Here is a 51,983-nt window from a genome sequence, read left to right as displayed (position 1 = left end):
GACCGACGCCGGAGTAAAGGTCCTCTTCCACATCTAGCCTGCCCCCCCGTTCCGACAGTCAGAAGGGGACGGGAGACCGGGGACCGCTCCCCACCCCGGGGACCCCAGACTCGTCGGGCGGGTCCCTCCAGCTGGCAAGAGGCCTGGGCGGCAGAGGCGCCTCCCTTCTGCCCTGCCTCCCACCCCCAGATAAGAGCTCTGGCACGCGCTCCGGGCTGGCCAGACGCGCGGGGAGCAGCTGGAGGGAGGGAGGGAGGGAGGGAGGGGAGCCGGAGGCTACGGGGCCGAGGCCGGAATGAGTCTGACTGCCGCCGCCTCCCGGAAGAGAGTCGAGGGGGACACCTTGAAATACTTCGTGGAGGATCCCGGCAGCGGGACGCTTTACAAGCGGGGACCGCTTTTGGGGCAGGTAACGCGCCCTCGCCCTGAAGGCTAGACGGGGCGCCGGGCGGCCGCAGCTCTTCCGAGAGCCGCGCCGGAGATTCGACAAGCTGCCCGGAGCGGCCCCCGCGAAGCGCTCCGGATCCTTTCAAAGTTCCGCCCCGCGACGGCGGCGGGCAACTGCCGGTCGGTCTCGCGACGAGCGAGCCAAGGTCACAGGCGGGAGCCGCGGGCGAGCAGACGCGCCCGAAGACAGAGTGGAGCCGCTGGGCTCCTCCGCTCGACCCGCCTGCCCTGCGTGCCCCGGGGGTCCCGAGCGACGCCGAGCCCTGCTTGCTAGCGGTGTCCAGGGGGCGGGGGGGGGGCTCTCCGCCTTCAAGGAGTGCCCGCCTCGTCCCAGGGGGCTGCCATCCTTCGGGCGGAGTGCGACTGACCCATCAGTGGTCATTTCTTCCTCGCTTTCCCTGGACTGGAGAGGCTGGACAAAACCCCTTTGCAGCCCCGGGATAGGCTAAAGGGTGGGGGCGATTGGGGGCAGGGCGAACAAAGGGCTTCTCTTCAGACCCAGAGCAACCCAGGTGGTCTGGGAAGGGGTCGGCAGAGGCTCCTTCTGACTTGACACACACACCCCGCCTCCCCCAGGGAGCATTCGGACAATGCTACAAATTTACCGACACGTCCACCAACAGAGTCTATGCCGTGAAGGTGCTCTCTCTACAGCGGGCCGCAAGGCTGGGAAACCACGGAAAGGTAAATGGGATTAGAGTGAGGGGGCTTGGTGGTCTTCCGCCAGATTCCTCTCCTGGGAGATCAACTCCCACCGAGGGAGAGCCAACCCCACCTGTCTAAGTCCACTTATAGGGAGGGGACGGCAAGTAAATGAATGAAGGAATCTGCCGGCCGGCCGGGCTGCAAGCTCCCTCGGCTAGGCTGTCTCCGGATGGGGGGGCGGGCAACTGAATTGAGGCGCCCAGACAGAAGCTGAAGGCCACCGACCAAGAGACGGTCAGGTGGGGGCACTGGCTCCCCCCCACTTCTCCTGTAGGCAAGGCCTGTGCACACAAGTCTTTCCCCTCTTCAACCATCTTCAGTTCTGCGGAAGAGTTTCTGGCTTTGCCAGGCCTGGGATCTTCTGTTCACTGAGCGGCAATAAAAGTTCTGGAAGGGGCTGTAGATGGGAGGTGGGTGGTGCCCCCAAACGCTTTCCCACCTGGGCAAGCCCCGGGGGGGTGAAGGGATGGGGCCGGGGCAGAGCTCCCACGGCCCAGCCAAGGGCTGGAGGCAGGGAGAAGGGCTCCCACAGAGCCAGCTTCCTTTCAGGCGGGTGAGTGGGGCGAAGTGGTCTGAGAGGGAGGATCTGGGCTCGGTGGCTCTCTGCCTCCCCTCCCTCTTCCCGCGGCTGCATGGCTGTTCCTTCCTGGCTTCGGGTACTGACCTTGGACATCATCTTTGGTCTCCTCCCCAGGTGTGCCGAGTTTCAGCTGATTCTAGCATTTCTTCTCTCTCTCTCTTGCACGTGTGTGTGTGTGTGTGTGTGTGTGTGTGTGTGTGTGCTTGAGACCTCTAGAAACGCCTTACGCTTTTCGGCTTCACTCTTTGCAGGTTCAACGCGAGATCGAGCTGCACAGCCAGCTCCAGCACAGGAACGTTGTGCGGTTCCACCGACATTTCGCTGACCAGGAGAACATCTACCTGGTGCTGGAATACTGCAGTAGGAAGGTGAGGGAGGGAGGGAGCTCTCTCTCTCTCTCTCTCTCTCTCTCTCTCTCTCTCTCTCTCATGGGAATATTTCATGGGGAAGCTGAGCAGCAGCTCCCGGAGGGAGGAGCAGCCTGCCAGCCTGGGCAGTTTCTAGAGCATTTATATCCCCGCAAGAAGCCAGAGAGGTCAGGATAAAGAATCCCTCGAGGAGCGTGGAAGCAGGACACGGCCAGAGATCAGGGGAACGGCCCCGCTGGCCAAGGACCCTTGGTGTGGTCAGAAGCTTTGAAAGGACCGGGTTGTCCAAGGCACAGAACCTTTCTGTCCATGGACTCCGTGCGTGAGCCCCCTCCTCCCCAGCCCCTCTCTTCCTTCTAGTCCCTGGCCCACATTCTGAAGGTCCGGGGGACGCTGATGGAACCGGAGGTGCGGTTTTACCTGAAGCAAATCACCAGGGGCCTGCAGTACCTCCACCAGCAAGGGATCATCCACCGTGACCTCAAACTGAGTAGGTGCCAAAGACGGGGGGAGGAGCCCCAGTGCTGGGCAGTGGCCCACAATCTGCCCCGGGCTCCCGGAGTCCTCTTCCTGGGAAATGGCCAGGCGGTGCAGCCGGAGGCCAACGTTTCTTCATCCGCCCAGCAGAGAAGCTCAGACAACCAAAAGCATAAAAAAACGGGGTGAAATCCAGCCAAGGACACGACGAATAGAACAAAAAGAAAACCGACCAAGAACTTGGATCATTTCCCCAGGCTTCCTCGAACCTGGCGGCCAGTTTGCTTTCCTGGGCGCCATCCCGCGAGGCTGGAGGGGCCACCCTGCCCAGGGCCCTCCCCCTGGGCTGGCAGACAAGCGCCTTCATGGGGGAGGGGCCCCTTTTCAGGAGCTCCACCCTTGCGGGTGAGGTTGCTGGGGGCCAGGGAAGCTCCAGGGCAGGCAGGACGGCCTTTGCAGGCGCCCTGGGGACCCGGTCCTCAGACCTCTCCGTGCCCCACACGCTCCCCTTCCAGGCAATGTGTTCGTCACCAAGCACAGGCAGGTGAAGATTGGCGACCTGGGCCTGGCAATGCGGGAAGAGCAGGCCTGCTGGAGGAGAGGGTGAGTGCCGGATGGCCGGGGTGGGGGGGGGGGGTGGGGGTGGGCGGGCCCCCGTGTGTGTGTGTGTGTGTCTGGCTGAAGCATCTCAGGCCCAGCAGGGTCTCGGTGGGCAGGGCACCCTCTTCCCGCTGGCGGCCCTGCTCAGGTTCCTCTGCCAGGTCGGGGGGCTGCCCTGCGCAGCTGCCCGGGAAGCCGCTGAGCAGCCCTGCCAGTCGGGGGCCTGGGAGGGAAGAGGGGAGGTTCCTACGTCCAGGACAGGCAAGCCCCACCTGCCCTGCGGACCCTGCGTTTGTCCCCACCCCCTCCCCGATTGAACCTTCCTCCCCTCCTCTTCCTCCAGCAACACCCCCAGGTGCTGGGTGGGTTCTGTCATAGGGAACCTGCCCCTCCCCCTCCCCCCGCCAGCAGCCACAGGTTCATTTCTGAATTCAACTTTCTTCTGCACAGGGTAGTCTGTGGGACCCCCAATTACCTGGCCCCCGAAATCATCGCTAAGAAGGGGCACTCCTCCAAGTCGGACATTTGGGCCCTGGGCTGCATCATGTACGTGATCCCCACCGCAACGGAAGGGGTCCTTTTGCTCGGGGGTGGGGGGGAGGGCACACTTGCATGTCCTGGCTCCTCCCCAGGTACACCGCCCTGGCCGGCTTCCCGCCCTTCGAGGTCATGCGGAAGCAGGAGCTGTTCCAGAGGATCCGAGAGGGCAGCTACCCCCTCCCGGGCCACCTCTCCCCAGCCGCCCGGAGCCTGATTGGGAGGCTGCTGGCCCCCAACCCATCCGGCCGCCCCAGTCCAGAAGAAGTGCTCAGCCACCCCTTCTTCACCCAGGTGTGTCTGGCTACTATTAGGAGTAAAGTCCAAAGGGGGGGGAGGGGTTCCAATAGCACGCAGCTCCCTGGGGAGGGCAGCATCTCCTGGGTTGATTTGGGCTCTTGGGGCAGGAAGGGATCCAGTTCTCCTCCACAGAGACCCCTTTGCTCTTTGTCTCTGGGCACCCGAGTGGACACAGCCAGGAGCCGCTCAAGGGGGCCCTCCCAAGAAGCTCTGCGGGAGGCGATACACAACAACAACAACAACAACAGCAACAACAACAATAATAACGCTACATCTTATCCCATCCTCTCTAAACCTGCACTAAAGCAGCTTCCAATCAGTCAAAGCCGGCAGAATTAAAAGGGGGTGAACATAAAAGCCCGCATAGAATTCAGAATGCAGACGCTCATCGTTTGAAGATCTGGGGGCAGCTGGAGCCTGGGGGCCTTGGATCCCAGGGAGGGTCTCCATCCGGCCTGCTGGGGGCTTTCTGGGGAGTGAATTCCAGGGGCTGGGGCCAGTGGGCGCCCAAGAGCCTCCAGCAGGTGAGCTGCTGCAATCGGACCATCTCCCCCCACCCCCCGCTGAACCCCCATTGCCCTCCCCGGTTAGTCCTGGGGCTGCCCAGGCAGAGTGTGGGGCTAGCAGTCCACCCTGAGGTCACCTCCTCCCCTCGGATTCTGCCCCCTGAGCTCACCTGGCTGCCCCCCCTCACTCAGAGACCGGCCCCTCCCCAGCTGTCAGTCAGGGCAGGTCCCAGCCTCCCCGTGAAGGGTCCTGGGCAGGAGCCTAACTTGGTAACCGGGCTTCCTCCGGCCTCTCTCCCCAGCACTTCGGCCTGGCCAGGCTCCCCTCGTTCGCTTGTCGCTCTGCCCCCGTTTTCCCTTTTGCCAGCCGGCTTGGAAAGTTCTTCCAGAAAGCAGCCGGTCTCCTTTCCTGGGGCTCCCCTTGTCAGCAGCCCAGCCACGCTGGTGAGTGCTCTTGGGAGGGGAAGCGGGAGGGGGGAGGACAGTGGGGAGGGGAGCCCATCCACCTGCCCTTCTCCCAGTCCCTTGGCATGTAGCAAACTAGGTTTCTAGTCCTCTGTGTACTACAGAAGGTATCATCTAATTGTGTCCCTCTACTGCTCCCCCCAGTGAGCCCTGCACCCCAAAAACAGGAGGAGAGACCACAGCGGCAAGGAGTGGGACCTGTTGCCCCTCCCCACTTGGTAAGAAAGCCCCCCCCCTCCCCACATCTGGGTCGCCCAGCATGGGGCTTTGTGGAGCCCATTGCCGTGATGATTACTGAGGCGACACTCACAGTCTGGGCGTTAATGGAGAGCCAGGGAGTCAGGCGGGTTGGGGGTCCTTTTCCCAGTTGAAACCAGTCCTTCTGACTTGGCTTCCCTCCATTCTGGTCACCCCTCCCCCCTGCCATCTATGTGACCGGAAGCCCCTTCCCCTCAGTCTTCCCACCTGCCCAATGGGAATAAGAGCAGGCCTCCTTTCCAGGGCAGCCTTTGCCAGGGGCTCTCATGAGAGTGTCGGCCCTGGAGCCCGCAGGGCACCGCCCCCCACTGGCTCTGGCCTTGCGGGGGTCCAGGGAAGGGCTGCTCCCAAAGGTCACTTTGGGGGCGGCCTCTAGCTTCGGCATCCCTGCTTTGTGGGGTTCACGGGTTGCTTTCGCATTGCTCCCCCCATGGCCCCGAAGGAAGCCCGAGAGGGGAGCAGGGGCCCCATGGAGGAGCCCAGCTGCTTCCCCCCCCTTGCTCCGGAGAGGCTCCCTGCGCAGCCGGCTGCCCGAAGGTGAGTGGGAGGGGCAGGGAGGGCAGCGGGCCCCTGAGGGGAAGCAAAGGCCTCCTCCACCCCTGTTCCTCTTTCCCCCTTCTTCCCTCCCTCCCTCCCTCCCTCCCCTTTCCTGGCAGAGGCCGACCGGGGCCCTGGCAGAGTGCCGGAGAGCATAGACCGACGGCTGTGCTGCTGCTTGCAGGTGACCCGCCTGGGTAAGGCGGCTGCCCGCCTGCCCGCCTGCCCCACAGTCTCCCCGGGATCTGCCTCGCCTTCTGCTGGGGTGGGGTCCCCTCTCCTGCCACCCTGGGCTGCGCCTCCTCCTGACTCAAAGGGACTGGCCCGAAGGCCAGGAGCTCTTCCTGCCCGGGCGGCTTCGGCCCCTCTAGCCATATGGTGCCAGCTCCCCCCCCTTCCGCGTCACGCTCTGGCAGTCCTGGGGGAGGCCCCTTCCCCAGGCCCTTTTCCTCCCCGAAGGTCCCAGCTCTGCCTGGGCTCCGAGTGGCAGGAGAGGCTCTTCGCCTCCTGGGCTGTTATCTGTGGAGAGCCGGGGCCATTTCATACTAGATGGATCCAGAAGTGAATCCTGCCCGTCCAGGAAGCTGGGTGGCTGGGTGAGGAGCTCCGGCGCCCTCCTTGGCACAGAGCCTCCCCATGGGCATTTTCTTGTTCCACAATAGACTCCTGCACTGAGGACTGGAAACACGACAGGGCCGGGGGGGGGGGTGAGCAGGGGTTGCTGCGCCTCCCTCCCATTTGGGCTGAGCCGGGCACCTCTCTCTGCAGTGGAAGAACTGCCCGAAGGCCTGCACGGTGCCAGTCCTGCCCACATGGCCACCCAGTGGGCAGACTACTCCTATAAGTCCGGGTTTGGCTACCTGCCCTCCAGTGGCTCTACTGCAGCGCTACTCCCCGGTGGGACCCACGGGGCCTTTTGCCCCCAGCATCAGTGAGTGCCCCTTTAGGGAGCCACACACAACCCTGCTGCGCCTGACTTGGGTGGGGGCAAAGAGGCCCAAGCCCCCTGGGTGTGGGGGGGCAGGATGGGCTCAGTTGTGATCCTGGAGAGAAGGGCCCCCCCCGGGCGGTTAAGAGGCCTCAGCACCTTCGTTTCAGGTGCCTGCCCTGCATTTTGGCAAAGGCCCCTCTGGTTCCCTCTGGTTCAGGCGCATCTGCTACGGCCGTGAGGGGGAGGTGGCTGAGTCCTTTGGGTGGCTGCGGGAGGTGAGAAGCCAGGAAGGGGCGGGGGGCAGAATATGGGTCAGCAGAGAGAAGGAGGCTGTGGGACCCCCCCCCCCGTTTTCGGCCTCCCGCTGACCCCGCCTCTCTTGCCAGGGGAGCCCACGCCAGACCAGCCCGGGCAGAGCAGCCAGGAGCCTTTCCCTCCTGCGCTGTGCAAAGCCCTCCTGGTGCTCCTCAGGGACAGCCCCCTCCAGGTGGGGGGAGGCTGCCCCAGCCGCAGTGGGCCAGACCTTTCCACCCGCTCGGGCGGGCAGGGGGGGCTGAGGAAATCCTGGGCCAGCTCTGACCACCCAGAGAGCAGAGGCAGGTTGGGGCCTGCAAAGACCAGCAAAGGGCCCCCAGCAGCCACACCCGCGCTAACCCCAACCTTGCTGGAACAATCCTCGGGCACCAGTACTGGAGCAAGCAAAGGGGCGACCCTCAGACCACCCCCCGGCAGCCATCAAACAGGCCGAAAAGAGCAAAGGCAGAAACGGTGCAACGGAAAACACGGAGAGCAACTGAGGCCCCTGGGGGGCCTTGCTGAATCCAGAAGGGATGGGGGGCTATGGGGGTCAGGGGGATGCACGGCAGCAGCAGCAGCAGCAGCAGCAGCCGCCACCTCTCGGGGTGTGCACCGTCTCCACGGCTCCTTCCCCCGAGCCTCTGCTGGATTAATGGGAGGGAGAAGGGCCGCTGGGGGGGGCGGCCTTGCTTTTGGCTTCTGGGCGTGGCCTTGCGTCAGTCCCAACCTCCCAATTCCTGGGATTCGGTCTTCGTGAGCGCATGGAGCCGGGATGGGGGCAGAACAGAGCCAAGGAGCCAAACATGGCAGCCCCTCCCCCCACTTTGCTGATTTATAAGGGGCAAACCCAAGAGGGGGAGGAGGCAAAACTACAAGCCCAGTAGGGAGACGAGGCCTCCTCCCCCCCCCCCCGGTGGAGGACGGTGCCAGCTTCCTCTTGCCCAATCCTGCCAGCACATCTGCTCACCACCCCTTGTGTCTCCCAGGTGAATTTTACCAGGACGGCACCAAGATTGTGTTCGGCCGCTCGGCCGAGGGAGAGGACCTCTTGACCTCCGTGGACTGCCAACGTTACAGCACCACCTTCCCTCTGGGCACCCTGGCAGGGCAGGGCTGGACACCGCCCCCGTGTGAGCGGGTGCAATACGCCCTACACTTGCTGCGCTGCCTCTAGCAGCCCCTCCCTCACCCCGACCCAATCGGCCAGCCAGCGCCCATTGGCCTGGGTGTCTTGGAGGAGGCCCTTGTGGCTCCTCTTCCTTCTGGGGACCCCAGGTGGCACACGCAGGGCTCCCACAACGACCGAGAGAGGAGCCCTGGTCCCAATCCCCAGGCAACGTCTGTGGGGGAAGGGCGGCAGAGGCTGGGCCTCCCTCTTCTACCCCAGTATCTTTCCCCCTAAGGCTCTCCAGGTGGGAAGGGTGCCTTGACCCCCGGAGCAGGCTGGGGGAAGGGGTCTTCAGCTGTTGTGGGGAAGCCCTTGGCCACCCGGGTCAGTCTTGATGGCTGCTGGAGGGCAGAGTCCAAATGGGGGGGGGCTTGGAGGGGGGCCCTTGGCTGAGGAGCACAAAAGGAAGGGGGAGGGGCGGGTTCAGACAGCAGGAAGCAGGAGGGCACGTCAGAGAGAGAAGCGGGTACGCTGGGAGCAAGTGGCAGGGGAACCCCGCAGAGAGGGCAAGGCAGGGCAGGCGCAGGGAGGGAGTATTGGGGGGTGGGGGGGGCGCAGCAGGGACCGCCTGGCTGCCCACAGAGAGTCTCTGCTGCTTGGCCCGGGGTGGGAATCCTTAAGGCGGGGCAGCTCCCCTGGCCCAAACGGGGCTTGTTTTCCCAGGGTTGGCTTGGAGCCGTCCTGAGGGGGTCCGGTGAGGTATGGAAGGGGCCCCCTTGGCTGGCGGCCCCTGGTGGGGTGAGAGAGGCAGCTGGGCAGGGGATGCTTTTGTAGTCTCCCTAGTCACCCCAGGGGCCCGAGTCAGGGCCACGTTTTCTTGGCAGTACCAACATTGCTATTAACTGATTAAATGTGTGTGTGCCAAATCTTTTCCGTCTCACAGCAGCTTACATGAAGGTCGGATGCAATATAATTAGAAGAAACCTGAAGTTTTGACACAGCCCAACCAACCAACCAAGCCCAAAACAGCAGCAAACCGCTGCTGTAAACACACCAACATCCCTGGTATATAAGATCCCTCCCCGGAGCCCCCACCCCGCCCCTCCTGTAGGTTCTGACCAAAGAGACCCACCCTTGGGGGGCCCCTTGCCCCCCCATTAGAGAAAGGCCATCCCCCAACAGCGGCTTCTCCTGGGGCCCCGGGTGCTGCTGGAGGGTCTCGGTGGGGAAAAGCTTGCCCCGCCCTCTGGGGAGCAGCCGCAACAGGGGTGGGATTCTACCAGTTCGTACCTATTCACTAGAACCCGTTGTTATCCTTCTAAGCAGTTCGGAGAACCGGTTGTTAGAAGAAATGACTGGGCTAATCCTGTAAGGAAGGCAGGAAGGAAACATTCTGGTGTTGCTTACGGAAACTGCCTCTCCGTTGACCCTTATTACATTCTTGGCAGGACAACACTTCCTGTCTCCGGAGCTTCTCTGGAGTTATTTTTCCCTCCTTTGCTGGTACTTTGCTTGTGTGGAGTGACCATTCGAAGTTACAATGGCACTGAAAAAAGTGACTTATGACCATTTTTCACACTTACGACTGTTGTCATGAGAGGTCAGGCGAGGAGATGCGTGCCTTGATGTGAGTGATATTGAGTTGGCCACATCCAGCCAGTCACATGACCACCAAGCCATGTCCACCCAGTCACATGACCTCCACCTAAGCCACACCCACAGAACTGGTTGTTAAAAATTTGAATCCCAACCCTGGGCCTCACCCTGATCTGAACTGCCGCATCAGGCAGCCTGGCGGAGGCAAAGCTGCTGGCCCTCGGGTGGCCAAGGGGGTCCTGGGCAGGAGGGGCTGCGCCTGGAGAAACCACCGGGAAGGGATGCCGGGAGGAGGTCAGAGGCCCCACAGCTGCTCACCTGGATGCAGCAGCAGCTCAGCCACGGGGAGCGATTTAAAAGGGAAACTGCAGTTGTCCGTCCCCCCCCACCTCGGGAGAGGCCGTGTGTGCCCCTGCCCTGCCCCCACTTTAGTCCTCTTGACCAGATGAACCAACTGGTCTTTTTGTGCTTTTGTGGGAAAGGCAGCAACGGGCCCAAGCTTCGTTTAGAGACCCTCCAGATGCCTTCCTGCCCCCCCGTTTCCTCTGTCCAGACAGAGCGGCCAAAGGTCTGGCTAGCCGCTTGCGGCCTCTCGCGTGGCTTCTCCCAGATGACCGCGAAGTAGACTTCGCCCCAACGAACTGCCCTGGGCCCTCCTGGGGTCATTAAGGGCTGCCCAGCGCCACCTTCGCCTTTGGGGGCAGGGCAACCTGGCCAGGTGCTTTCGAGCGCCGCTTCGGGCTTCCTCGGCAGCAGCTGCCGCTTCCTCGCCGCTTTTGAGAGGAGTCGGCTGCGCGGGGCTACGTGGCCCGCGAGCAAAGCAGCTGCTACCCCGTGTCCCCAGGGCCGGGGAGGGGAGCGGGACAGCAGGTGGCCGAGCCCGCACGCGCCTAATTTGGACCCTGCTATTTAAATCGCAGGCAGGCAGAAGTGAGGAATCGGCTCGGCCTGCTAAATGCTGCTGAGGCGGTCGGGGAATGGGGAGCGGGCTGGCAGTCGGCTAGAGAAGCCCCCTCCCCGCGCTCTTCCAGACCGGGCGAGAAATGCTGGAGCTAAATCGCCCGCCCGCCCATATCCCGGCTGGCCTGCAGGTGGGAGGTGGAGCCCTGAGTCCAAGGGGTCTGGACCCCCTCCCCCCAGAACTGTGCAGCGCAGCCTCGCGGCAGGGGGAGGAAACGGCCGTGGATCGCAGCTGCCTGCCTGCCTGCGTTCGCCGGAGCCAGGGATGAGGCTTGGTCCCCGCAGGCCAGGAAGGGCGGCGCTGGCCCCAGCCCGGACGCCTCGCTAGCCCAAGGGGCGGCTCAGTCCCCCCCTCGGCTGCAGAGATCGGACGGTGGGCGGACGGCCCTACTTTTGGAGACCGCCCCCCGCCCCTCTCCAGGCCGGGCCCGCGCCAAGTTGCAGCTCAAGGGCCGCCGCCGCCGCCACCGCCGGGCTGCTCCGGGCCCCGAAGACCAGGCGGCGTTGCAGAACTTTATCTGCCTGGATGACACCCCCCAATAATAATACTAATAATAAACGGCCTGACATTACCCCAGGCTAAAATTAGCCTGGCCTCTCTCCCTTCGACGGCGGCTCCCGGATCCCGCTGCAGGGGCCGGGGATGGGGAGGAGCAGCCGGCTCCAGTGGCGGCTCGGAGACCACCTCCGCCTCACGAAGCCAGCCTTGCATAAAAGGGGTCGTGGAAATCAAGCAGGAATCTTCCCGATCTCGTGGGCTCTTTATATAGGATCGCTCCGAAAACGCCATCAAATATCACTATTTCAGTGCAACAGCGAATCTCGCCCTGGACGCTCCTGGTCGGCTTATTTTACACGGGACGCCCACCAGCCGACGCAGCCGCTGGGGGTCTCGTTCCTCTGACCCGCGTTTACATGAGGTCCACCCCAAATTCTCCCAGTGAGTTGCCTCACGAATCGCCCCAAACCGGCTGTTGTGTGGAATCTATTTCAGTGACGCTGGAGGGAACCTTGGGGGTCTTTTATCTAACCACCCCCCCCCCTCCAGCAGAAAACCTCTTACCATTCTGGACACTCCGGGTTGTCCCGTCTCTTCTGCAAAGCCTCCCGCAATGGAGCCCCCACAACTCCTGAAGGCAGGCTGTTCCAATGGCTGATGCCCAACCCGGAAGACCTGGCAGGCCCTCGCAGACCCCAAAGCCTGCACCTCAGCCGTGGGTCCAAGCGCGGTCATGGGGTGAACCTCCCCACCACCTTCTGGACCTCCCAGGGGGTCCCGAGGAAGCCACAGAAGAGAGGCTGGTGTGTGTGTGTGTGTGTGTGTGTGTGTGTGTGTGTGTGTGACCTGGTGTGACCCTTCTCTGCAGCCCCTTCAGAGCGCCAGCTACACTAACAGGCAGCCTCCTGGCACCCCAACTGCAGTGGGGGGGGAAGCTCTGCAAACCCCGAGAGACCTGATGGGTCCCTGGGGGTCACTCTCTTGGCGTCGTCCTTCTCTGGGGTTGGACTAATGTTTCCCTGTTTTAGCCACTCAGATCTGCGTTTGCGAGACGGCCGGCCACGTAAGCCCACTGGATCCCTTGCCAGATGTTAAACCCCCCCCCTCCTGAGAAATAATGCCATCTAGGACAAGACGAAGCTCAGACAAGATCCACGAGCGCCTCTGCCCCAAATCCAGCTCTCTGCCCCCCCTGGAGCCCAGTGGAGCCGGTCTGTCTCAGGCTTCGGCCTCCTGTCCCGGACACAGGAAATAGCGGCTGGGGACCCACTGGCTCTGGTGGAAAGTCGGGCAGATCCATTCACGATGGAGGCGGATGTGCGACTGTGGGGGTTGGCTGCTGAATCCAAACCCCTTGCGGGGTCCGAGGAGGGTCCAGGGGAAGAGCAGGCAGAGCCAGGCTTGCCCACATCCGTGGCTGCCCAGGGCACTCCAGGCTGGCAGCCCCTTTCCATTCTTTCCTCCCCCCCAAACGGTGCCTGAAACAAGGATGGAAATGCCTGCTGGGACCCCGTTTTTTCCTACTTCTGGGAATGTGACCAATTTTGGGACAAAGAGGAAGGGGCAGCCCAGCCGAGCCCCCTCCCCCAGCACGTGAGGATCCCAACGGCTCCCCTCTACTGGCCCTGCCTCCTTCCGGCCATAGGCTGCTCCCAGGCGGGGCAGGTCCCTTGGGAGGCCCGAAGGGCAGGAGCAGAGCCTAGCGGTCAGCCAGGCTTTGGAGCTCAACTGCAGGCTGTTTGCAACAGGAAGAGGCTGAACCTGCCCCAGGCAACGGAGGCCCAGGAGGGAGGCGGCAGGTCAGCCGGCCCCGGAGCCTCTCGTGGGCCTCCAGCCTGACCAGGCGGGCGCCTCTGCCCTGCCTCTTCCCGGGTTGCCACACGGGCAGCAGCAGCAGAGGCACCCAAGAAGGAGTCAAGATCCCCTCCGGCCCCAATGGTGGACCCCCTCCTCCGAGCCCAGCTTCACACGGCTCCCAGCAGGAGAAAGCCCAGTGTGCCCACAGCCTCAAAACCAGGCGGCCTGGCCAGCATCCGCCCTGCGGCCGCTGGGCAGATGGGAACGGCTGGACTCAGCCAGAGAGTGGGCCTGTCCGGGCAGGGGGAGGAGGCCGGCCCTTGCAGACCGACCCTCCTCCCTCCTGTCCACGGGGGCCCTTCCCAGGCCCTGGGCTGTTTCCTAAGGGCTCCCTGCAACCTGGGAACCCCCCCCAGAGGAGCCCGGGTGGAAGCTGGCGTGAGGCGGGGGGAGACCCCTGGCTCAGAGAGGCCCGGTGGCAGGGCGCCCAAATGCTCCCCCGACGGAGCTTGTCTGACGGGAGGCACCTTCCCTCCACGCCTCCCACGCCCACGACCCCCCCCACCGCCCTTTCTAGCACTGCCAGCACAGAATGCGGGTGAGAAAGCTGTTTAATAATGCTGCCCCCCCCCGTGACAAGAGCGGGATGGGGCTGGGGGAGGCGCAGCTCCAATCCAAGCACACCACTAAATCTACCCGGGGGGGGGAGGGCCATGCCCACGGCTGTCCCACCAGCATTCAGCACGCGGAGGGCAGCGAGCCGGGGCCCACGGCCAGCCCCTTGCTTTCCAGGAAGGCGTCCTGGGTGGGGGGCCGTCCCAGGAACTGGAGCAGCATCTCCACCGCGTCCACCGACCCGCCTGGGCGAAGGATGCAGTTCGGTAGTCCAGCCCCACCTGCAAAGAGCAAGACGGGTCCTGGCTGGGGGTCCCTTGGCAGACGGGGGCCCACAGCCGGGGGCGGGGGGCCCTTCCGTACCTTGGGGCTCATGACCCCCTCCTGCTTGAAGCGGGTGTAGAACATGTCCATGGAGTAGACCTCGCTCCAGAGGTAGCCGTAATACTGAGCGTCGTAGCCTCCCGCTAAGTGGCCGAAGGTGGCTGGCATGTTGGTCCCTGAGGGCGGGCAAAGGGAGGGCAGCGTCCAGCCCGGCTGCGGCTTTCCAGGGGGAAGAAGGCAGCCCCCTCCCCACCTGGGACGGGGCCCTCCAGGGCTGCTTCCGGGCCACTTCCCCCTCCCGGCCCTCCCCAGGGAGGGGCTGCCCAGTGGGATCCCTCACAAACCAGACCTCCTGGCAGAAAAGGGCCCCCACGGATAACGCCTCTGTGAGGAGAGGGTGGGCCGTCCCCAGAAGACTCCGGCCTCCTGGGCCACAGAGGAGAAAGGGGGCTGCTCCCTGCCCGGACTTCGGGGTAACCGCCTGACCAGCACCCGGTCCTCCACCGCCGAGGGATGGCCTCGTGCTCCAGGCCAGCCAACACCCTGCCAGCCCCTCTGCCCCCAAAGCGGGTGTCGAGGGGGCTGCCTCTCACCTGGGGTGGCTGGGACCCCCAGGACCTCCTGGCAGAGCCGGGCGTATTCCTCAGCGGGATCCGCTTTCGGCTGCCTGTGAAGCGCCTGATCGACCTTCGCCAACACGATCTGCCGCAGGTTGAACAGCCCTGAGAAGCCAAGGGGGTAAAGACAGGCCTGGGGCCCAGGGCTCCCTGAGGCTCCCCAGACGGTCCACGCCCAGCCTCTGGGCCCGCAGTGCCCTCCCTGCCGAGGAGGCCGTGCCCTACGGGGGACCGGATGCCTCGCCCGGCACTGACCAACCCATCCTTTCCGCTGCAGTGCAGACACCCCCCGGCAGCGTATTGGTTGAATGGGACCCTGGTTCAAGTCAGGCAACTGCTGGGGTCTCTTGGCCCAGCCGCCCCTCCTCTCCCTGGGGCAGAGCCCGAGCGGGGCCCAGTGGCTCCAGGTTGCCTCCCAGCCTACGGAGAGGGCATTGCCCACCACAACTGGCCGGGAGCCCCCGAGGGTGTGCGTGTGTGTGCAATTCAGCCCCCCGCTGCTATACCTCCCTCCCACGGCCTTGGAACCAAGGGGGAGAGCAGGCTCCCCTGTGGGGGTGGGCTCCTTCCCCCTTCACAGAGGCCTGCTGGGCGGGGGCTCACCTGTGTTGGCCTGGCGGGAGCGGATGAGCTTCTCCAGCAGCTCGGAGGGGATGTGCTCCCCGGTCTTGTAGTGCCTGGCCATGCGCTGCAGGGGAACCTTCTCCCACACCCAGTTCTCCAGCATCTGAGACGGGGCCTCCACGAAGTCTCGCTCCACGTGGGTCCCGCTGAACATGGCGAAGTCGGCCTGCGGGAGGAGGGGGTCAGCGGGCCGCCGCGGGGGCAGGACGAGAGCGCCCCCCCTTCCCTGGGGCCTCCGCCTCACCTGGGAGCACAGCTGGTGCATCACGTGGCCGAACTCGTGGAAGTAGGTCTCCACCTCATCGTGCTGCAGCAGGGAAGGCGCCTCCTGCGTCGGCTTGGTGAAGTTGGCCACCATGGCAGCCACGGCGGTCAGGCGGCTGCCGTCCGGCAACAGGCAGCCAGGCTGCAGCCCAAAGCAGGCCGCGTGCCCGTATTTGCCCTCCCTAGTGCAGACAGGAGCCAAGCGGGGAGGTCAGGGCAGCCCCGAAGCGCATGGCGGTTCCCAAAGGTCACAGTGGCCCCTTTCACCCCCAAATGCCCCCCCCAAAAGCTGTGTAACTGCACAGCTGCCCAGGCCCTTCCTCTCTGGTAAGCCAGCTGGAGGCTTTTAAGGAGAGACTGGACAGCCCCCCGTCTGGAACGGCACAGGGGCTCCTGCCTGAGCAGGGGCAGGGCTGGACTAGGAGACCTCCGAGGCCCCTTTCAACTTGACAGAGCGTTATTCTGGTTTTGGGAAACACAGGAACAGTATGCTGATCAGTATGCTGATCCCCACAAAAAGCAGGGGATGGATCTCTATCTTTGGAAAAAATAATGGTCCTTTCTGAAAATAAACAGAAGCCTTGAATAATAACTATTGTTTTGTTGTTTCCTATAAACTTCCCGGAAACATTTTTTCCAGGGGCGCCATAAAAGCTGCACATAAATTTGGGATCTGCTTATTTTGCTCACGCTGTTTTCACGCTTGCGCTACCTCTGCCTCCAGGGAAGAACCGGTGAGGCTTACAGGCGAGGAGGCAGGGAGCGGATCTGCCTAGGACTCCTTCCTCCCTGGGGGCCCGATCCTTTGTGAGCCCACACCAAGTCCCTGGGCCACAGGAAGCGCTGGGGCCTCCAGCCACAGGAGGAGGACCAGCCAAGTCTCTAGGCCAGCACATCTGGAGAGCAACACAGTGGCCGACCTTTTGCGAGAGATCAGTCTACACTCCGACACACACACACACACGCACAGGCAGCCCAGATCAGAGCCTGACACGGGGGGAGGAGATGCTGGCTTTAGGAAAGGTCGAGGGACTGGGGGTGGGCGTTGGTGCCAATGCCTGCTGGGTAACCGAAGGAGCCAGGGAAAGCCAGAGAGAAGCCCCGGTCAACCATCAACGGGGTTGAAGAGAGGCCCTGGCGTTGATCACAGGAAGCCGCAGGATGTCGTCCGGGAAGCGGCAGGGCCAGGAGGCCGCCTTGTCCAGGGGAGAAACCAAAGCGCAGGCCGGAAGCCTCAGGGCGGCCAGAAGGCGGAGATGCTCCAGGCACGGGGTTGGGAGGGTGGGGGGTGGAGGCAGGGGACACCCCTCGCTGTATTGATTCCACCCGGGGTGGAAGAGACAGCAAGGAAGCCGGGCTGGGGAAGGCAAGCAGGGTGGGGCAACCGGAGGAAGGAGCCCCTGCAACCTGCCGGGGGCTCTCGGGGCTCCCGTAGCTGGAAAGGCCCCGGCTCTGCCCGAAGGGAGGCCCCCGAGCGGAGAGCGGAACAGGCAGCCCCCCCTCCGGGGGGGGATTCAGAGGGAAGCGACCCAAAGGGAGCAGAGTTCCTGCCTCTTGGGGGTCACCCGGATGGACGAACGGAAGCGGAGGAACCGGAGGACGAAACAGCCGCGGAGGCCTTGGAGACGCCTCCCACCCTGCAAAGACTGGAACTGGGGGGAGCCGTGGGGTCCCCCCCCGCCCTCCGTGCAGGTGAAGGCGGGACTTGGGGGGAGGAGGGGGCTCTGGACACGGGGGGCTGGGCAACGAGGCCCCCAGAATCCCAGGGACGGCCAAGGAGACCAAAGGATCCTTGAAGAAGGACCAACCCGGGGCTCCCCTGGAGGCACCCAGGACCCTCCTCCTCCTCCTCCTCCTCCTGCGGACGCCGTGGGCGAAGGAGACCCGGAGGAGGACGGACTCGGCCACAGGGGCAACGGAGGCCCCACTGCCCGCCCCGCCCCCAGGCTCACCGCGGGTAAAGGTCCAGGTAGAACTGGCCGAGGGTCTCTCCGGAGGCCGGGTCCTGCACCGTATAGAGCTGGACGTCCTCGTGCCAGGCCTGGGCATCCTCCTCCCGGCGGAAGGTCAGCCCCAGCAGCTCCTGGTAGATGCCCAGCAGGCCGTCCGTCACCACTTGCATGGGGAAGAACTCCTTCAGCAGGTTCTGGTCCACGCTGTACTGGGTCTCTTCTACCTGGTTCATGTAGTAGCGCATGTCCCAGGCGTTGATGCGCCCGTCGAAGGGCAGCGCCCGCTGCTCGCACTCCCTCTGCTTCAGGCCCAGGATAACCGCTCGCTCCTTCTCGCCCAGCGGCTTCAGCTTGGCCGCCAGGTCGTCTGCAGGGAGCCCAGGAGGGGAGCAGGGTGAACGCCTGCTCGCCAGTGCCCAGGCTGCCCCCCCCCCGGGGAGCTGGCACACGAGGGGAGCCCCCCGCCCCCAAATACAGCCTCCCCCGGCCTCCTGGGGCTGCTCTGAGGGAGGGGCTCTGGGGTCCCCCGTCCCTGAGCAGCCGGAAGATGCTGCCCGCTCATCTCACCCAGGAAGGCGGCCACCGTCTTGCACTCCTTGGCCATGTTCATCTCCAGCACGAAGGCCGCGTGCGTCTCGAAGCCCAGGAGCGCCGACTTCTGGGCCCGCAGCTCTACCAGTTGCTGGAGGATCCGGCAGTTCTCCTGTGCCGTTGGGGGGGGGCGGGGGGGAAGCAAGTTCAGCCCCCGGGGGAGCCCTCTGCCCCGCCCACCCCCCAGTGCGGCTCCCGCCCCCTCTCCCCTACCTCTTTGCACCGGGAGTTGAAGCGTTCCTCCATGCGCTTCCGGGTCTCGGGCACGTGGCACTTCTTCATCAGGGGGAAGTAATGGGGGTACTTGAGGGTGACTTTCAGCTTCCCCCCGCCCTCCTCCGCCTTCTCCAGGGAGCTCAGGAAATCCTCGGGGAGTCCGCCTGAAGGGAAGGAGCCGTTAGGTGGGCCGAGCCCCGTGCGGAGCCTCCAGGCCAGGCCAAGAGCGCCCGCCTGCCCCACTGGAGGCACCGGAGAGACGGGCCAGCTGGCGATCTTTTTTTCCTCTCTGACTCTGGGTCCCGTGGGGAGAGGCAGAGGCCTGTTGCAGCCGGGTCAGGGGGAGCCCACTCCAGGGCACCCAGTGGGGAAGGAGCGGACAGAGGAGGAGGAGGAGGCCCCGGAAGGGCCGCCCAGCTCTATGGCTCTAAGCGTCCCAGAAGGGGCTCCCGGGCAGAGGGGAAGAAGGCTGCCAGGAGATGCCAGGCAACCTCCTCCCCCCGCCCCCAAGACATCACCGGTGGGCTCTTCCAGGGCCAACCTGGCACAGAGGACGCCCAACCTTGGCTGCTTTGAGCTGGGAGAACCCTCAGCGGCGGGGGAGGGGGGGAGGACAGAAAGAAGAGATCCCGAGAAGCGGGTCCAAGCTCCCCAAGAGAGAAGGAAAGGAGAGGATTAGGAGAGGTCTATCAAAGTTTTGACGGAAGAAAAAAATTCTTTGCAGCTCAGAATTCACCCGAGAGGCCCACGGTGCCCTCCCAGCTTGGCTCTTTTTCTTCCAGATGTTTCATCACCAAACTAGATAACGTCATCAGTGCTGGATGGCTGAAGTTCACAAGGTGTTTAATACGCACCGTTAGCTTCACCGACAGATGCGCTAAGCCTGTGAGAAACCTTCATTTGACCAATTCGGATCCCTGATGAGGCCGCAATGTGGCTCCCAGCCTTCTCGAGGGGAAGACGTGGCACCCCAGTGGTCCCTCCCCACAACGGCCGCATCCGCCCCCCGCAGCCTCACCCAGCTCCTCCCTGGTAAAAGCCAGGAAAGTGGCATCTTCGTTGAGATTTTTGCTGAAGTCGATGCAGAGAACGCTCAGTTTCTTCTTAATCTCCTTGATTTTCTGAGGAAGGGAGGAAACGATGTGAGCTGCCCAGCCCGCCCCCCAGAGGTCCGGCTCTCCCCTCCAAGGCCCCAAAGCGGCCGGACTTCCTTAAAGGCCGCCTGGGCAGCCTCCCTGCCAGGGACCGTCCTGCCCCTTGTCCTGGCCCGGGAGGGACTCTTGGCCCAGTCGCTTGCAGAGAGCCGCCTCCTCACCTCCTGCACCTCCCTGGACAGGTGAAGGCCGCTCCGTTGGCCCAGCTTGACCAGCCTCTCCAAGTAGCGCTTGGCCTCTGGCTTCAGGAAGCCCCGTCCAGCTTCTCCTGGGGAAGAGAAAGGGGTCTCTGGCAGAGCAGCCCCCCGCCCAGGGCCCCGGGGGCTCCTTCGAGCGGTTGCCAATCTCTGGGCCAAGGGGGCTGGGGCGCAGTGGCTGCTGACAATGGCGCTGGGCGGGAGAAAGGCTGAGCAGGAAGCAGCTGAGAGAAGCAGCCCCCAGGCCCAGAGAGGAGGCCGGGAGGGGGGCGCTTGGTTCGGAGCAGGGGCGCCCTTGGAGGCTCCAAGGGCTCTTGACTCAGCCTTGCGGCCACATGAACCGCCCCGTCCGGCTTGGGCAGGGCAGGACTGGGCTCCCCCCGGGTTCTGCCTGGGGCCAGGGAGGGCCAGGCAGGGCCCAGAACCTGCAGAGCCGGGCAACTCACCTGCAGCCAGGTGATGCGCTGGTAGACGTCCTGCCGCATGCTGGTCTCCACGTCGAACTCCGAAAGCTGCTTGTCGGCCTCGGTGCTGGCCGAGCGCACCTCCCGGCTGGGGGAGACGTGTTGCGGGAAATCCAGCATATTCCGCTGCACTGCGGGGTGGGGCTGCGCTCAGGCTGGGTCGGGGGATCCGCCCCGCCCGGCTTACCTGTCCGCGCCCCCCCCCGCCCCCCGCCCCCCTCCCGCCGCCCACCTGTGTAGTCGAGCTCGGCGGCGGCCAGGGCGCGCAGCGTGTTCTGCTCGGAGACCTCCCGGCGCTCGAGGGCGCCCACGGCGTCGTACACCTGCCGGGTGCGGGCCACCAGCTGGGCGGCGGCGCTGCGGATCTGCTCGGCGCCCAGGTCCCATCGCAGGCGGCTGCCCCGGGGCGTCGGGCTCGCAGGGGCGCTTCCTGGGCGGGGGACAAAGCGGGCGCCGTCAGATCCCCCCGCCCCGCCTGGGAAGGACCCCCGCCCCACGGAGGGAGGGGGGAGGGGAGGGAGGGAGCGAGGGGGCGGGGGCCCCGGCCCGCAGTTACCCGTCGGGGGAGCCATGCCGCGTGCTCGCTCTCGGGGAGCCGGAGAGACCCGACCGCCCCCGCGGAGGGTGGAGCTCTCCTCCGCCCCGCCCCCGGCCCAGTGGCGGGGTGTTCCGTGGGATCGGCGCTCGGAGAGCAGAGGCTCCACGCCCGCGGGCGCCGCCCAGGCCACCGGCAGCCCCGCCCCCTCCCCGCGTGCGTGCGTGCGTGCGTGCGCGCGTGGGGCGGGTCCGGCCTCCACGAGCGAAGCGCACTTGGGAGGGACGAGCGCGTGATCACGCTCTCTGCACGCGGGACTCGGAAGCGAGCGCCGTCCAGCAGCGGCTGCCCCTCTACCCTTTCCTAGCTCTGACGAAGGGAGAAGGCGACCTGGAGGCCGGCGACTGGCGGAACTTTGGCCGGCGCGCAGGCGCGTCGCCCAGCCCCGACTTGCCCCGCTCGCGCCTGCGCAGTCGGCCGGAGGGCGGACAAGGGCCGAGCACGCCCGCTGTTGCGCTGGGGCGGCCGCCGGGGTGAGCCGCGCCGGGCCGGACGGAGAAGGGAGCCGGGCTTGGCGGTGCCTCTCCGGGGCAGCGGTGTGGGCGGGCCCTTCCGGGTGGCTCCGCCGGGCGTCGTGCCGCGCGGCCCCAGCAAGAAAGACGCTGCCGTGTCCCCCTCCCTCCCTCCCGCAGGAAGGCTCTCCGCCACCGCCGACTCCTCCGGGGCCCCCGGGGCCACCATGGCGGAGCAGAAGCGCCTGGCCTTCGCCATCATCGAGTTCCTGCAGGAGCAGCTGCAGCACGGCGGGCTCTCCCCGGACGCCCAGGAGAGCCTGGAAGGTGGGTGGCGGGGGGGGGGCGCTCCTCCCTCCCGGCTTCCCCCGGGCCGGCCGCCGGCCTGCCTGCCTGCCTGCCGCGTCTTCCGAGGGGGCTCCCTTCTCCCCCGGGGAGCCGGAAGGCAGCTCCGCCGGGCCTGACGGGGCCTCTTCCCTCCGCAGTGGCCATCCAGTGCTTGGAGACGGCCTTCGGGTGTCCGGGGACGACAGGGGCCTGGCCATCTCCCAGAAGCTCCCGGACATCTTTGAAGCTGCTGCGGCCAAAGTGAGCGTTTCCGTCGGCGGGGTGGGGCGGGGGGCGCTCTCTGCCCTGGGCTGAGCAGAGAGAAAGGGGGGATTGGAGGGGAGGGAGACAGAAGTGGGGTGCCTGGGGAGGGCAAAGTCCTTGTGGGGAGGGGGCTTCATGGAAAGGCATCGGCAGGGCTGAAGGGGGGAACCAAAAGGAGTATTAAAATAGCCACCAGCACCACCCCAGGGGAGGGTCTTCATCGGTCTTTTCTGGGTGCAAATAAGGGATCAGCTGGGGGTGGAGGGGGGAGGGAGCCTTCCCAGGTCAGGTCTGTGAGCAGGAGGAAACGCACCCAGCTTTTACTTCCAAGTTTGGGGTCTTTGTAGTTTTACCTGCTGGCTCTGTTCTAAGAAACCGGCCAGATGTGTGACATCCACTCCTGGCCTGGCCAGAGCCTCAGGTGTCGGCCCCCAACTTTTGACACTTGTGGCCGGTGGAAGTTGACCGGCGGCCCTTTTGCAGAACCTGCTGCGGTCAAATGGGGTCTGAGAAAGGCCAAACCTCTTCAGGCCTGGGAGAGCACAGGCAGCCCTCTTGACCGGAGACCTGTGATCACTGGGCGTGTCTGCCTTCCGTGGGGACCCTCCTGATCTCGGCCTTCCAAGATCTCTGGCTGGAGATGGGCCGGGTTGCCCTTTGCATTGCCCTCCAGGGCCATTTCTCGAAAGGCAGCCGAGACGCTCAGCTCCCGTCACCCTGAGCAGGAAGTGGGACCCCTGGCGGGGCTGGGCAGCCATCAGCTGCTGGGCTAGGCCCACCCTTTCCTAACCCGGTGCCCCCCCCCGGGCGTTAGGCAGCAGTTCCCATAATGCCCAGCCAGCGTTGCCATTGGACCTTTGGAGAGGAAGTAGCAGCAGAGGTGACTCCCAGGGGAGGCCCTCGCAGGTCCTTCTGGCCAGAGATTGTAGGGCAGCCGCTTTGACACTGCAAGCCCCCTGCTGGCCAGAGGGTCCCTGGCACCCCCTCCCCCAACCCCGGGTGCCTTCTGCCCAGCAGGAGCCGTTGCAGAGCTGCCCCGTTGCTGAGCCTGCTCCTCCTTCTGAAGAAGATGCGGCCGAAGCGGAAAGACTGAAGACTGAAGGTGAGCCTTTTGGGGGTGGGGGTGGGGGGCATTTGTGCTCCTGCGTTTGTGCCCTTGGCACTCAGGAGGGTTGCGCAGGCAGCAGGGCCCTCCCTCTGGGGAGCCTCCCCCAACACCTGGACAGGGAGCATCAGGTGGGGGATCCTGGGGGGATGCGATAGGCAAGAACAGGAAAGACAGGCCGAGCTGTTCCCTTGATTGGTCCTGCCCTGAAGGCAGAAACCTTGCCAAACTCTTGCATCATCAAAGACTTGGTGGGGGGCGCTGGCTTCTTGGGTCCCTTCCTCCTGGGCCTTAAGCTTCTCTTTGCCCTCTGGAGTGCAGCCCCCTCCCCCACTCCCTCCCAGGACCGCAGACTGTTTTCTGCCCCAGCCAGCCTCCCATCCAATCCTGCGGGGGAGGGGCAGCCTCCACGGGCCTCCAGTTGACTGTAGCAGAAGAGGAGCCACAATCCCTGATGGGGGCCGAGCATCTTACTAGCGCCCTCTGCCCCCTCAGAGATGGGGGGGGGGGGCTTTCCTGCCCCCCCACAACTGCCCAGCCCCAGGGCAAGCAAGGTCGCAAATGGAAAGGGGCCTTTGGAGAAAGGAAGCCGACTGGCTGGCAGTCCTGGCACCCGTGGGAGGTGAAGCGGGGAGGCCTTCCAGGCGGGACCCGGGCAAGGGATCCCCAGAGTGACCGCCAGGCGATGCTGAAAGGGCTGGGGGCAGGATCGCCCTCTGGCCCAATAAGGCAGCTCATCCCTTGTTTCTTCTCACTAGGGAACGAACAGATGAAAGTGGAGAATTTTAAGAGTGCCGTCTCGTTCTACGGAAAAGCCATTGAACTGAACCCGTCCAATGCCGTGTATTACTGCAACCGGTGAGAGGGGGATTCGGCCTCAGTCGTCCAGCTCCAGCGGCTGGATGGGAACGGCTGCCTCAAATAGGGGGTGGGGGGCGGGGTGTGTGTGTGCCCAGCCCCCTTCCGTGTGGGTGCTGAGGCGGCCGAGGCCCTGGGGCTGCCCCTAAGGAGCTCCCTCCCCTCAGGGCCGCCGCTTACAGTAAACTAGGAAACTACGCCGGGGCCGTCAGAGACTGCGAGAGAGCCATCAGCATCGACCCCAAGTACAGCAAAGCCTACGGCAGGATGGGGTACGTGGGTCCCAGCGCTGCCCTCGGGCCTGGCAGGGGAAGGGCTGTCGATCCGGGGGGAGGGGGGACCTGAGGCTTCAGAACAGGAGGAAGAAAAACCTCCCCCGGGCACCCCCCACACAAGAGAGCCCCCCTCCATCAGAGGCCGTGGGGAGCCCTTCCTACTCCTCTCCCCCCCGCAAAGCGTTTCTGGCTTCCGGGAAGGGGCATCGCTGGGGTCTCGGTGGGTCTTTCCATGCAGCGGCACGGATCCCTGTGCAAAGGCAGCAGTGCAAAATTTGGGAGTGCCCCATGGCCCCTCCCCTCTGGGAGCTTGGTGAGCTCTTGCCAGCAGGAGAGCCAGAGCGGGGGTGGGGGGGGTGCCTCCTTCCTCACCCCCCCTTTCCCTCCGCAGGTTGGCCCTGTCCAGCCTCAACAAGCTCTCGGAGGCCGTCTATTACTACCGGAAGGCCCTGGAGCTGGACCCAGACAACGAAACCTACAAGTCCAACTTGAAAGTGACCGAGCAGAAGATGAAGGAGGCTCCGAGCCCGGTGAGTGGCCGGCCGACCAGGCGAAGACCCTGGGGCAGTTGGGGGCCCAAGGAGGCCGGGGCACCCAGCAGCCTCTTCTTCCGGGCTTGCAGGGGGCCGCCCTGATGTCTCCTGTCCGTTTTTCCACAGACGGGCAGCGCCGGAGGGATTGACCTGGCTGGGTTGCTGAACAACCCTGGCTTCATGAGCATGGTGAGTGGGGGAGCCGGGGGGGGGCTGTTGCGTGCCTGGGCTGGTCTCTGGATGGACAGCTGGCTGAGGCGGGTGCGCCAGCTGGAGAGCCCGGCGGAGACCGAAGGCCAGGGAAGCTGCCTGCGTGCGTCCAAAGAGACGGGGCGGTCCTCGGTGTGGGGCACAGTTTGGGGGCCACGGGCATCAGCCAACCAGTCCTTCCGCGGCCCTTTGGCACCTGAGCTGCCCGTGGACTCCAAGATAAAGCTCCGGGGTTTGGCCTCGGCAGAGGATTGTGGGGCAGTCCGGAAAGGCCAGCGAGGCTTCTGGGCTGCTCAGCCATCTCCCCCCCTTCTCTCCCTCGACAGGCCTCCAACCTGATGAACAACCCTCAGGTGCAGCAACTGTGAGTGGCACAGGGCTTGTCCGCCTCCCGGTCCTTCTGGAAGGATCCGTTCGGGGGGAGGGGCGGTTCAAGGACTGCGGTTGAACCGTCAGCCCCAAAGTCTGGGAGCTGGCGGGGGGAAGGATCCCGGCTGATACCCGCCGTTGAAGGGAAGGCTTTCTCTAAAGGAAGGTTTCTTTAAAAAGGCTTCGTTGCCCTCGTCAGAAGGCAGCTCAAAGCCAGGAATCAGAGCTTGGTTTAGTGTGTCCTGCCCACCCCGTTGCCAATCCTGGTTTCCTGGCAGGCCAGCCAAAATCGAGTTACCGTTAAAATGGCTGCTTACTGAAGGGGTGCTGTGGGACCACCCCCAAAATGGAGCAGCCAGAAGCCAGTCACTGCAGCCATGCGGGGGGGGGGGGACGTGGACTCCGCCCCTGCTATCCGTGGGGTGGGAGAGGGAACCTTTCCTGGGTGACATTGATTGGAGCGATCCAAATTGGGGTTTCTGGTTGGGAGGTGGGGGGTTCCTGGGGAAAAACTGGCTCCTCCCCCCCCAACCCCCAGTAGCCTTTCCAGCGGCTTCCCTGTGCGTCGGGAAAGGATTTCCCCCTCGGCAGAGGGATTGTTTGACCGGCCCGTGGCGCAGGGTCACGGATCTCCCGCTCCCTTTTGCAGGATGTCTGGGATGATCTCCAGCAGCCAGAGCCCCATGGCCGCCCCGGGAGCCAGCCCCGCCCCCACGATCTCGCCAGCCTCATCCAAGCGTGAGTAGGGGGCCCCCGCTTCTTCGTGCCTTCAGACCAGGAGAGCAGCAGCCGGCTTGGCCCCCTTCTCTGGTCCTCTGGCATCCTTCTCCTCGTCCCCACCGAGCCCTGTGGGGGGCTTCCCCCCAAGCCCCTCCTGTAGCTGTTGCTGGGGGGTGGGCTGGGGAGGCAAAGAGGGTCCCCCTTGACTTGTGGCACTGTGGCACTCAACCGCTGGCTAGAAAGACGCAGCCTGAAAAAGCCGCGTTTCAGGGCAGTCTCCCAAACGGCCTCGTGAGAGCGAAGACGTTGCCGCTTCCGGCATCCGACATGGGAGAGTCCTGGGAAGCCGCCAGCCTCTCTCGCCCTTTGGTGTCTGTCTGGATTCCTTATAGCTGCCCAAGGCCAGAAGCACCCAAGGCTCTTGGCTTGGGGGAGAGCGGGGAAGGGCTCCTTCTGGCCTGCCGGGTCAGCCTTTCCAAAGGACCCTCCGCCCTCCCCCAAGGGGGTGCCCTAAAAGAGGCCCTGGCACAGCAGAGCCCTTCCTGCCCGGCCAGTTGGGAGGGTCCCTCTGAAGCCTCCCAGCCCCCTCCTGAGCGCCACGGGCCCCCTTGTCCTTCGACTGGGAAGGGTCCTCAGGGGATCCCCGGCCATCGGACTCCGCCGCCTCCTAATCGCAGTCCATGTCCAGCTTCCTGGGAAGGGCGGGTCTTCTGTCATCCCCCCCTTACTGGTCTCAAGGCTGAACCTCCGTGTGGGGCTCTTGTTCCATGTCCCTCCCCTCACTGCTTTGCTGAGCTGTCCCCACCCCGTTTGTTTGAATCCTGAACGTGTGTCCCCCCTTGTGCATCCATCTGTCTCCTAAGAAGCCGTCCGTGACAACCTCCATTCTCTCCTTTTTGCCCGACTTGCCTTGTCCATCAAGGTAGCTTTGCATTTCATTCCTACCTTCTATGGCTGTCCGTCCGTTTTTGTGTCCTGAGCAGATCTGTGAAGGATTGGAGTTCGATACTCCTCCCGCCACCGCCCCGCAGCGCCCCATCGCCCCAGTCTCGTCTCCAACGCGAACGGGCGCGATTATAAAGGGCTTCCGGAGTAGCTTTTGGGCCGGCTCTGTGCCCAGCTGGCTACTGGGCTGTTCTGTAGGAATCACACCCGCAGTCCGTGGTTAACACGGGTGTTTTCTCTCCTGCGGTGTCCAGAGGCCAACAGTTTGCTCAGCAGATGCAGCAGCAAAATCCGGAGCTCATAGAGCAGCTGCGTAGCCAGATCCGGAGCCGGACCCCCAGTGCCAGCAACGAGGAGCAGCAGGAATGAGGCAGCTGCTGGTAAGGAGCCGGGGGAGGGCCGGGCATCTGTGCGAGTGGCCCTGGGGACAGCGGGGCTTAGCGGAGGAGGAGGAGGAGGAGGAAGAAATCGGTCGGGTGGCTAAAAGGCCCCGTGGGAGGTTTGGCCCTTGCTGGATCCAGGTCAGCCGTCCCTGGCAAGCCAGACAGGAAACACAACCAGAAGACCTGAATCTGCTTCTATTGTGGGCTGCGTTAACAACACCCCACACCCCCCCTTGCATGTCTGAAGGCACACATGTCCCCCTGCCACTCTTGACTGCTTGACCCATTAGGAGGGCGGGTTTTCCCTGCGTTTCTGCTGACCGCTGCCAGATCCCGGAGGCTCCTTGTCTGACCTCTCCCTAGGCAGCGTCTCTTTCCCTCTTTCTCTAAGGAAATTCTCAAACTACACTCCCCGCCCCCCCGGCTATTTTGTGGGTGCAGGCCCAAAGGGGGCAGGGCGGGGAGGTGCCGGGATCCAGGGAGGACCAATGACCGGAATGGGGCCCTCGCTGTGTGAGGGAGGCATCTTCTGAGGGGAGCCCCCAACCCGCCCCATGAAGTTGGAGACGGTCCCTGGGGAGGAAAAGAGCCAAGGAAGGAGGCCTGAGACACGGAGGGGAGACACTGGCAGGGAGGGCGCCGGGGGGGGGGGTGCCCTCCTGATCAGAAGCTCCTTAGCCTCCTGGACCCGTTTGCAGAACTCCTTCTGCCTGTGTGCTGGGCTGCCTGCTGAATGGATGCCCAGGTGGGGGGAGGGCTTAGGTGAGCTGCCGGAGGCCCCGGGAGCCCCCCACTCCTGGCCAAGGTGTGCTTACGTTCGTCTCCGTCTTTCAGGACTCTGCTCCTGGTCAGGAAGACCCCTTTCGCCCCAAGGGAAGGACCAGCTGAAGAGCCTTCCAGCTGCTGCCGCTGCTGCTGCTGCTGCTGCTGCTGCTGCTGCTGCTGCTGCTGCTGCTGCTGCTACTACTAGCCGTTCTTCTTTCGGAAAAGCCCACGAGGGATTGGGGGTGGGGGGAGCCAAGCCTGATCCGGCCTGCATGTTAGAGACTTTTGGTAGCCCCCCCCCCGCTCCCTCCCCCCCTTACTCCCGAGTGGACTTGGTCGGGGGAGCGGAGAGCGTTACCGTCTGCAGATCAGCATCTACCCCCCACCCCCTCCCCCACTCTGGGCACCTCGGAGGCAAGCTGTGGGGCTGTCAACGCCACGCCTGCCCCGTTGCTCGGAAGAACGGCCCCTCCGGAGACCGGGTCCTCCTCCAGCAGGGAGCGTCGCCTTTCCCAAGCCGGGATTATTTCCTCCTCCTGGTCACCATTGCTGGATCCTGGCACACCAAGGCTGGACGGCCCCTCTTGGGGAGAGGCCCAGTTGACTGGCTGGGAGGGGAGCCGGAGGGACTGGCATCGGTGCCCAGGGAAGGTGGGCGGCCTCTCCTGCGCTTTCCAGTAGGACGTTTACTTTCAAAAAGGGCCGTGGCTAGTTTGGTGTGACTTTTCTGTGAGTGGGTGGGGGGTTGGGGGGTTTCTTTTGAAAATGTGTTTCTTTGGGTCGGGGCCTGGGGAACTTGCCTGGGTGGACTGGCTAACCGGCCATTTCCTGCCCAGCATGAAGGGTGCCAGGAGGACCCGGCTGCTTGCCCAGGATTGGGCCAAGCCGAGCAATTCTTTCCCGAAGTGCTCTCTCCTTGTGGCCAGGGCTCCCCTCAGCATCGGGTGTCCAGAGTGTCACTCTCACCAGCGGAGGTGCCTCCTGGAGGGCGATTGTGGCTGCTCTCATTTGAATTTCCCAGGTCCCCTCCAGCCAGCAGAATGGGACGGATGGCAGATCAAGGGCCTTGCCCGTCCTCAGTGCCACCTGCCAGGAGCCCCGTAGAGACCGGCCTGCCCTGCATCAGCCGGGCCTCTTTGCTGGCCAGCCAGGGGCTCTGGAGAGGAGCAGCAGGCCCAGGAGCCTTCTGATGCCCTCCTGGCCAGCCCGGGTGCACCTGCCCCGCTGGCTGCCACGGGCAGAGCCTTGTTGTGTGTCTGGTTTCTCACCTGGCCCTCGTCGGGGATGCAGGGGATGCAGCCATCTTGTGATACCAGGGGCAGATGCAGAAGTAGGAAGAGGGTGGGGTGGAGTCCTACCCATGGCCCCATTTGTGGGTCCGGCACGTGGGGAGGGAGAAGCTGCCAGGCTAGAAAGGTAAGGGGGTGGGGTGGGGTGGGGTGGGGTGATCCCCAGGGTGCTCCAGTAAGTGAGGGGAGGGGGCTGAAGATTCACCGTCTGTCTCCAGCAATGGCTTTTCTTTGATGTAGGAAATAAAGTTCTTTGGACACTGTTGGCTGGTACCTGGAGGGCAAAGGGAAGTGGGTGTCATGGCCCCCCAAAAGTGACTTCAGGAGGGAAGTGGGGGGCTTTCCTGGTCTGGGTAGGGGAAGGGAGGGGGCAGGGAAGCCTTTGAGGGGGGGTCTCTGCCTGGGAGCTGCAAAGTGGGTGTTTGGGGTGTGTGTAGCCCTTCAATCTCAGCCAGGGGATGGAGCGCTTCTGCGGGGTGGGGGTGTCACGCATCTTCGGCCTCGGCTGCGAAAAGATGGCCTCCAACCGGGGTTTCTGGGGGTTGGGGAGCGTTTCCTGAGGGGAGCCCGGTGGGGCCCTCGAGTGGCCCCTCCGTTGGCGGCGGAAGCCACCGGGCTCCAGGACGTCCCCGCTCCCGAGAGGGATTCGTGGCGCCCCGGAACCTCTTGGCGGGAGGCGCGATCCGCCCGGCCGCCTTTCTCGCGCGCACCGAGGGCGCCCCTCCCTCGACCGGCGCCGTGACGTCACCGGCCGAAGCGGCGAGGAGTCGCCCCCGAGCGGAGCGCCGCCGGAAGGCCGGGGAGGAGGAGGAGGAGGAGGCGGCGGCGGCGGCTCCTCGGGGCTCCCTCGGCCGGCGGGCATGGAGGTGGTGGCGGCGAAGGTGCTGTGCCTGGTGGGCACGCTGGCGCTGATGCTGGCGGGCGCCCTGCTGCCGGTGAAGGTGCTGGAGGCGGACCCCGAGCGGGCGCAGCGGTCCCGGCGGGCCCTCGGCCTCTGCAACGCGCTCGGCGGCGGCGTCTTCCTGGCCACCTGCTTCAACGCGCTGCTCCCCGCCGTGCGCGAGAAGGTACCGGGAACGGGGCTCGCCCCCCCCCCGCCCAGTCCGGCGTTTCCTCGGGGCCCCCGGAGGTCGGTGGGGGCTCTCGGCTGCCCCCGCCCTTCCTAAACTGGGCCCGGCTGCGGTGCGGCCTCGATGGGCGGGGGGCGGGGGGGGGGAGGAGGAGGAAACGTACGGCGAGGCCTTCGGGGGAGGCCCCGGCTTTTCTGCCCTTGACCGCCGGGCTTGGTCCGTTTGGTGCAGCTGGTCGGGATCGTCCTGGACCATTACCTCCCCCTCCTCCCCCGGGACGGTCCCCCTCCCTCCCCATCGAGCCTGGGGCTTCCCTGTAAGAACTCTCCCCCCCCCCCCTCCAGGCCCCCGCCGCCCCTTCCTCGCTCGCTCTCCGCGCTGCAGCCATTGGCCTTCCGAGCCTCTGCCTTGGGAAACTTCCCTCCGAAGGGCGCCTGGCTGCGGGAAGCCGCCCCTCCGCTGGTTGAAATGGGCGCTTCTGGAGGCCGGCAGTGTGCACGCCTAGCAATTTCTCCTCCGGCCTGGGGTCCTGATGCCCCCGTCGCTTCTTCCCCGGCTGGTCCTCCCGTCGTGAGACGGTCATGGGGCCCGGGGTGGGGGTCTTGGAGCGCCCTGCAGCCACGGCCGAGTCGCTTTTCCACCTGGAGCCCCCCAATCCCTGCTCCGCTTCTCCCCTCCGTTGTGCCTGCTGCCCTCTGTTTGGCTTGGGGGGCTGCAACCCCCCAGCCGCCCCCCCCCAGCGCCCTCATTCAACCAGGACGTCCCTGCAGGTTAAGATCAGACCCAGGAGCACAGACCCCTTCTTCAGCCTTGTAGAAAAGGGGCCCCCTTGAGAAATTCAGGGGGCCTTGGTGAGTGATCACGCCTGTCTTCTCTGCTTCTGCCACCCGTCCCTTCCAACTCTGTGTATTTAAACTCAACTGCCTTGGCTTTCCTGAGGATTTTCTGCAGAGCCCAAAACTGGAGAGGGAGGGGCCGGAAGCAGTGCGGAATGCAGCCCGCCTTCCCCCAGTAAGAGGCCTGCGGAGGCCTCAGCAGGTGAGCAGAATTTGGACGGTCGCCTTCTGTCTTGCAGCTCCAGGAGGTTTTGAAACTGGGCAACGTGACCACCGATTATCCTCTGGCAGAGACCCTCATGATGCTGGGATTCTTCGTGACCGTCTTCGTGGAGCAGCTGGTCTTGACCTTCCGGAAGGAGAAGCCGTCCTTCATTGACCTGGAGACCTTCAATGCTGGCTCAGACGTGGGCAGCGACTCCGAGTACGAGAGCCCCTTCATCGAGCCTTCCTGGGGTCACGGCCACCGGGCCGACCGTGGCCGCCACAGCCACGGGCTGGCCATCTGCGAGCTCTCCCGCTCCAGCCCGCTGCGGCTCTTCAGCCTGGTCTTTGCCTTGTCCGCCCACTCCATTTTTGAAGGCCTGGCCCTGGGCCTGCAGGAGGAGGGCGACAGAGTCATAAGCCTCTTCCTGGGGGTGGCCATCCACGAGACTCTGGTGGCCGTGGCCCTGGGGATCAACATGGCCAAGACCGGGCTGAAGGTCAAGGAGGCCTCCAAGCTGGCCGCGGCCGTCAGCCTGATGATCCCGCTGGGCATCGCCATCGGCATGGGCATTGAGAGTGCCCAGAACGTGGCCAGTGACGTGGCCTCGGTCGTCCTGCAAGGAGTCGCCGGGGGCACCTTCCTCTTCGTCACCTTCTTTGAGATCCTGGCCAAGGAGCTGGAGGACCAGAGCGACCGCCTGCTCAAAGTCCTCTTCCTGGTCCTGGGCTACGCGGCCCTGGCAGGCCTCGTTTTCTTCAAGTGGTGACGGGCCTCCGCTCGCCGCCTTGTCCCGGAACGGGCCAGGGCTCTCCTCGCACGGCCGGAGGAGAGCCGGGGGTCACCAAGAGGCGCCCTGTTCTGAGTGCTGGGCTCTTCCCGGCCATTTCCTCACTTCTGGGGGTAGCTGGGAAGACGGAGTCCTTTTCAGACGGTCCTAGCGCCCAAGACACGGAAGGCAACCTGGCAGTGCGCTTGGTGGACCCACCGTGGCCTCGGACTGGCACAAGCGGTGAATTGGGGTGGGCTCTGCCCTTTAACTGAAGGGTAAAGGCAAGTTTCCTGACCCCCACCCCACCCCCTCTTCTCTTGGTGAAATCTTTGCCTTGGCCGGGCACTGCCGGTTCATTTCCTGGGAGCGGCTCTCCTCCGGCCAGGAGCGTATTATTTGGCCCCTGGTGTGGCCAAGACTTCCGCTCCCTGGTGGGGACTTTCTTGCGTTCCTGGCTTGGACCAACCCTGGGAATCCAGAAAGGGGCTGAGCACCCGGCTTGCTTGGTTCCTCCAGGCAGAGTTCCGCCTCTCGACCGAACCGCAAGGGGCCAGTTTTCTGCTCACGTACTTCAGGGCACTTTTTAGCTTTCTGCCGCTTGAAGCTCCTCGCTTGATCCTGGGCGTGAGCGTGAGAACGAGGGAGGCCCCTTCGCTGGGCCAGATCTGAGCAACGTGGTTGAGGAGCCAAGATCTCCAGGGGCATCTCGGCCTCTTGGGGGTCTTTGGAATGTGGCAGGGCTGAAATACTGGCTGGCTCCGCTCCCTGTGCCCATCTGCAGCAGAGCCCACAAGAACTGCCAGCCGAGACCAGGCGGGCCCCCTCTGGCGACCTCGGGGGTGCAGCTTCTGCCGGCAGAAAGTTGGCCCGTTTTTTTGCCAAGCGGTGAGTCCAGCCCCTCGATCGAGGCCGGGCCAAGCAGGTGCCTGGCCTGCTTCTGCAGCGAAGAGGCTGCTGCTGGCTGCTGGCTGCTGGGGCTCTAGCTCAGGGACCTCCTCTCCTGCCCCACCCCAGCCCTGGTCCCTCCCCTTGGGCTCGGGAGAAGGGGTCCCCCCTCCCCATCTGCGCCTCAGGCAAAGCAGAGCTGCACTCCTTCCCCCCCAGGCAGAGGTTAATAGACCCCGGAAGCTGTGGGGGGAGGGGCAACGGAGGACCACCGGCCACCCTCCTGCTGGTCATTTGGCTGAGGGGATGCAGTTAGGGGAGGGGCGCCTCTTCTCCCCCGCCCCCCCCCCGGCTGCAGCTGGGACCCAAAATGGCCGCTCCTGGCTGGCTGGGGGCAAGCGGGCAACTCCCTCCCCAGTGGTGGCATCAGCCTGGCTGCTGGCATCCCGAGGCCCTCGAGGCTGGCGGGGAGGAGGCCGCCTTGTGTGTGTGTGTGTGTCTGTGTGTATGTGCGTTCTGCTTGTTATTTATTGCATTCCTGCTCTGGGATAGGATCGTTGGGTTGTTTTGTTACACTTACTACGTTAACCTCCACTGTGCTGAACTAGCCAGCCTTTGTGGGCTGAAATAAACCCCCTTTGTTGACCCCCTTTGTGACTTTTGTATCCGTTGTGCGCAAACTGAGCCACCCTTGGGGAGCCGGAGGCCTCCTTCCTCTGGGCATCATGCCGTCCAGAGCCTCACCAGCTTCTCGCCTGGGCAGGAGGCGGCCAAACGCGGGCGGAGGGGCAGGGAGAAGCGCAGCCCAGTGTCCCCCTCGGCTGCTCCCCAACTCCTCTGCTGCTCCCAGACCCAGAGGGAGCTGTGGATCAGCCCTGCCCGGCTTTGGGGGGCCTCAGCAGCACCTGGCCTGGCTGGGATGAGCCCTTGGCATCACCACCCGGCCGGCGTTTGCAGCTTCCTTCCTTCCCTCCCCGGGAAAAGAGCCCCCCACCCCACCCCCACCCCCGGTCCTGGCCTTTTGCCCCCCTGCCTTCGCTGGCCTAAGCCTCGTCCCAGCTCCGGGGCCTCTTCCGGCATTGCGCTGCTGCTGTGTGATGTGTTGGCAGAGGATCCAGCCCATGGGGGGAGGGGGGGCATTTGCAGAGGAGGCCTCCTTTCCTCCTTGAAGAGGGCCCCGGGGGGGGTGGGGGGGCAGGTGAAGAGGGCCCCGGGGGGGGGTCGCTGGTGGAGGGGTTTCCTTGCAGAGGTTCTCCGTGTTCCTTCCCGTCTTCGGCCTTAGCTGGGCTGACCTGATCCGGTCTCTTCCTGCCCCCCAGCCCTGGAGGCTCCTATGGCTCCGAGGGAGCCTCGCCCAAAGGATCCGCTTCTGACCACCTGGGGGCAGAGGTGTCCCACGCTGCTCCGTGCAAGCAGGGGGGCCCAAGAGGTTCCTCACGGGGGGCTGAGTGGGCTGTGAGCCAGGCTTGGCGCTGGAGTCCAGCTGGGCTGTGATCTGGGGCTGGCTGGGGGCAGCTGTGGCCAAGAAGGTCTTTGCACGGCTCCAACACGCGCATCATCAGGGGGGCCCCCTTCTGGGTCAGGAGGCCCTCCGCACCATCCTACAATGGTCTGCTTTGGGCAAAGGGCCCCACCGTGGAGCTGCCTCCGTGGACTCGGCCCCTGGGGCTAGGATGGGGGGAGGGGAATTCCCCCGGTTCTGTTCTCCAGGGATCTGTGTGTGTGTGTGTGTGTGTGTGTGTGTGTGTGTAGGCCAGGATCCTTTCCAGGCACAAAGCTGTGGATCTCGTTCCCGGGTGGAGCCGCAAACAAGTCAGTTGGGGGTGGGGAGTTGTTTAGTGGGCAGCAGAGTGACGCTCTCTGCACCGAGATGGGGAGGCTCTGACCCTCAGTTGAATAGATGGGGGGCAGGGATGAGAAAAGGGGGGAGGAGGAGGGTCAAGAGAGAAGATCTGCACCCACCCAGGGAAGGAAGCAGGTCTCTCTGCCAGTTGGGTTGAGGGTGGCACCAAATGCAGGGAGGAGGTTGGCCTCACATCAGCTCTCCTGGCGTCCCTCTTGGTTGGCCTGTCCCAGAAGCAGCCCCCCTCCAGGAAAGAGCTGGTGGCAGGCGGAGGGTTGCTGGGGTCTTGGCCACTTCCAAGCGGGGGTGGGAGTCTCAACATCTTCCTTATATCCAGGTGACCAAAACTGGATGCAATAAGTGCGGTTTTACAAGGATCCTGATGCTTCACGCAATCCTGATTCTGTCCCTCGGTTAATGCATTGGGGTTTTTTCAGCTGCTGCCACACACGGCTGGCTCATATTTAAGTGATTGCGCAGCAGGACTCCAGGACCCCTCCCACAACGACTACTACTGAGCCAGGTACCACCTATTCTATACCTGCACATTTGGGTCTTCCTGCCTGTGTGTTAAACCTTGCTTTCCCTACTGATCCGCCTAAGGATCGTGCCACTGTGCCTCCTGTATCTGCGCCCGTAAGTCCCCTGGCTCCTGCACAGCGGAGGAGGACTCTACAGGCAGCACCGTCTGGAGTGGAAGTAGGTCCTCTGGGCGCAAGTACTCGGGCTTCCGGGAGAGCGCCTCTGCCCATTGGTTGCAACCGCTTGGAATATAGGTGACGCGGAAATTAAAGTGGGCAAAGAAAAGGGACCAGTGGATCTGGCGCTGATTTAATTTCTGGGCAGTCTTTAAATGCTCCGAATTTTTATGGTCTGTCCGGACTTCTACTTGATGACACGCCCACTCCAAATGGTGCCTCCAGGCCTCAAGCGCCATCTTAATGGCCAGTAGCTCCTTCTCCCAGATGGTATATCGCTATGCTCAGCAGGATTGAGCTTCCTGGAAAAATAAGCGCGAGGGAAAAGGTTACCACCAGAGATGTGAGCCTGGAGGAGCGCCACACCGCCCGCCACACCAGACAGACCCGCTTCCACCACGAATGGATGGTGTGGCTCAGGATCGGCTCTGTCATGAAGGCTCGCTCCAAATCCTGGAACGCCGGCTGCTCAGGAACACCCCAATGGAATGGGACCTTTTCCTGGAGGAGCCGAGTGAGAGGCCCGGTCAGGGAAGTGAAGCCGGGGATGAAGGTCTGAGGAGTCTCTGGACATCCTTCACTCGCCAGGGAGGTTGCCAACTAAGCAATGACTCGACCTTACTCGGCTCCCTGGAAATGCCTTCCAGAGAGATGCCGTGTCCCAGGAACTCGATGGTGGACTGGAAGAACTGGCATGTCTCAAACTTGGCGCACAAGCGGTTCTCCCGGAGCCGTTGCAAAACTAGGCGCAAGTGGTGCAAGTGGCTGTCCCTCAATTTGGAACAAATCAAAATGTCATTGAGGTAAACCACCAAAAATGGACGAAGAAGGTCCTAGAAAATGCTGGAAGACGGTGGGAGCATTGGTCAAGCCAAGCGGCATGACCGTATATTCAAAATGCCCACACGAACACTGTCTTCCACTCATCCCTGGGCCAGATCCACACCAAATTGTACGCCCCACGCAGGTGCAACTTCATGAACACGGTAGCCTCCCGGAGCCACCCCATCAGTCCCAGAATCAAAGGCGGAGGGTGCCGATTGTGCGCCCTGATGGCATCCAACCGATGGCAGTCACAGCACAAGCGCAAGTTGCCTGTCTTCTTAACGAACAGGACCGGGGCGGACAAAGGCGACGACGAGGGCCGAATAAACCCCGAATAAAGTGAGGTTTTTGTCCAAAAAGCCCCACAACACGGCCAACTCCGGATCTGACATGGAGTACAAACGGCCCACAGGAAGGGGTGTGTCGGGCACCAAATCAATGGAGCCATCATTGTAATCACAACACCTGGGCCTAAGATAGAAACTTGGGGTGTCCCAACTGCAGCCCCCCATATAGATGTGGTTCCGTTGAGGACTCCCCATTGAATAAGGTTGGTCAGCCAGTTACAAATTTATCTGGTGATGAAGTTGTCTAACCCACATTTTTCTAACTTACTAAGTGATAGGTTGTGATCTATTTTGTCAAATTCCTCATTGAAAGTATACTATATCCGCAGCATTTTGCTGATCCGCTAATTTAGTAATTTTGTCAAAGAATGAAATTTGTTTGGTTTGGCACGATCTGCTTTTGACAAACCCATGTTGGCTTCTGGTTGTAACTTTGGTTGCTTCTCGGCGTTTGCAAATCTGTTGATGATCTTTCCCAGTATCTTCCCGGGTATTGATGTCAGGCTGATTGGTCTGTGGTTTCCCGGGTCCATTTTCTTCTCCTTTTTTAAAGATGGGAAGCCCATCGGCTCCCATACCCCAGACTCCGTATCTGTCAGCCCCTTCGGACCTCTGGGATGTGATCCATCAGGTCCCGCTGAGTTGAACTCCTCTAGGGAGGACAGATCTTCTCTCGCCGTTTCCTTTCCTAGTTTAATTTGCATTTCTATTCCGTCTTTCAAGGTTCTGTTTTTGGTAGGTTGGAATGTTTCCACCCCCCCCCTTTTGCATGAAGACGGGGAGGGGGGGGGCAAAGAATGAATTAAGTAGCTCTGGTTTCTCCCTGATGCTCATCAATTCCTTGCCATCTTCTCCCATTAGCGGACCATGATTGATTTTCCCTGGTATTTACAGGTTGAAACAGTATTATTATTATTTTTTTTGACGTTCGTTGCAAGCTTTAGTTCCTTCGGAGCCTTAATTTGGTAAGTAAGGGAACCGTGTGCTCTGCCCCGCCTTCTTTCCCAATCCCACTCCTGGGGGTTTTGTCCTGGGTGTCACTTTCCCTGATGGCCCCGCAGATTCTTCAACCACCGATTTGGTGGTCTGGCCCACCCGAGGACGAGGTTTGGAAGGTAGTTCAGTACTAGTGGGTCAATAGGGAGCCCCCGCCTTGCCATCAGATGCCAGCAATGGGGTCTCAGGGAGCCCGGCCTTGTCTGAATCTGGTTTGGGCATCTGGCGGGTCTGGGCCAGGAAACCTGGAGGGGGGGGGTGCCTGGCATGTGGGGCAAAGTCAGGGCTCACCTGTTGAAGCTGATCTCTGCTTGGGAGTCAGGCGAAAAGGGCGGGGGGGGGTTTGCTTTCTCCCACCTGCCTTTCTGCGGGCATCCGGGGCGCCTGGTTGCTGCCATCCGGAAGCCTCGTGTCTCTGCAGGGCCCGCGGGCACTGCCTTTCTCCAGGGCCCAGCTGAGGGCCCCACTCTGGCCAGGCTAAGGCGGGGGGGCGGCCGACCAAGGGCGGGGATCGTTATTGCTGAGTAAAACAGCCCAAGCCACCGAGGCAGCCATGCCGGCGGCTCGGGGCCAGGGTGTTCCGGCCAATTCTGCCCAGGCTCTCTCTTCGCTGGGCCGCTGCTCCACATCTCGCCCAAATCTGGAAGGAGCCCCGCCCGCCTTTCGCTCCCAAGCCCGCCGCCGCAGCGTGGAGCCGCAGGAGCAGGCGGGGGAGAGCCCCTCCGCGGAGCGGGGGCGGTAGAGGAAAGCGGGGCGCGGGCAGCGGGACCGCGGCGGACTGGTTTGCCGAGCGAGCGCTGCAGAAGCCTCGGCCACGCCGGCAAGCGCCTCCCCGTCCTGCCGTGTGTCAGAGACGTTCACACGTGACGCGCATCCATCCTCCCCCCCCGCCCGACGCAGCAGCAGCATCCCTGCTACCGCCGCCGCCGCCGCAGCAACAACCGCCGCCGCCGCCGCGACCCTTTTCCCGCGCCCGCTCGGAGCGCGGTCCCCGGATGGCTGCTTGTCGTGCCGGTCGACTCCGCGCTTCCAGGGCAGGCTGAGCCCCTTCCCGCGCCAGGTAAGACCCGGGAAGACGACGGGGGCCCGGCGGGGAGGGGGCTGCGATGCGGCGAGGCTGGGCGTCCGGACCCCCGAGGGACCGCAGATCCTCCGCTGCGACGGGGGCGGGGACAGCGCACGGGACCCTCCAGGCCGGGAACTGCGACTGCAACGACCCTGCTGGACCCTCGGGCGGGCCCGCCGCTTCCCCGCCGGCTCCCTCCTCCCCTCCCCGCACCCAGCGCAGCGCGGCGGACGGCCTGACTTAGCGGAGCGGAGCGCTGGCGAGAAAGGGCAGCGGCGGACGGGGCTCCTTGAGCCCTGGCAGGCACCGCGGGGGGACAGCCGCTGCCTCCGCCGCTCCGCCTCTCCCGGCACCGCACTCGGTTCCCGGGGGAAGGTGGCAAGCGGCCGGAAAAACGCGGGGCTCCGAGATGCTCGTTGCGCTTTGCCGGCCGAGCCGCGACCCTCCGCTCCGTCGCCCGGCCGAGAAGTAGCGCCTCTCCGCCACCTTGTTGCTGCCGTGGCCGCCGCCTCCCCACCGGCTACCAGGTAGGGCCCGGCCTGAGTCAGTGGCTCCGTGGTGGAGTCCGACCGGAGGGAGGCGGCGCGCGCCCGGCGCGATCTTACCGCCCGTCCGCCAGCTTGGAGTCCGGGATCTGCTAGGGGAGGACGGGAACCAAGCGAGTCCCACCATTTCGGGGACGTCGCCCTCTGTGACCCGCAGGGCGGCAGTTTTGCCTACTCACTCCCACGCTGTCCCTCCCGCCCGCGCCGGGCTGGGACTAGAACTGCCAGACTTCCTCCCCAGGCCAGAGAAATGCCTTGCCACTCCGGTCCCCGTCCCCCCCCCCCGCCTGTTCTGCCCACCCCCAGCCTCCCCTGGGCGCCTCCCCAGGGGGTCAGCCCACCTACCTGCGCCCGCTTTCCCTCCAGTCTGCGGCCCCAGACCCGCCCTTGGTGTCAAGAGAAGGGAAGGCGGGGTGGCCTCCCCCCCCCTCCGACGACTCCCTGGGCTGCGTCTGGGGAAGGGGGGGGGTTGCCTCACTGGGGGCTCTGTGCTGGCCCAGCCCCGGATGCTTGGAGGCCAACTGCCTGCCTGGGGGGAGCCTGGAGGGGGTTTCTTGCTTGATTCCCCCCCCACCAGGGAGGGTGCGCTTGGTGTTGTGGGCCGGATCCCAAAGTTCGTCCTCATTTGCTGATTTGTCAATTATATACCACCAGCGGCCACACAATCACATCCAGTTGTGCTTGTGTGGCATTCGATAAACCTACTGCAAAAACAAAAGCAATTGAAACAATTAACACAGATAAAAACAAGACTGTGAAATCACCCACTTCTCCCCTCCCCCTCCCTTTGTTTCATCCCTCCCTCCCTCCAAGCGGGGAGGGCCCCACGGTTTGGAAGCCCCACAGGTGCATGGGAGTTGGAGGGTGCATCTGCCCCCATTACCCCCAAACCCTCCACTTGGCTGCTTGCCCTCTTTCCTGACTGGCTCCAGCAAGTGGCCGGGGGAAGCCAGTGCCAGGCCTGGTGGGTTCCGGGGTCCCCTCACCCCCAGAGGCTGCCAGGTGCCCATGCGTGGATGTGGCGGGGAAACCCTCCTCCCAGAGGCGGCCTGGCTCTCGTCACCACCCCCCTTCTGGCCTTCTGGGATCCAGCTGCTCCTATCTTGCTCCTGGAATTTCGGGGGTACCCATAACACCACCACCCCTCAATGCTTTTGGCTGGTGGGAGCAGATTCTCCTTTGGACAGCAACAGCTGACCAGGAGGAGGCCAGCCACGGTCAGGGGCAGGTGCTTGTGCTTCCCCTCCCCCAACGCTGCAGCCTCTGGAGATTCTGCTCCCGGCTTCCAGGCCCCCACTGCACCCCCCAGCCCCGCCCCCAAGAAGGCTGCGCCTTGCTGAGCAAAGGGAAATTCCCAAGGGAGCCCTTAGTGACACAAGGGAACCTCTCTGGAAAATATCCACTTCCACCCAGCGGGCGCCTCCTGCCCGCCTACAACTCCCCTGAATTAACAGGCGGCTGACACCCTTGGCCGGCCACCCCATGATGGCTGGACTGGTCACAAGGGCTTGAGTCCCGTCCAAGGCTACGTCAGGAAGGGGGACTTTCTCGCGCTTGCAAGAAGCGAGGCCATGGTGGCCTAAGGCCAGCCTGAAGCCTGAGTGGGGTCTTGGGGGGGTGTGTTGTCCTCTGGGGCATTTGCCAAGGCAGGAGCAGCTCCTCAACATCTCACAGCCAACTGGCTCCAACAAGTGACGGCTGAGTCCCCCCCCGCCCCCCCCGGCCCCCGTGGGGCTCAAGCTGGGTCTGTGTGAGTTGTGTGTGTATAGTGTGGGGGGGTCCTTTTCTGTTTGGTTGCCATGGCCGAATCCCCCTCATTTCCCCCATCCCGCTTCTGCCAAGGTTCCTGGAAGGGGGGGGGGGGGGGCTCCATTTGCTGGTGAGGAGATTCTGACGATGGTCCAAGAGGGTGGAAATTCTTCCAGCAGCCGCGGAGGGTGGACATTGGGCTTCCTTCTGGGTTCCCCCACAAGCTCCTTGTTGAGCAGACCATCAGGTTGACAGGAGACCCTCTATGGGACAGATGGGCGGTTGAGAAATGTGATAAATTAAATAAACAAACAGATAAACAGACAATCTTCCCACCCCTTTATCCTGAAGCGGAAGGCCTCCCCTGAAGGGCCGGGGAAGCTCCCGTTAAGCTAGGATGCAGTCACTCCATCTGGGACCAGTGCAAAATCGGTCAGTGGCCAGTTCCGAGAGCCGGTTCAGTCTTGGCTGGTTGCCCCACTTGGTCGCTTGCCTCAGGCAACGTGCGGACGCAGCGGCTCCTGTGCTCGGGGCCTGAGACCCAAGTGAATTCTACTTTCTTGTAAAGCTGCATTTGCAGAATCCCACAAGTCCAAAAGTCCGGTCCCCCCCACACCCACAAACATTCTGCGGCTGGTCTGGGGGCTCCTTCCTCCACCACTTCCTCCTCCAGCCAGGGTGCAGCTGCCGCTCTGTCCTCTCCTCACTGTCCTTTCGCATCTTTCCCTCCACCACCCAAGTTCTTTCCGACCCAAACTTAGAGAAGGTCGTGGGACAGACCAGTCCTGCGTGCCAGGCCTCTCATTCCTGACCCGCCAGAGCATCGGGGGACTTGAATGGTCCACGCCCGATAGCTCCCCTGGGCCTCTGGGGGTTCAGGGGAGCTCTCTTGCCCGAGTCGGGGTGAGCTGCAGCTTTGAGAATTCTCCCGGGAAACGGCCTGGTCCTGCCCCTGGAAGGAAACCCTTAGGAGTCCCTGGGCCAGCCAGGCCTCGGTCCCAGGCGATCTCCATGGCCCGAGGAGCCTTCCTGGAGCACCGGTTTCTGGATCGGTTTGGTGGATGCGGTGAGTGGCCCCAAAAGAGGCCGTGGAGACCTTTTCCAGGGGTGAAGAGCCCTGTTTCCCTCTGCTGGCTTAGGAGCTGGCAACTGGGTTCTGGCTGGGGGGGTGGCGGGTGGGGGCAGCACCAGTGTTAGCGGTCCAATTAGACCCTCCATACAATTCAGAACTCCGGGACAAAGTCCTTCCAAGTAAGCCCTGATTAGAGAAGTCATGCTGGCACACCTGGGGAAAACCCAATCTGGATCCCCCCCCTGCCCCATTTAGTGAACTTCCCCTCACCTGGCCCAATCCGCCAACCTTCGGTCACGCCCCTCCAGGTGCCAGCCGCTTGTCCTTGATCTCTAGGGAAGAATGTTGCTGCGACTGTTGCTTCCTTCGCTATGCTCCCTTTCCCACGGTTTGCCCATCCTCCATTGGGGCAGCCCTGAAAATCTGTCCCAAGGTGGATCCACGGCCGACACGCTTGGTCTTACCCAGCTGGGGAGAAGGGCCTGCAGGCCAGCCATTTGCTGACCTCCACCTGCAGCCCTGGCAGCAGCAAGCCAAGACTGCCACCTGCCCTCCAGGTGGGCCTGCCTGGGGATGTGTTGTGCCCAGGCCCTCTGGAGGCGGCTTCCACTGGGGAGCCTTCGGCCCCAAAGGGCAGAGGCCCCTGCCCCCACCACCCCGGGCATTACTCCAGCCCGAGTCCCCTCATGCCCTGGGGCTTGACGGGCCTCCTCGGGTGCGCAAGCAGGGAGGGGTCTGCCCTACTTCGGGGTACCAAAGATCCTTGTGGACTTCCCCCACAGAGAGCTCCTTCTCCCCCCCCCCCCATTCTCTTGTGGGTCAGGCCAATGATCTGCAGGAGGGGGCCCAGGTGGGTGGCTCCTGAGACAGGGAGGTTTCATGGGGGGGCTGGGGGGGCGGCCAATCAAAGGTGGGTATCCTCCAGTTCACTGTCGTGGACAGGAGCAGAGAGACGGTCGTTGAGCAGGGACTAACCGTGTTGTGCTGGTTAAAGAAAGTGTGGCCGGTTTGTGGTGAACAGTCCCGTCCAGAGGCCCCAAATCCCTAGCGCGGTGCGGGGGCTCAGCAGGGAGGGAGGTCGGCGAAACATCGGCTGGCAGCGCTTAGAGGACGATGCGGACGGTCTCCTCCCTCGGCTCCGCGGGGGTGGGGGGGGAGAGCCCCGCGCCGCCTTTGTTCCAGACGCCCCTCCCTTCCCTCCCGCCGGCCGCTGTGGAGGGGCAGGAGCGAAGGTGGCGGCGAGGGCAGGGGGCCGCCGCTCGCAGGGGAAAGATCCTGGATCCTGGGGTTTTTCCCTCTGACCCGGGCAACCCTGCTCGGCTTTGCCCCGGCGGGCAGGGCTGATGGCCTTCGCCGCGGACATTTCTGGGCTGGGGATCGGTGCGGCGCCCACCGTGGGGCGAAGGTCTTGGGGACAGCCGTGCCTCGGCCCCCTCCCTGCCCAGCCTCTTCTGATCGGGAGACCCCGGTCTGCCTTGTTCTCAGGCAGGGCTCGCGAGAGACTCCGGGGCTTCTTCGTCCGGCCTGTGGCGACACTTGTCACCGCGCCGCGGCCCTCTTGGAAGGGCGCCCTGTCACACACCTCGCCCGCCGCAAAGGCCGCCTCTGACGCTGCTTCCCGCTGGGCTGCCAGCACCGCCGCGGGCAGGAGGGGGCGCTCGGCGGAGGCCGAGCGGGGAAGGGGCTTCCGAAAGCCTCCCTCCCCTCCCCAGCTGCCCGGAGCCGCCGGCCGCTTCAACTGGAGCGAGACATAGAACCGCTGATCCTATTAAGGGACGTTTCCCCTCCCCCTCCCCGCAAAGCCAGCCTGCTTCCCCATGGATAGGCTGCTGGGGGCCGGCTGTTGGGAGGGGGGGCGCTGCCATTTAGGGGAGGAGGTGAAATTTCCCAAGCAGAAATTCTTTTCCACGCAGTTTTATCCCTCACAGGTGGGAGTCTGGGAGGATTCCTGCCAATGTCCCTGAGACAGTCGGGATATTTAGCCTTGAATGGGAAAAGCAAGGAGTTGGAAGGGGAGCTTGAGGACATCCAGATCAACCCTCTGCTCAGTGACAGAATTCTGATGAAAGCCACCTGGTGCCTGTCCCCTCACTGGTTCCCCTGCCAAACACCTCTTATGGCTGGCCATATTTCCCAGGCCTTCCGTCCAAGTCTGCCTCTCCGTGGCTTGGAGGCCGGATTCTCCCCTCCATTGGGGGGGGGGGGTCTTGGCCTGGGCTGAGGTGTTTTTTTCTCCAGCCCTGAGAAACCCCTGCAGCTCCTTGCTCTCTGCTCCCAGAATTTGGCTTTTAGTCCAGGTTCATCCCTGGAACTTTTCTCTGGATCCTGCAGGACAATGGACCGCTTGTAATTCGGAAATGACTTTCATTGATGTAAAGAAAAAAATGGCCTCTGCATTGTTGTTTTATGCAGCCACGTCGTGCTGCCAGCTCCTTTTAGCCTGCAATCAGTCCCTCTTCAGTGATCTCTTTGCCATTATTATCATTATCCCCAAGCCAGGAATCCCCCGCTGTCTGATTTCTCTGTCCCCAATCGAAGACGCTGCATTTGTCCGCTAGGTGTCTTGTTTGTAAGCGATTTCTAAATTGTCCAGATCTGTTTTGGTTGTTGACGGTCTTCCCCATCTTGTGCTGCCTTCCGGGCTGCTCCGAGGCTGTGGCCAGACTGGTGAATGGCTGTGCCTTGACTCCAAGGCCTTAGCAACCAGGGGGAGAGCAGGGGGCCAACGCTGGAGCTTCCCTGGGGTTGCACTGGCCTGTGTTAGGCGCCCACCTGGGGCTTCGTAAACGACGGCCAACTTCAACTCTTTCCTCAGTTCTTTGCCCCAAAGGAAAGACAACTGGACTGCTCTGCAAGATCATTGTAACCTCCCTCATTCAGCTGCCGCCTTCAACAAATGAGCAGCACAGCACGAGGGTTCTGGGGGTGCGGGATGCTTCTCCCCCGCGGAGATCAGCCTTCTTAGGAGACCCCTCACCAGCACATTGGACAGAAGGCAGATGCGCCCGCCAGAGGCCCCGAGAGCTCGCACAAGACCGGGAGGATTTCCCAGCCACTCCCAGCTCCTCCAGGCTCCAGCAGCAGGTCCTTCTTCCCCCGAGGTTTAATTCCACCTCTCCCGGATTTGGGGGGCTTTCCTTGGTCTTTTTTTTTCAGCTGTGGAGCTGCGCAATCAACACGGCCGGCCTCTCAGAAGCAACTCAGGGCAACACACAGTGGAAACAACCAAACCCTTAAAAAGGATCCGTCACCAACGGTCAAAAACCACGAAACTCTCCTGCTAAAGCAGTCCAAGGGCCAGGACTCTAATCCCGGTTCAAGGTCCTCCTGCCTGATGCCTGGGGAGACGCAGCCAGGACTCTGCAGCCTTCCCAAAGGCCCAGGGGCCGGATCAGAGTCCCCAGAGAGGGGCTCCCCCCCCGTCTCCTGCCCCTCTGAGGCTCCAACAGGTGACAGGGATGGAGGGAGAGTCCCGCAAGCAACCAAGCCTGGCCAGCAGCCGGAAGCTGAGCTCCTGTGTCGGGGTGGGGGCTGCCTCACACCTAGAGCTCATCCCCCAGGAAGAGACGCAAGCAGCTCCCAGCACACACACACAGAGGCTTCCGAAGACGCCGCTTGGGAGGGCTTGTCATTCTCCTTCGGGCCAAACGGTGGGTGGTTCAGTTCTGTTTCAAGGTACGTTTTCCTTATATGGGTGCTAATTGTCCTTGGAAACCTGGTGTTTTGCATGCCCTGGTGGGGCTTCACGGTGGCCGGTTGAGAAGTCAAGGGAAACCCCAGAAGAAAGAAACACCAGGTCTTGAGGGCGTCAGTCCAAACACCTGGCAGAAAAGCAGAGGGGAAAGGGGGCCCAGGGGGGTCGCTGGAGCTCCGGGTCCTTCCAGGCGGCTGAGCTGAACCACCCGGCTGAGAGAGCTCAGAAGGGCGGAGCCCCCGAGGAGGAGCAGCCTCCGGAGGAACATCCGGATGGATCCCACCCAGGGAAATCCTGGGAGTCTCCCTGCAGGGCCGAGCCGCCTTTCCACGCATCCTCAAGCAGCCCTGGATGGAGGCCCTGGGCAGTTGCCCTTCACGAGCGCCCGGACGGGGCTGGGGACTTTCAGTGAGCCATGGATGCATTTTGGGGGAGTCCTTGGCGTCGCACCTGATAGGAGGGGGTCTGAGCTGCCTCTCAGGGCGAAGGGGAGAGCCGTGAAAAGGGCTGTGCCAGGTCATCGGGAAGGGCTCTGGAAGGTGGCCGCCAGGACCGGACGATGCCTGTGGCGGGGTTGCCCCCAAAGGAAGGAAACGGAGACTGCAAAGGCCAAGATTGATGGGGGGGAAACTGAGGCGCGAATCCAGGATGGGTCAGCAGCTAAATCACCTGAGCCAACGGCACGACTGGCTGCAGGAGGGGCAAGTGCCCATGGCCAGGACTGGAGCCCGAACCTCCCCGGGAACGGCCCACTTTGGAAGGCGGGGCCTGGGGAAGAGCTGCGATTGGCTCGCTGCCTCCCAGGAGGTCTGGGAGTTGAGCCCCCTCCCCGCACCTGGCTCGAGGCCTTAAGCAGAGGCCGGAGGGCCTTTCCTCTTACACCAGGCAGAGGGTTGGGCTAGATGGCCTCAAGCTTCTTTCAAATGCTTCCCTCTGATTCTCCTCTCTCTCCCAAGGGCTTTGGGGATCCTGCAGGGAGCTCTGGGCAGAATCCTGAGGGGTGGGCTGATCTTTCTGCTCCCCCCCCCCAAGCTCCTTCAGTGAATGCTCCCCCACCCCCACCCCAAGCCCAGACCCGATGCTGCAGGGAACTTGGGGGCTGGTGCGGGCCCAGCTGCCCTCTCTGGTTTTGCTCAGTTTTCATCAGCCTTTCGGGGGGGGGGGTGCTGCTGCTGCTCCCCAAATGCTTTGTCATCAAACCTGCAGGAGGAGCAGCTTCTGCAGCCCCAACGATGCCCGGGAAATGCCCCTGTTCGGAGCCCGCCTGCTTTACCCCGGGCGGGTGATGCCTTTGCTCTGAGTCAAGAGGTCTAAGGGGTATAAGTCGAGAGAAGGGAAATAATAACCTCCCCGAGTCCCAGGTGTGCAAGTGTGTGTGTGTGTGTGTGTGTGTGTGTGTGAGAGAGAGAGAGAGAGAGAGAGAGAGAGAGAAGAAATGCTAGAATCAGCCGAAACTCTGGGCACACCTGGGGAGGAGACCAAAGATGATGTCCAAGGTCGGTAAGCGAGGAAGGAACAGCCATGCAGCCGCGGGAAGAGGGAGGGGAGGCAGAGAGCCACCGAGCCCAGATCCTCCCTCTCAGACCACTTCGCCCCACTCACCCGCCTGCAAGGAAGCTGGCTCTGTGGGAGCCCCTCCCCCTGCCTTCACCCTTGGCTGGGCCGTGGGACCTCTGCCCCGGATATTTAAGGTCCTGCATTCTGGGACGGGGGAGAGCCTCGGGGAGGGGGGGGTCAGGGGGGTCGGGGGACATTTCTGGGAGCTCCGCCTGCTGCCTGCCTGGGTTGACCGTCCTTCTTCTTTCTCGCCCCCCAGGTGGGCAGCCGCTGACCCTCCCCGCCGCCAGCCCGTCCAAGATGCCGGAGCAGAGCAACGACTACCGGGTGGTGGTCTTCGGGGCCGGGGGCGTGGGCAAGAGTTCGCTGGTGCTGCGCTTCGTCAAGGGCACCTTCCGCGACACCTACATCCCCACCATCGAGGACACCTACCGGCAGGTGATCAGCTGCGACAAGAGCGTCTGCACGCTGCAGATCACCGACACCACCGGCAGCCACCAGTTCCCCGCCATGCAGCGCCTGTCCATCTCCAAGGGCCACGCCTTCATCCTGGTCTTCTCGGTCACCAGCCGGCAGTCCCTGGAGGAGCTGCGGCCCATCCACCAGCAGATCGTGCAGCTGAAGGGCGGCGGGGAGGCCTTCCCCATCATGCTGGTGGGCAACAAGTGCGACGAGACCCAGCGCGAGGTGCAGACGCCCGAGGGGGAGGCGGTGGCCAAGGAGTGGCAGTGCGCCTTCATGGAGACCTCGGCCAAGATGAACTACAACGTCAAGGAGCTCTTCCAGGAGCTGCTCAACCTGGAGAAGCGCCGCGACATGAGCCTCGGCATCGACGGGAAGCGTGCCAGCAAGCAGAAGCGGACAGAGAAGCTGAAGGGCAAGTGCAGCCTCATGTGAGCGGCCGGCCGGCCCCCCCTTTCCCGCCCCCCATCCGTCTGGCCGCCTCCGGCTCCTCCCCCTCCTGCAGCCCGGCTCTCTTGGGGCTGCCCGGCCCCCGTGCCCCCCGCTCCCCTCCGACTCAGCAGCAGCAGCAGCAGCAGCAGCGGACTCGGACTTGGGGGCTCGGCTGGGGAGCCCCCGGAGTGAACCTCGGTGGGCACAGAGGAGAGACGAGCTGCTTCCACTCCAGGGGGGTTCGCCCATTGGCCCCCCAGGCCTCGGACTGCTGGACGGGACGGGTGGAAGGTGCCCCCAGGGACTTCAGCCTAAGGAGGGAGAGCCAGCCGTCCAGCCTGCCCGTCGGCCGCCTGCCGCTGCAGAAGACTCCCGGCTTGTGGGGTGGCTGCAGCCCTCCAGGTCTGCGCAAACTCCTGGGGGTGGGAGGGAGGGGGTGGCTTGGCTCCCCCCCACTTGCCAGACCCCAGCTGGCCTTTCCTTGCTTCATGGCCCAGCCCCTGCTGGAGGTAGTGCAGGGTCCCAAGGGAGGGGTCCACTGGGAGAGCCCCCCCTCCAGAGAAGGCCTCTCCCACTGCCCTGGTGCTCCAGAGCCTGCAGGCCAGAAGTGGGGGCAGCCCCAGGACCCCTGGCCCCACGGAAGCGGCAGCTCCTCCTTTCCCTCCCCTCCCCGCCATGCCGGACAGTGAAGGTGCTGCTTAGTGTGAGCCCCCCCCCCCTCGTGATCTGTCTTCAATTTGTGGGCGTGTTTCTGGGCCACCAGGGAGGCCGAGGAAGGCTGGGCCTGAGTGGGCTGCAGAGCCACAGCTGGCAAATGGCACGGGGGCAACTTCGGCTGTGACAGAGGAGGTGGTGGGCTGGGTGGCCACTCGGAAGCGGGTCCCCTCTGGCCAAGGAGGGGGGAGCTTGGGCCTCCCAGCCTCCATCCGCTGCAGACCCCAACACCCCGCCCAGGCAGTGGCTCCTGGACACCGCCCCCCCCACGTCCTGATGGAAGGATGGAAGCCTCGAAACGGCTGGTCAGGGGACACCTGGCACCACAGCAAGAGCTCCTCCTCCTGCCCCTCCCAAGAGCCCCCAGCCCACAGGTAGAAGAAGAGGCTGGACAGGCCCCCCCACCCGCCCGCCTTCCTTGGAGGCCAGAGGGGCCCGGAGAAGAAGGGGCACCTTCCTCGTTGCAACAACAGGCCCGGGGGGAGGTTGGCGCTTCACTTTTCTTTTTTAAAACTGTGGTGCAAGCAGTTGTGTTTCACAATTGCACAACCAGGGCTCAAGGTGCACAGGCAGGGCCTGCCATGAAAGGGGTCAGTGTGTGTGTATGCCTCCTTGCGTAACAGGGTGTGTGTGTGTGTGTGTGTGTGTACACACTGCCAGCTGCAGTTGTTTGGCATTCACCTCCAGCCCCTTCCTCAACTGAAAACTTCCAGCAGCCATCAAGGCAGGTGGGGAGGGGGCAGAGGTGAGGGGATCCCCCCACCCACCCAGAGGCTAGCTCTCTATTTGCAAACTTTTGCAAGGTGTTGGGGTGGGGGGGGGGGGGGGGCAGTTGCAAGAGACCCTGGGCATTTTCTGAATTGCCCCCTTAGGCCAGCTGACGAGACCCGCAGGCGACCGACAGGAGGAGGCACTGCCTGGTCGGCCTCCTGGGCAGCGCTGGGCAGGGCGGCCCTTATCTCCAGGGAGTGGCTTCCCCCACCCACTCAGGAAAGCTCTCAACCCACGGGGGGTGGGCGCGGGGGGGGCAAGTGGAGTGGGCAGAGGGCCTGGCTATGCAGGAAAGGGGGCCTAGAGGACTCTGGCGCAGCCTGCCCTTCCTCCCCCCCTGGCCAGGGTCCCCCTCCTTGCCCACAGCTTTCCCTCCCTCCCTCCCTCCCTCCCTCTGTGGGGCGCAGAAAGGGATGGGTGGCAGCTGCCGCCCAGCCCCCTCCTCTCCCTGGGCTCCGGGCCGGGCAGGGCAAGCGAGGCCTCCCTTTGGAGTGGAACCACCTGCAATTAGGTGGAAGGATGGAAGGCGACAGAGTTGGAAGGGAGGCTGCTTCACGGTTGTCGAGGAGTTCCTGGTCCACCTCCATCCTTCCCAGAGGGGCGAAGCACCCAGAACCGCCCCGGAGAACTTCTCCCATGGACCCACTCGGCTGCCAGCCGCCCCCCCGCCCCCTGTTCCCTTGGCGCCTCAGGCTGGTATCTGGGGGGCACTGCTGGGACTGCCTGTCCCCTCCGCTGACCCTCCTGCCTTGCAGGCCTGCAGCCCCTCAGGGACCGAGGCTGGGAGCCTGCAAGGGAGCCACTGAGGACACTCAGAGAGAGCTACATTTTGGGGGGCTGCTTGACCCCCCACCCTCAGCCCTCCAGAAACCGGATGGCTCCTCCGAGAGGGAGGAGGCCAGGGTCCAGGAGCTGCAGGAGCCTGGCAGGAGGCACCCAGGATCCTGTCCTCTGGGCTGCCCGGGTTAGGGTCAGCACACGGGGCGCCGCCTGGCCGGCCCTATTGGGGGCTTCCGACGGGAGGAGGGAAGCTGCTGGGGCGCCGCTGAAGCCACCGTTGGGATGGGGGAGAGAATCCCCCTCTAGCCTGAAGGGGCCATTGGCGGGGGTGGGGGTGGGGAGCAGGCCCGGGCAGCCCTTCTCTCGCCCTTGAGGGAAGCAAGCGAGCTGCGTGGACGGTCTTGGGGTCGACCCCGGCGCCTCCTGAGGTTCCCTGCCCCAACCGGGCAGGATGGGCCGCCCTCCGGCCGCCCGTGCACCGATCAGCTGCCCCCGTTGTGTGCGCGAGCTCCATGCGAAGCGATCCGAGCCCTGAGGGCGCCTTCGGGGCCGTCGGAAAGGCTCGGACGTTCTCGCTGCTTGTCAGCTTGCGGGCCCCCAGGCTCCGCCGCAACGCCCGCTGGAGCCGTTTCTTTCCAGCGTCCGCTTTGGGCAGCCGTTCCTTCTCCCGCACCCTGGAACCGCCCCCCCCGCCCGCCTCTCCCCGCCTCCTCGTGGATGTGAACGACCCCCCCGCCCCCGCCCCCCGCCAGCTGCTGCTGCTGCTGCTGCTGCACCGCCGAAGGCCAGGCGGGCGCGGAGCCTCTGCCGGCTTGCGAGGCGCCGCTCGGTCCGAGGGCCGGCGGGGGCCGCGATCTTCTTCCAGCCCCGGCGGCAGCCACCCGCGGTGCTCCTGAATTTCCCAGCCGGGCGACGCAGCCTTGTAAATACGACCCTCCCGGTTAGTTTTCCTCTCCGCGGCCGGCATGACGATTCCAGCTACTGTGCAAAAGGGTTTTTTTTTTTTACAGCGAACGAGAAACGCGCCCACCGACCCGCAAAGCGACCCTATTATAATAACCATGTAACAATGAAACGGAGACGAACGGTACAATGTAGCCTTTATTTAGAAATAGTCTTCCTTGAATGAATAAACACGGATTTATCCCACCCGCTTTCCTATCGCTGGTCTGATTCTTCAGGAGGGCCCGGTGGGGTCTGGCTCGGCCAAGCTCTTCCCGGGACCAGAACTGCCCACCGGGCGAGGGACCCCCGCCCCGCTTCCTTGGACCTCAGACCGAGGGGGCTGGGCCACGCCCGGGGGCTTCTGCCTGACCAGCGAGGCCCTTGCAGGTGGCATCCTTGCCCCCTGCCCACCCTCGCCCCCAAACAGAGGCTCTCGGCTGCTAGGTGGGCAGGTGGGCACCTGCGTTCTGCCCAACCTCCAAGGGTGGGTGGGTGGGTCCCCGGCCCCTCCAGGGATTTTCTCTGCCCCCGAGCTCCGATGCTCATCTGGTGCAGGCAAAGTGCGTCATGCCCGCCGTCGCCATGGAGACCAGCGGTTCCCCTGCGTTTGAGCGAGGCTCCTGGAGACGTGCGATCCATGGCA

General features: G+C 63.8%; 5 protein-coding genes across 7 annotated transcripts; 4 read left to right on the top strand and 1 right to left on the bottom strand.

Annotated features, from left to right (window-relative positions):
- The first annotated feature begins 263 nt into the window (after nucleotides 1–263).
- On the top strand, nucleotides 264–8,614 carry LOC113451168 (inactive serine/threonine-protein kinase PLK5-like). Its single transcript, XM_087937487.1, has 15 exons — nucleotides 264–409; nucleotides 1,024–1,131; nucleotides 1,984–2,100; nucleotides 2,461–2,590; nucleotides 3,093–3,180; nucleotides 3,628–3,723; nucleotides 3,810–4,008; nucleotides 4,823–4,964; nucleotides 5,130–5,203; nucleotides 5,686–5,780; nucleotides 6,549–6,573; nucleotides 6,605–6,711; nucleotides 6,929–6,945; nucleotides 7,098–7,397; nucleotides 7,995–8,614. Exons 1-15 carry the CDS (start codon nucleotides 296–298, stop codon nucleotides 8,180–8,182), a joined length of 1,800 nt encoding a protein of 599 aa, XP_087793613.1. The 5' UTR covers nucleotides 264–295; the 3' UTR covers nucleotides 8,183–8,614.
- A 4,950-nt stretch (nucleotides 8,615–13,564) lies between these two features.
- On the bottom strand, nucleotides 13,565–20,724 carry THOP1 (thimet oligopeptidase 1). Its single transcript, XM_087922924.1, is given in 14 exon segments — nucleotides 13,565–13,843; nucleotides 13,846–13,864; nucleotides 13,947–14,083; nucleotides 14,501–14,629; nucleotides 15,128–15,314; nucleotides 15,393–15,594; nucleotides 17,365–17,731; nucleotides 17,932–18,067; nucleotides 18,169–18,335; nucleotides 19,190–19,292; nucleotides 19,487–19,590; nucleotides 19,965–20,117; nucleotides 20,219–20,416; nucleotides 20,543–20,724. Coding segments are annotated over 14 exon segments (2,055 nt in total). The 5' UTR covers nucleotides 20,559–20,724; the 3' UTR covers nucleotides 13,565–13,706.
- Nucleotides 20,725–20,976: 252 nt separating this feature from the next.
- SGTA (small glutamine rich tetratricopeptide repeat co-chaperone alpha) lies at nucleotides 20,977–29,339 on the top strand. Its single transcript, XM_087922928.1, is given in 13 exon segments — nucleotides 20,977–21,360; nucleotides 21,519–21,548; nucleotides 21,551–21,621; nucleotides 22,642–22,726; nucleotides 23,488–23,587; nucleotides 23,755–23,859; nucleotides 24,254–24,392; nucleotides 24,522–24,584; nucleotides 24,932–24,969; nucleotides 25,624–25,685; nucleotides 25,688–25,712; nucleotides 26,894–27,019; nucleotides 27,857–29,339. Coding segments are annotated over 12 exon segments (933 nt in total). The 5' UTR covers nucleotides 20,977–21,260; the 3' UTR covers nucleotides 27,009–27,019; nucleotides 27,857–29,339.
- Nucleotides 29,340–29,715: 376 nt separating this feature from the next.
- SLC39A3 (solute carrier family 39 member 3) lies at nucleotides 29,716–33,491 on the top strand. The gene is made up of 2 exons (XM_026722543.2): nucleotides 29,716–30,143; nucleotides 31,222–33,491. Exons 1-2 carry the CDS (start codon nucleotides 29,937–29,939, stop codon nucleotides 31,954–31,956), a joined length of 942 nt encoding a protein of 313 aa, XP_026578328.1. The 5' UTR covers nucleotides 29,716–29,936; the 3' UTR covers nucleotides 31,957–33,491.
- A 4,505-nt stretch (nucleotides 33,492–37,996) lies between these two features.
- DIRAS1 (DIRAS family GTPase 1) lies at nucleotides 37,997–48,838 on the top strand. Of its 3 annotated transcripts, none has more exons than XM_087922920.1 (2): nucleotides 37,997–38,613; nucleotides 47,496–48,838. In XM_087922920.1, the coding sequence occupies exon 2, from the start codon at nucleotides 47,537–47,539 to the stop codon at nucleotides 48,131–48,133; it is 597 nt and encodes a 198-aa protein (XP_087779046.1). In that variant the 5' UTR covers nucleotides 37,997–38,613; nucleotides 47,496–47,536; the 3' UTR covers nucleotides 48,134–48,838. The 3 variants fall into 3 exon arrangements, with proteins under 3 accessions (XP_087779046.1, XP_087779048.1, XP_087779047.1); XM_087922922.1 differs by lacking the exon at nucleotides 37,997–38,613 and adding an exon at nucleotides 45,606–45,635; XM_087922921.1 differs by lacking the exon at nucleotides 37,997–38,613 and adding an exon at nucleotides 45,610–45,660.
- Nucleotides 48,839–51,983: the final 3,145 nt, after the last annotated feature.

This window comes from Pseudonaja textilis, chromosome 1, assembly GCF_049901715.1.
Source record: "Pseudonaja textilis isolate UNSWEBS1 chromosome 1, rPseTex1.2, whole genome shotgun sequence".
Classification (NCBI taxonomy): domain Eukaryota; kingdom Metazoa; phylum Chordata; class Lepidosauria; order Squamata; family Elapidae; genus Pseudonaja; species Pseudonaja textilis.
The sequence above is the reverse complement of the archived record's forward strand: the minus strand, read 5'-3'. Positions and strand labels throughout refer to the sequence as shown.

Excerpts from the sequence above, each read along its gene's own strand:
- LOC113451168 (XM_087937487.1), top strand. The coding sequence starts at position 296 with ATGAGTCTGACTGCCGCCGCCTCCCGGAAGAGAGTCGAGGGGGACACC. Across the intron at positions 1,132-1,983 it reads GGCTGGGAAACCACGGAAAG|GTTCAACGCGAGATCGAGCT; the intron begins GTAAATGGGATT and ends CACTCTTTGCAG. Across the intron at positions 5,204-5,685 it reads CTGTTGCCCCTCCCCACTTG|GAAGCCCGAGAGGGGAGCAG; the intron begins GTAAGAAAGCCC and ends ATGGCCCCGAAG.
- SLC39A3 (XM_026722543.2), top strand. The coding sequence starts at position 29,937 with ATGGAGGTGGTGGCGGCGAAGGTGCTGTGCCTGGTGGGCACGCTGGCG. Across the intron at positions 30,144-31,221 it reads TCCCCGCCGTGCGCGAGAAG|CTCCAGGAGGTTTTGAAACT; the intron begins GTACCGGGAACG and ends TCTGTCTTGCAG.
- DIRAS1 (XM_087922920.1), top strand. The coding sequence starts at position 47,537 with ATGCCGGAGCAGAGCAACGACTACCGGGTGGTGGTCTTCGGGGCCGGG.